We start from the raw sequence: 70,574 nt of genomic DNA on the forward strand, positions 1-70,574 counted from the left end.
GATTTTAGGAAAACTTCACGCCCTCCATAGGATAGGAGACGTTTCGTCCATCCCATAACCCTAGCTGCCAGTTTCTCCTTTAAAAAGCCAAACGCTGCCGTCTTGTTTTTGCCAATAGCAATTGGTAGTTCAAGATGATGGCCCAGCTTCACCTGTTGTATTCCAAGTATATCCGTTTCAGAGATTAGACTCCTTATTGGTGGGTGGGCAGCTTTTCTCTGTTTTGTAATTTGTGAATGGGAAAGCAAAATCTTTGATAAAGTCTTTGTTTCCCTCTTAAAAGGTACACATTTTTTTCTTCGGCCTCTTTTCATTTTGTCTCCTAAATGAAAAATGTTGGGAAATAAAGCAGAAAAATACCAGTTATGAAAACTCCATAGAGTTCGGCAACAAACCTTGTTTTTATTCCCATAATTTTTACTCCCAGAAAACCTCCTACCTGGGTTATTCTTAGTCCAAGCAGTTACAATTTCAGCTTTTTCTCCACAACGGCAATTGGGTATTGCACTGCTTCCTTCCCCGATTGTCTTCATAATCGTCATTTATTCTTTTCCTTTTTCTTTTTTTAGAGATTATTTCACCGGTGCTAGGGATTTCAAGGTTAAAGGGACTTAAATAATTGACTGTTGGGAACCCATTTTTGTTAAATTTAAATATTTCAAGTAATTTAGTGCTTAACGGCCATGTCAGATACGCGTTAACAACTTAATGACTGTTTATGCTTAGTGACCACGTCTTAATTAAAAAGAAATAAAAGTGACAATGCTGGTTTTTTTTATCGCGGATACTAAGAGTATATAGATTATAAAGCAATTAGCCAGATTCAAGTTCAAAACTACAAGTTGCAGATACTCTATCTGCTGCCTTGGTGAAAATTGATTTCAACTGGTTTTAATTTGATAATAGTTTATCATCACATTTCACTGTAAAGAAAAATAAGATCGAAATGCATTTTTTCACGGCCTCGATGAATTCAGACTTGCTTCTAAGATCATCATTTGTTCGAACAAATGTACAAAATTAGAGCATATAGAAACATAGCATCTTATCTTTCTAACAACAAAAGATACAAAACATTTCAGTGAAACATGTAAGGCCGAAATAAGCTGGCTCAGATAACTGTACTTCCAAAAGTACTTACTTGGTGGTGGTCGGTGAGGTCAGCTTATTTTCCTCAGCTTCATGCTTCAGGGTGGTGTCCCCGCCCATTAATTCTGAAAAACCTTCTACCTTCACTGGCGGAGCTCTAACAACGCCGCCCATGTTCCTGAATATAGTATGTATGAAAGATGTTCAAACGTGGCATATTATCGAGTTGAAAAATCTTTTAAATAAAAAAAATTAAATGCTCCATCCGAGCTTTTCTTACATTGTTTGAGGAATTTGTGGGGACAACAACTGCCTGAATTGATTGTTGGATTGAGAATGCAGACTTGACATTGCAACGAGTTGCTGCTGACGGAACTGCATTTGCTGATGTCGGGCATTGATAGGATTAGAAGACTTGTTATCCATGGGCAGCTCTGCTGGGTTTTCAAGCTTAACTTGCACTAAAGGTCGGTCTTTATCTGCCATATCCATAACAGGACAAGGGGTGGATGGATGGCGCCTGAGCATTCTTTCCAACTGCTGTTGCTGCTGAAACGATAAGTTTTGAGTATGAACCATTTGCTGCATCTGCGGATGCATTTGTCTCGTCATCTGAAGCTACACCATCAAATTATTGAACAAATGTTGTTAAGTAGACCACTACATGCAAAAGACTACAATAAAAGGTGAAGAACGCAATACAGGAGATAAGCTAAATCAAGGAGCATCTCTCCTAAATTTTCATCTGTAACACAAAACAGTTGCTGCACATTCAAAGAATTCGATGTAATCACCCCAAACACAATATCAACGGCAAAAATAGATAAAGTCCAGAACCATAAAGATTTCAGAAAAAAAGTTGTAACCATAAAAATCCAGCTTGCTAATGGTAAATTGAAGTCTAATGACAAAAACTATACATACTTGCTGGGCCATTCGAAGAGCATTTTGGTGCTGTGGCTGCAATTGAGTCTGGATTGCATGCATTTGTTGCTGAGTTTGCTGCACTAAGTTGCTAGTACCATCTTTGATAAGTTCAGCTAGAGCCCCAAAGTTACTGCAATTAAACAAAATATGTTAGATAATGCATCAAAGAGAGAAAATTTCATATAAAGCGGGATAAAACTAAGTGATCAAAAGGAGACAGATGTATGAAACATCAAACGTTGAGATAATGAAAAGTCAGACAAAAAGACAGACACAAACATACATTACTTATATGTGTGTGGATCTCTCTCTCTCTCTCTCTCTATATATATATATATATGTATATAACAACCTAATTCAAAGGAAAAGGATAATTTCAGACCAGTAGTTTAGCTCTTATCCAAGATGAACATGGTTTTGTCAGAAACTGTCTAAATTAGGCATCAATACAGTAGTATCTTAATACTGAAATTATGATTCTCAAATCAGGATGAAAGATTGTTTAAATTTATAATTAAAGGGGAACCAAATTCAAAAGTTCTTCCTCCACCCAAATGTGCCAAAAAAGTTTCATAACAGCACCTCCATGCAACATATATTCTCTTTTATAGTATTCTAGACCAATTAAAGGGCACCAAAATAACAGTTTTGGAAAGTTCAAAGCAGGACAGGGAACTAGTACCAATGCCATAAACTAAAGCAAAATGAATTCAAATTTACCTATATCCTGATGTTTGAAGGAACATCCTGATTAATTCAATGGCGGAACATTGTTTTCTGTAATTATCAGTAAGAACTTTTAGATTACGACCAAGTTTAGAAATATGACAGCTGAGAAACTGAGAGAAGACTTCCACAGGAGCTTCTGTGGCACCTTCGAACCCAACACCAGTCAGTAACCGTGCTATGACCTTTCTAGAAACTTGTGATGCTTGCTCCTGACTAAGATGCTTCCTGGGAGTCTTCCCACGATTTATGTTTGCACCTTGTTCCATATTAAGGTACTCGGGCCTTATACCAAGCCTCTCAATCATAACAGGACTTCGGGTTGAAACCTGTGGTAGAGTATCCAGAACTCCAAAGAACTCTATTTCCTTCTTATCCCGCACTCTGGTTGTTGGAGGGAGGGGACTATCGGGTACACAGTTCATCAGAAACATTGTTTCAGGAAAGAAAGGGGTGTCATCATCGACCGAGGTATTACCATCTAGACCAGTATTTCCATATCCCGTATGCAGATCATCCTGAAATGCCACTCGTCTCCTTTTATGCTTCTCAAGCGTTCTAAGATACACAGTCATTTCCTCTGGGGTACGTTTTTCAGACTCTCGGTCCCCCAAAGACAACTTATAGGGTCTTGTAAGTTTATACTTCTCAATAAATTGATTATACCAAGTCTCACGCAACTCGTCATTCCTATATCTCTGGGATAAGCTATCAAATTCCGGTTCAACATACCTTGATCCGGCACTAAAAGATGATTTTGACTGATTTCCAGAAAACGGGAAACAGTTAATTTAAATTAAACTTACGGTAGAAAAAGGGCAACAACGTCTGGAATCTGGATAAAAAAATCAAACAAAACTTCTAAAAGATGTTTTTTTTGGAGAAAGATGAAAAGTTTAAAGAAAATTAACTTCTTTTTCTAAATGCAAATGCATGATTTTACGTGTATACAAAAATTACTATATTGGAAGAGAAATAATTTTCACCGTTTACTCAGTTGTATTTGTTTTCATTATTTACTGATATATGCACTTTAGAAAGAAACTATAAAACTGAACACTGAAGTAAAGAGAAAAAATCAAACCTTGGACGGTGCCGTATTAGATGCAGCACCACCATCCTGTGACGAACCCTCCAAAGTAAAATACACGTCATCCCCGTGCAATTGTAAATCTAACCGAAGCAAAAAAATAGTAAGGTTTTTTTTCTTCAAATAATTAAATACCTCCATTTAGTTCATTATTGGGGAGAAAATCTTACAATTCGGATTAAGCTTTGAAACATCAATTGAAGAAGAAGAGGTGGAGGATGAGGAATTATTGTTAGCGGCGTTGGTAGGATGTGATCTGAGGAAGAGAGCGACGGTGGCTTTATCAAACAAGAGGGCTCGACATCTGAGCTGGAGATGGATCTGAGCCCTAGATGTTGAGTCGTCAATGCGCATGAACGATTCCCAAGCCGATGGAGAGGAGAGAAAATGAACGAAAGAGGCGTAGGTTGAACCTCCCAGCCATTCTCTCCAGACGCCGCACGACTCCAACAGCCGAGCTAAGTCGTAGCCTCGTCCGTCGTCGCCGAGAAGAGACATCACTGTTTTGGCGGCGTCAGTAAAGATTGGCGAGTTTTGATATTTTGGATACCGTTATGGGTCTAAGAGTCGAGATATTGGGTTGACAATTTTTTCTTCGTATTGTTGGGCAAATTTTGGGTGGGCCTTATTCTGTTAAAAGATTTAAGTGAACACTTGAATCGAAGAATGTAACATTATCTTTAATAATGATATTATCAAATGTAAAATTATTTGATATACTAAATTAATAAAAATATTAAATAATTTTATTTTTTTCATATGATTAGAATATAATTAAAAAACTATTTAAGGACTAAAATGTTTTTTTTTTATAAATATTAAATAGTGAAAACATCACTAGACATAAAAGCACACATCAAATTATTGGATGAAGCGAAAGGATAATTTGAATGAATGCATATTTTGCAAAGTAAAATGAATTAAAAATTATTCACTAAACCTAAAAAAAAGCATAGTTATCTAATCTGGTATAGGACTTTGATTTCGTATCTTATAATTATGTTCAAAACATTATATACTTAGGTAAATTTATTGAATTGATCAATAATATGTACTATCTTGGCATATAACGCAATCTTGAAATTTTTGGTACGTTCATTATTTTGGTACATTATTCTACTAATATAGTTATTTAATCTTAAAATTTTATGACTTTGATTTCTAAATTTATTTTAGGGGTCACCGATTCGTTAATCATGTAACGATAAATCAAAACATTGCATTTTGAATATTTTATTTATAGAATTAACCTAATGTTTTAACATCCTTTTTCCTCGTGGTTAGAACCTTTTTCTATAGTCGTTTGATTATTGTTGATCATCTTTCATGATGTAATCGATTCTAAACCATTTTGTGAATAAATCTAGGGATGAAAGGAAAATCTAGGATTGAAAACATTATTTCTCTTCTTATTTCCATCCTATCCACTTAATTTAAAAAAGAATCATGTGAATAAAAAGAGTAAAAAATCTAGGATTGAAAGGAAAATTTTTGGTACGTTCATTATTTGGATAGTACAGGTAAATTGTGCAAATTGCTGGTCCGTTGCTATAATAATCAGACAATTGTTATCTTAACAACAAGCCTTTATGATTTTATTCACTCTCTAATCTTTTTGATATTATGTCACCCTTCTCTCACCATGATGATTCTTAATTCTGAGATTGCAGGAAGGAGGTCCATATCTGGCTGTCTATCTTTGGTCATTTTTGTTTGTCCTTTCTCTTGTGATGATGACAATTTACCCTATTTTGATAGCTCCACTCTTTAACAATTTCACCCCTGTGAGTACTTCATAACCATCGTTTCATAGTTTCATTCAAGCTCCTTCTTTTCCCCAAGTCTTAATTTGTTTGTTTGTTTGTTCTTGGTACGGCACTGTGGGAAATAGCTTCCTGATGGAGAGCTCAGGCTTAAGATTGAGAAGCTTGCTTCCTCCCTCAATTTTCCTTTAAAGAAATTGTTTTGTTGTTGATGGATCCACAAGATCAAGCCATAGCAATGTACGTGTCATCGGTTGGTTCACTCTGTTGTGTTTGTAAACGTTTTCATATTCCATCATTTAGGATTATGTTGTCTTTTTCTGCAAAACAATTTGTGTAAAGGTTTGAACTATAGTCTAATACTAATTACTTCCATCATCTTACTTTAAAGAGTCATGGCTGCTATGAGTGTGTGATATATACACACACTAGGAAAATTATTGTCATGAATTGTTTAATCTGGTGGATCATTGAGAATAAGCAAACTGTGTCTGTTTTCAGTTTGATACTATTTGTTACTTATTCACATTTAGACTGATTGTAGAAGTTGCTTTTCATCCCACTTATGATTTAATGTTTTCAACATCCTATCCACTTAATTTAAAAATGCAATAATCAAACGAAGTTAAATACTTAACAATAATGAAACAAGAAAATTAAAATAAAATTAAAAAAGTTTAGTGACAAAAAACAAAAAATTTAAAATGGAATAACCAAAACAAAAGTACGTAAAAAATTGTGTGACTAAAAACATAATCTATCCTTATTTTTCTATACACCATGATTATATTTTTTCCCTTTCGGTTTATTAGTTTGAAATTGACGGTGACGCTTTCAAGTTCAAGATTCCATGGTGATGCTTTCGGTTTATTAGTTATATGCGCGTGGCTGATTGATCCATGCATGGAATTTTGTTATTTTTCAGTGTTCAATTCGCATCGGTTAAATTATTCGCTGTAATTTACTTTGAATTTACTTTTTTCTTTCTCTAAATTACTCTTCTTTAAAGCATGATCTTGCTTTCTGCAAATGTCTTGGGAAGGTACTCATTGTTTGGGTGGTCGGAGATCGGACCATCTATTATTAGTTGGCAACGGTGGTCACTATCTGGACAGTCCGAGAGCTTGCAAGAGAAATTGATCTTATGTTCAATTCTTGAAACTATTTTTTCTTGAAAGAATCGAGCTGCCGGATCTCTTCCATGGTTCGAGTTTTAGCTTTCCTTTCGAGCTACTTAACTGGTGAGGCCTAACACTTTCAATTTTTGGACAAGATGATCAATTAAATCATTTTCTCAATATTTTTGTTATTTAAATGATTTATCCTTAAGAAATTAAAAAGAAAAAAGTAGTTGTATAAATATAGGAGAGATCTTTACCAAAACATTATGAATAATTTAAGCTGGTTTTTTAAATTTGCTCTGGTGTTCCTAAGAATAACCAAATTCCAAAATTATGAAACCATTTTTCACTTTTATCTTTTCTACAATTATTTGGTTATAAACCAATTTACCTAAAGACTGGGATTGGAAACCCCCCGCCCCTGATTTTCTTTTGGGAGGATTTTCCTGTTTCTTAGTCATCCAAGAACTTATCAAGTTTAAGGTTGAAGAGGAATTTTAATGGAGAAATACAGAAAGTATTTCGTTTCTTCTGAAAATTTGATAACAAAAATTTAAATAGCGATCTCAACTTAACGTTACAAATCGCTATTTTAATTTCCATTCTTTTCGTCATTGACATTCACTTTAACACGACCTTGGTTATAATGGTTGTGATAGGTATTTCATGATTATTTCTCCATGTTTTTCTTTTCTTTTTATTTTTCATTTGTTGATTTTTTAAAATAATTTTTTCATGTTCTTGTGAAATGGGGTTGTTTTATTTCTTGTTCTGGATACAAAGATATGGATTTGGATTGGTGAAATGGTGATATACATTTCATGCAGATACAAGAAGAGAGATGGTAGAAGAGATAGAGCCAGAAACGGAATCAAAATCCGAGGTTCTTACGAGCAGTGAATCATTAGATGGAAATAACGATCCACCGTCGAGAAGGGAATCGGAGTTGCCCGTCCGGGTAACGTATTCCGATATCAGCGGGCTTTGGACCAGCAATTCTGCCTACTATCCTCATAAGCTGCCTCCTGTCTTCCCGAAATGGAACCGAGATTCTTATTCTTCGCAATGGAAGAGTGTGATTGAAAACATCAAGAAGAAATCAGCGAAAGGTTTCTCTATTATCCCTTCGCTCACATATAATTACGATATTTCGAGAAAGAAGTGGAGAAAATTGTCCAGACTTTATTGCCCCGAGGCTGGTGTTGTCGATAAGCCATTGTGGAAGACTTTTTCTTACTCCGACCTTGCTGTTGCTACAGATAATTTCAGCCCTGGTAAAAAAAAAACTAAAATAATTTACATGTCAAGCTGGTAGTTTAGTTTATGATTTATGATATTGATTTCGAAGTATGATTGTAACTGTTCATCAAAATCTTGCAGAGAATTTGCTGGGAGAAGGGGGAAATGCGGAAGTATACAAAGGGCACTTAACTGATGGCCAAGTTGTAGCAGTGAAGAAGCTAACAAAGAATGAGAAAGAAGAAGAAGATATAGCCAATGATTTCTTGTTAGAACTCGGGATCATTGCTCACATCAATCACCCGAATGCAGCTCGCTTGATCGGATTCGGTGTTGATGGAGGCTTGCACTTAGTCCTTCAGTTTGCCCCTCGTGGCAGCCTTGCTTCTGTGCTTTTGGTACTCTACTATGCCTGTTGCTCTCTTCCACTGGGGAGAAAAACAAGCAAAGTATTGGATCTAAATGGCTTAGAATTATGTTCTGCACTGCAGGTTCAGATGAATGTCTAGATTGGAAGACAAGGTATAAAGTGGCCACCGGGATAGCAGAGGGGCTGAAATATCTCCATCATGACTGTCCGAAGCGCATTATACACCGAGACATCACGGCCTCCAACATATTGCTCACCGAAGATTATGAAGCTCATGTGTGTAATCTCCATGTACCTATGTCACGCGGATCCAATATGAATGTATCTAACATGGATATGTTGATTTCTTCTTCTCATTGCAGATCTCGGATTTCGGTCTGGCAAAGTGGCTACCAGAGAATTGGCATCAACATGTTGTCCATCCCATCGAAGGAACATTCGGGTTAGTCATGCAGCTTCTTTTGACATCTTCACTCGATATGCTATTATCGTTACTCATTTCATAAGGTCAATAACATTGGGGCTAATGCGTATGAAAATTGCCTACAGATATTTAGCTCCAGAGTATTTCATGCATGGAATAGTCGATGAAAAGACCGATGTATTCGCATTCGGAGTTCTACTACTGGAGATATTAACAGGCCGCCGTGCAGTTGATTCGTCCAGACAAAGCCTCGTGATTTGGGTACATCTACTAGACCAAAAGCAATCCAGCATTTTTTAATATAATCCAGAAAGATATGAACTTCGTTTCCACGTTTCCGATACAGGGAAAACCACTTCTGGAAAAAAATAAAGTGAAGGAATTGGTAGATCCTCGACTAGAAGACAATTACGATCAAACCGAAGTGAAACGTGCAATGTTTACAGCTTTCTTGTGTATAAACCACTTAGCCAAACTACGTCCAAGCATGAGTAGGGTAAGCACACCAAATTTTTTTTCGAAATCACCTTCATTTTCATTCAATCCTTTCGATGAACTAAACATTCATCGCCATTTTTCAGGTCGTAGAGTTGCTTAAGAACGAAGATGGTCCGGTAGAGTGGCAACAGAAAGGTTTTGGAGGGAAAGCAGTGATAGTAGACGGTTGTGATTTCCTAGATTATAATCGAGCCAGCTATCTAAATGACCTGGACCGGCATATGCAGCTGGTTTTGGAATAATGGGTTCAGTTGGATGTGTGAAAAATTGGAACAAATCAATGAAATGAATTTTCATAGTGTTTTCTTCTTCAGGTAAATTTTCAGCTCCTTTGTTGTTTCGTTTAGCCAGAGGGGTTGCCATTGGAACACTCTGAAGATGATTGGGAAACCGGCGTCAATGCCACAATTAAAGGGGAAACTTAGAGATCAGATGTCATTTGTATAATATTGTACTGAAATGTACAAAAAAATGGAAAAAAAATTGTTAATATTTTTTCATTTTTTATACTTTTCATAATTCAAATATAAATACATATATATAGCAGTTTGCACCGATTAAATTCATTAACATACATGTATATAGATTTAAAAGACCATTGCATAATTACATTTATAAAAAACTGATTCAATAGATTGTTAATGTTTTTCCTTTTATAACTGAAAACAATATTATGTCATGAACTGTTCTTAAAATCATTTTTAAGAAATTTATTGTAAATTATTATTAAATATTTTTTCCTTTTATAATGGAAAATCGAGAACTCCAAAACTATTCTGCCAGCAACTGTTGTGAACCATATTATGGGTATTAACCCCATCAAACTGTGAAAACTCTGATTCTCTTATTTGGAGATGTTGACCAAAGCATGAATTTAGTGTTCAGTCGGGCTATAAAATCTTGGTCGATAGCTTCTGGCCAAGTTGTGATCCAAAATGGAGCATCATCTGGAAACTGCAAGTACCTCAGCGAATCCGTTTATTCTTTTGGACGTTAGTTCATCAACGACTTATGACAAACTCCTAAAGATGTAGACGCAATCTCTCCAATGACCCTTCTTGCACTCTTTGTGGAAATAGTCAAGAAACAATCTTACATGTTTTACGAGATTGTTCTATTGTTTGGCTACGGATCTACAATCAAGGCATGCCGTCACATTATTTCGACCTCGACTTGGACGACTGGATTTTTGCTAACATGAAGTCTGGAGGCCAACAATGTAATACTCGCACTCCTTGGCATCTCACTTTCTCTTCTATTGTTTGGCAGAGAAGAAATGACTGTCTTCAATCTGTCGACCAGATCAGCTGAGGAGGTCCTTCGAATAAGTCTAGCTTGTGCTCAACATTTCAATGACTGTATCTCATCGAACAGCAATACTCCAGAACACTGCACTTGCTCGTGCGACGGGAGAAACCTGCGAACGCTTGGTTCTGCCTGAACGTTGATGGAGCAATCGGCTCTTGGGTGTTGGGTTTCATCAGATTTCTTGGCCACACAAATGTCCTTCAAGCTGAGTTATGGAGTATTATGATTGGTTTGCAGACAGCTTGGGCTAGAGGCATCGCAGGTTGCAGATTCAATCAGGCTCTCTTCATGCTGTCAAATTTATTACTGGCGCCGACGCATCAACAAATCCTTTATCGCTCGTTCGATAAATCCAGAGAATTCGTGCATATGATTGGGAAGCTTCCATTCAGCGGGTTACAAGAGAGGCAAACTATGTGGCATATGCAATGACAAAGTTGGCTGATAGATAGTTTTTTTTCCACGACACTATATGAAGCCCCTCCTCTATCCGTGCAGCCGTGCTACTTCTGATCACTCGGGATATTCATGGTCCTCCTCATTTGAGGCGCTCCTTGTAATTCTTTAGCACATTCTATCAATTAAAAAAATAAAAATAAAAAAACTGACTTTTTAAGTTATCGTAAATTATTATCATAAAGGTGATAGTGATTAAATCAATTGATATATTATTTCTAAAATAATCTTTCGTATAGCTCACATTATTTTGATCAAGGATTGCACTAAAGTTATTGGATTATGAAATGAAAATATTTTAAGAACAGTTTGGTAGTGGAATTACAATGTGGAAATTAGAATAAAGCAAAGAGTCATGAAAGTCACATAATTACCTCAATGATTAAGTGATTAAAGGAATAGCTAATATTCCTAAAGATTTTTAGTTCTAACAACAATAACTATTATCCTTTATAATCCTCTTTGATTAATAAAAAAAAAATATTCACTCTAAACCATGTAGAACAGGAAAAAGAACTTCAAAGAAAAGTCATGAAAGTCACGAGGCAATTGACACAGAAAATAGGCAAGTGAGAAGGAAATTAGCATGAAGTTCGCCTTGTTTTCATTGCCCTTGTTTCAAGATCTATAATCAATGTTTATGTAACACTCTAATCTAGTTCGATCCGAAGATTATTGGATCACGATGTCACAGGGAACCATCGAATTGACTAACACAAAAATTTTCTTTTAAAATGATTGTAAATTGTAATAAGTAAAAACCCATCCATCATAATAAAGTGAAATTCATAAATAACTGAATTTACTAATACTAGGGAGCTCCCAAATTAATCAAAATAATACAATACAACGTTTAAATCAAAAGAGTTACGACTGGATACAAAAAGGGTCCATAATTAGTATATGTCCTCTAAAAATGACTCAAGATATAATCTGAAAAGTCTGGCTGATATGAACTATTGATCTGGAATATCTGGCGACGATAACTCCCCATGAACGTCCTCCTAAGAACCTACGCACGGAAACATATTCTGAACGCTGAGCTTACGAGCTCAGTGCCTCACTAATAATTATAATATACTACATGCATTCACTAAATGCGGGCACAAGTATAAAAACATGAGTACTACTAATATTCAAAGTTGTGGATGGCGTCATGGTGCAGCTGAGGGTTATGCATCTAGGAGCTCACACACCCCTCTAGCCTGCCTGAATACCCTCGGGTACTCTTGGGTGAGATCCGGAATTGCATCGGAAATGTCTGGTCAGCTTACTTTGTCAAGTCTTGGGCATCTATGCCAAACTGGTGGTTAAATGCCTTGACACTGACTGTGATATCCAACTGACTGTCGTATTTTGCTAAAGTAACTCGGGTTTCCTGACTATGTCCAGAGTGTCAAACAGGCTAGTTTTATATCATCTTAGTTGTTATTGTTTCTAACTATTCTGAGTATGTTTACTGCTCTCACTTTTAGTTTTATTTTGTGGCAAGTGTTGGGATTCACAATTCTACCCCTTTAAACTTTTGGAATTCTTTCCAAAAAAACTGCCCGTGGGTACTAACACTAAGGGACTTAGTATTCCCTTAGTATCGATACTGGCCTCTGTATCGTGTAACACCCTTAATCCACATTCGTGTCTGAATACAAGATAAGGATATCACATTATTTATATATAACATTTCCTACTTAAAAGTTGGTAAATTTTTTGCTTCTTTTAGAATTTCCAAATTTAACATTTATTATTAAACTATTTAATCACATAAAATTATAATGAAATATTTAATTCCTAATTCTTATTCGGTTTCAGATAAAAATTAGACAGTTTAATACTATTTCATATCACAATTAAAAACTACCTAATTTAAAAATTTACCGATTAATCTTTATAACATGATTTATTACTACTCATACATAAACGCTTAGCCATTTACCATATTTTCTCCTTTCTTTGTTACGTTTTCTCATATTATATTACTTTACGATTTTAACACAACTTTTATCATATACTTTTTCATCACCTTATATATTTAACATTTGTAATATCTATAATTAAAATTTATTGAAACATCTTCTTTATGATTGTTATCTACCGCCACACGACCACCCACAGATAACAACTATTATAATATTCACATTACGCATATATGATTATCAATCATATTCCAATCCAATCCAATACAATGTAATTTTTGTCTATAAATCATTCAATATAAATCAAGTTTTGCATATAAAACTTTATTGTAATACAATAATTAAACTTGTACTATCATTTCTTCTTGTATTGTTCCTTTTTCCATATTATCTCTTTTTTCATGTACTGTTCTTTTCACTGAACTGATTTATTTATTGTTCTGTATGTTTTAATGTACTATATCTTTTACTGTAATGTATCTTTTACTATATTATTTATTTTAGTTTCGTTTTATAGCCCAATATATTTTAACTGAGAATATCAAGTATACAAGTCTCATCGAATGCTAAACAGGAGCATAGATACTATAGAACACAATAATACTATAATAGGGTATCGGGATGGTAGTTCATGACGTCAAAACACCATGAACCCAATAATTGAACACATAGTGCCAGGAGTTCACGAATGTACTAAATACAAAATCACCCAATGATACTCATACGAAAGTGCACAAAGCACTAATAGAGGAGTGCGTATTCACACTAATACAAGAGTGCACAATTGCACTATACATGAGTGCATATTCGCATTAATATAGGAGTGCACAATTGCACTATACAAGAGTACATATTCGTACTAATTCAATAATGCACGGATGCACTGATATAGGGTACAACACTAATCAAGATCAACCTATAACACTCCACCTCATGTATCACTAATTATCAAGTCTCATACAATGAACTTTTATTTAGATCTTATATCATTTTTCATATATAAAAATATTCATAGAAAAATTATCACATTCATATTGTAACACCCTAGACCAGTACGACACAGAGTCGACCGATCTTGAGTCGACCATCTGTTAAATTTAAGAAACATATAATTAGAGACAGGTAATGGAAGTTCTGGAGAAATATTAATGTTGCATAATGCATGCTCAGCTGCAAACCTTGCAATGGGGGAGGAATAATAAACCATGATCCGTAAAATATTCCAGAATTCATGTCATTTCACGGTAAAATATTATTTATATATAAAAAAACAAAGAGAGGGAAGGCATCAATCAAACCATATATGTCTTTGGAATGTATAAACAATACAGGGGTGTTTAGTTCAAGGATTGTGGGATTCCCATGGGATGAGAATCCCACGTTCCTATATTTGGTTGGTCGGGAATCTCATTCCCGGTAATGTTTTATTACAAATAGTAGATTTTTTGGGGTATATTACCGGGATTGTCATTACATCCATTCCCTTAGGTATTGTAACATTACCGGCATTTTGGACTAAAATGCCCTTAAATTTTTATTTTTTTTCAAAAATATTCTTCTTCTGTCATTGAATAATAAAAATTCTACGAAGGTTAAATTACAAATTTATCCTTAAATGATTTTAGATTTACAAAAAAAAAGTCTATAATTAAAATTTTATATGAAGTTCAGGGGTTAAATTTTTTTTACCTTTTCATTAAACCTTTTTTATATTTTTAATTTTGTAAAAAAAATTATATAAATATTATGAATTTAATTTTTTAAAGAAAATATATAAATTTTTACAATTTGTAATATTATCAATATTTATATGAAGTTCAGGGTTAAATTTTTTTTACCTTTTCATTAAACCTTTTTTATATTTTTAATTTTGTAAAAAAAATTATATAAATATTATGAATTTAATTTTTTAAAGAAAATATATAAATATTTTACAATTTGTAATATTATACAAATATATAATAAGGACAATTTAGTTAAATATACATTCCAATAATCTTTTATTCCTTTAACCAAACACGGTAATCTTACATTCCTGCTAAACCAACCAAACACAAAATACAACATTCCCAGTGATCCTATTCCCTGGTAATCTTTTATTCCCATTGATAATCTTACATTCCGTGAACCAAACGCACCTGTTTATCTTTTGGTTTCAGTCTATCATGCTAACTGTAAATATAAACATAAGGTGTATCCAAACTACCAGCTTATAGATAGATTCAAACTACTCCTGTTTTCCATCTAATTTTTCACAAGGAAATGCCTACATCAGTGTAAAAAAATGATGAAAACAATGGTAGGCATTCAAATGTATCAGATACAACAATTAGTTAAATATCTTACTGCTTTTTCCCGAGCACCGCCTCCAAAGAAAGCAACAGATTCAGCATGAGTGCGCAGTCTTTCATGGATGAACCTAATTAAAATATAGTGCAAGTTATTAGAATGATATATATGCAGAACAACATCCAGATATCCATAAAATTACACAGAAGTACCTTAGTGGAAAATTTCAAGATAAATAAGCCTAGATGTAATTAACATCTTTGCAGTTTTTAAACATACCATTCTTACCTCGTATCTTCACATTTTAACATACCATTCTTAACGTGGATACTAGAATTACCTAAAAGTCCCCTCAAGCTGTTGTTCTCGACTTGTCAAACCACCAAAATCAGGAGTAACAGTCCTTAGAAAACCCAGACCGAGCAACATATATGCATACAAAATGGCAACACCCCTTCTCCCAGTTAACAACTGCATTCTCCAGGTGTGTTGAATAAACTTTAAATGTTGTTTTTAGTGGGAAAATAAAAGTTCAAGAGTTTTTGTAGCTGAAAGGCCAAGGGGTGATATAGGAGATAGTGGTCTTTTATGATTTTTAATAGATTTTCTTATTTTTTTGTTTTGGCACCTAGTGTCTATGTAAAGGCCTTGTTGATTTCATTTAACACTACAGCAAAATGGGTTTTTAGCGACACTTTTAGCGTTGTTTTTTGAACAAACGCCGGTAAATACTTGTTCTTTAGTGGCGTTTTTATATAAATGCCGCTAAATACTATACTTTAGTGGCGTTTTAAGCACAAACGCCGCTAAAAGCTAGTACTTTTGTGGCGTGTTTGTATAAACACCGCTAAATAATGTACTTTAGTGGCGTTTTAAGCACAAATGCCGCTAAATGCTCATACTTTAGTGGCGTTTTTGTATAAACGCCGCTAAATACTTTACTTTAGTGGCGTTTTAAGCACAAATGCCGCCAAAGAGTCATACTTTAGTGGTGTTTCTAAACAATACCGCTAAATACTCGTACTGTAGTGGCGTTTTAAGCACAAACGCCGCTAAATACCCATACTTTAGTGGCGTTTTAATACAAACGCCGCCAAAGACCCGTACTTTTATGGCGTTTTTATACAAACGCCGCCAAAGACCCGTACTTTCGTGGCGTTTTTATACAAACGCCGCCAAAGACCCGTACTTTTGTGGCGTTTTTATACAAACGCCGCCAAAGACCCGTACTTTAGTGGCTTTTTTTTGAATAAACGCTGCAATTTATTAGTACATTAGTGGCGCTTGTAAATACAAATGACGCAAGGTTATGGTTTCCAAGTCCCACGCCCTTTTTAACCCTTTTTCATTTTTCTAGAGATGAACCTGGAATACAAATCCAAGAAGATGAAACCCCGAGATCCAGCGAAAGAAGCCAAGCTACGGACCCCAAAAACCTAAAGGGGAATACAAAAGGGGGAAATTTTATTCACGTCATTCTCCTCCGTCCGAACCCTAGAAGAAGAAGAAACACCTAAAAGTTACAGCTTTCTTCTTCTGCTTGCTTTAGAATTCTCTTGAACTTTCTCTGATCTACCATTTTTACCCTTTTACTATCTTCAATTCCTTTCCAATTCCCTTCACTTCCAACCTTTCTCTCTCGCCCTTCATTTCACTACTCAATTTCTCTTCTTTTACTTTTTTTTGTTTTAAATTTCGCGAGGTTTTGGTTTTGATAAAGAGTGCCTTATAAAACCATGTAAATCTTTCATGAGCTTGAAGCACTAGCAGATCCCATGAGAAAGGAAGTTGCCGTAGTGAGGAAGAAGATTGATGCGGTCAACAAATAATTGAAACCATTAGGGAAAACCTGCCAGAAAAAGGTACAAATTCACCACACTTTGAGACCATTCAACTTTTTTTCAGAATTCATCGAGAGTAATGTTATTCTCCCTAAAGCATCCGAGTTGTTCGCATCCGAGTCGGAATAGTTGTGTCCTCAGTTTGTATATAGATTTTTTTCTTTCAAATCACCGTTCTCTCATAACTTATCACAACAGTGCAGATTACAGTGTTTTTCTCATTAAAAAAAATGCAACCTTGGGTTTCTATATAGCTTATGTTTCACTGTTCACGGATTTTTTCTCGTGGTCTGTGTTTTTAAATGGAAAAAAAAGATTTTGGACTGTTAAAAAATGGGAAACTGTTGGGTTTTTACCATTTTGATACTTTTTTCTACAAGTGTATTGTGGGTTACAAAAATCTGACCTTTATTTTGAGTAGCGAGTGAAGTGAAACACTTTGTGATTTCAATTTTTTGCTTTGGGGTTGTGGGGTTTTAACTTTTGGTCACTGTAAATTCTCTTGCTGGGGACTTGGGTCTTAGTGAAAAGATAATCTTTGAAAATATTTGGGGTTTCAAAGCGTTTCTTGTTCTTGCTTAGTGATGTGCTTCTTTTGCAAGCTTCAATGTTGAGGATTTAAGGGTTTAATGGAAGTTTCGAAGTGAATGTCTCTGCTGCATTGTTGTTTTCAAAGGTTTGACTTACCTTAGTTAGCCTATAATAAGTGTCTGGTTGCTTCATTATCTTGTTCTATTGCAGTAAACATATATATCAATGAGATAACATTCGCTTCACATATTTTTAAAGTATTTTATTTATTAACTTATTAGATTAGCATTCAAAATTAAGCCTAATTTAGAAGTTAGCTAAGGATTAAGACGCCTTTTGTTATCTTCCATGCTAGTACTATATTTCTTTTACTTATGTACCTACGAAATATTAATGAAAATGATCACTTTTTTATGAAATTACGCCTTTTGTCATTTTTTACTTCTGTACCTGCAATACTGCATTATCAAGTATCAGTATCCTGTTCGAATCACAAATAAGCCACAAAGTAAAAATCTTATTCGTTGTCCACTTGTGTTTCACATGTCTTTACTTGTGACTGACCCTATTGCATCTTTGGCATTGAAGAAAAAAAGGCAGAGAAATGACAATTTTTGTTTTTTTCCCTTGAACATTTTACCTATGCATGAATATGACTATGTTGATTCCACTGAACTTTGTATGCTTTGGCTGGTATTCTTACTGAATTTTGTATAACATTGTCTCTTGTGTCCATATGCATATATTTTTTCCTCCATTTGCAGTGCATATACTGATTGTATCGTTACAGAAGACCAGGAAACTACAGAAGTCTTCTTGCATCAAGTCACAGGTAAGACCAGCGTTTATAATATTATACACACATGCTAAAAAAGAATAGAGAAAATCCCCAATCAAATTATCGTTCCAAACTTTCAACAGAAAATTTTTCGACGTCTGAGGTTAGTTACGGTTTCTTGACAAAACTAATCGTTATACATTTTTCATTTTGTTCTCGTATCTAGTTCTTTTTATGCACTCTAATTATTTTTTAAACCTTTATATAATTTTTTAATAATTATTTATTTAATCTTTTAATATTTATTTTTTTAACCTTAATATGAGAGAAAACCTTTAGAAACTATGAAATCAGTAGTCTTAAATGAGGAACTGCCAGGATCCTTGTACCCTCAAAGCTTAATGAATCTGAATGCTTAACAGTTAGCATAGCACAAGTTGCATATTCTCAACATAATATGATTTACAAATAGTTCTCCACTCTAAAATTTAATTTTTAGTTTGGACTCATTTTATAATATGATTTTTTTTAGAGAAAATAACCTCAGTGACCAAAAATCCCATATAATATACGATTTTAACAAACTTTTTCCGAATTTACCAAAATGACCAACAAAATCGCAATGCGATCGCTAATTCGCAACGCGATCTCCATTATCGCAAATTCGCGTTGCATTTTCGCAATGCGATAGTTGAAAATCGCGTTGCGATGGTCTACAGTGTCGTTGCGATTTTCCCAATTCACAATGCGAATAAGTAAATCACAACGCGAATTGGGAAAATTGCAATGCGAATAAGTAAATCGCAACGCGAATTGGGAAAATCGCAATGCGATACTGACTATCGCAATGCGATAATACAAAATCGCAACGAGATACTTACTTTCGCAACGCGATACTGACTTTCGCAACGCGATTCTGACTTTCGCAACGCGATAATACATAATCGCAATGCGATTTTCAAAGCGCCATTAGTATCATGGCCAAGTATTTTATTTTTAAATTCCAAACACGAATATTAATATATTGGAACACTGAACCGTCCACAGTATATCCCGTAATCGCAACTCATAACCTAAAACCTAAAATCACAACTCAGTCCCATCTCCATCTCTCACTCTCTCACCCATCTCCGACGAAATCCGTCCCCATCTCCGGCGAAATCCGTCTATCTCCATCTCTCAGAGCCACCCTCACAATCAGAAATGGAAAATCAACCAAATCAACCAACGAGGGTTAGTTTTTTTAATTATTTTCTTTTTGAAATTTTTGCATTATTATTAGGTTTTTTCATATTGAAATTGATGATAAGTTTACTGGTAATTTCAATAATAGATTAACCATTTCACTTAGATTGCTTATTAAATCAACCGAGAATCGCAACGCGAAATGAAAATCGCAATGCGATTTTAGTTTCGCGTTGCGATTCTCTCGTTGCGATAGTCATTTTCGTGTTGCGATTTTCATTTTCAGAAACTATTCTTCTTCTGCAAATTGAAACTTGAATGAATTGCATTACTTCAACAAAAAAACAAAGACAAATAAGAAATTCACAGTGATGCAAATTTAAGTTTGAAGAATAAACTACTACTTCTTTATGTTTATTATTGTTTTTGGTATATCTTCACAGTGTAGTTTTTGGTATATCTAACTTAGTATGTTTATTGTTTTTGTAGAACTTTTATTCGGCTCAATTGACCTTGAGAAATAAAGTCAGCCTGGCCAAAACAATTGCGTCGAAGCTTTCACCTGCACAAAGAAAAATGTTTGAGGATACATGCTTCGGGCCATGGCTAAAAGTACAACATCCCGGTGGAGATGCGATGTTGACACACCTGTTTCTTCAAACCATGACTAGCGATCTACCAGAGACTATACAACGTCGTGATGAAGAGATATGGTTTGATTTTCCACCGGCGTATACGTGTTTTGGGCGGGAGGAGTTTTGCTTAATCACCGGTCTACGCTTCGGACACGATGATGTAGGTCGGTACACTAGACACATTACCCGCCCATCATGGCTATCCCGGGTTTTTCCTGAGCTGGAGAGGCCGAGTCTACACGTAGAAGACCTGACAAGATTGTTGAATAATAAAGATGGTTTTACTCGGATAGATGACGTCGACGTTGTCCGAGTATGCCTTCTAATTCTTTTGCATGCCGGCTTTTTAGGCAGAGAGGCCAGACAACCTATTCCAAATGATCTAATCAAATTGGTAGAAGACCTAAATGCGTGGAACCTGTTTCCGTGGGGCTCGTATTTATGGAAAGCTACATGGAATAAGTTATCGTCTGCCTTGGATGATCGAAAAAGTTTGCATGGCGATGGTTCCAAATACACTTTGACAGGCTTTATTTGGGCCTTTAAGGTAAGAATTTTTATATGATGTTTCCAAAATTATAAGTAATTATTTAACAATTACTAATGTTTGTTATTATATTGTTTGTAGATTTGGATATTTGAGGCATTTCCCGCCATGAAGACATATGCAATAAAAACTTCAAATGATATTCCCAGGGCTATTTCCTGGAAGAGGAAACGGACCTTGCAATAGGAAGATTTACTACGGTATACGACAATAAATAATATAAGTTAACATAAATACTACCATATGTTTATAAACAAGTTATTACTAGTACACGTTTAACTTTGTTTGAGCTTTTATATTGTTAGGAGGCCAACACTCCTCTACAGAGGCTGACACCCACGGAAGCTGAGCTTGCCACTGATTGGTGGCAAGCTAGTAAGTGTTTTTTTGATGGAACGGTTGATGAGCAGCCTCCACTTCGGGAGCCATCACCTCGCCCAGAGCTATCACCTCACCCAGAGCCATCATCTGATCGACCCGGCTATACACCTCCACAACGACAGCCATCACCTATTCTGTCACATCATCGAGCCTCTTCTCTACCATCACCGCAAGATAGGCGACCGGCAAAGATGCCACGACGTTTATCTCCCTGTTCTCCACCTCCACCTCAACGGGATGAGTTAGGGGAGTTACGTGATGAGGTCAATGCCTTGCGTGAGGAGGTCGGTACTTTACGCAAAGACGATGGTGCATGGCGTGTTGAGGTGTCTACATTACGCGGTGAGGTAGCCGCTCTACGTGAGATGGTAGCATCGTTGCAGAATGAGGTTCATACTCTACGCAACGAGGTAAGTTTAAGATTTTTCATACTCGTAATTCATTCGGTTGCTGCCAATACTGCTAAACTATTTTTGTTAGTATTTGTTTTTGGTTTTGTTTTTGTCTTTTGGTTGAAGTAATGCAATCCATTCAAGTTTCAATTTGCAGAAGAAGAATAGTTTACTTTCGCAACACGAAAATGACTATCGCAACGTGGAAATGGCTATCGCAATGCGAAATGAAAATCACAACGACAAAATCGCAATGTGAAATGAAATCGCAACGCGAAATGAAAATCGCAATGCGATTTGTGTTTCGCGTTGCGATTTCATTTCGCGTTGCGATTTTGTCGTTGCGATTTTCATTTCGCATTGCGATAGCCATTTCCGCGTTGCGATAGTCATTTCGCGTTGCGATTTTAAGTTTCGTGTTGCAAAAGTAAACTATTCTTCTTCTGGAATGTTTATATATGTTGTCCTTTTAAATGTTTATATAAGTGCTTACTTCTGGAATGTTATCTGAGCATTTTGTGAACTATGATAGAATAATGATTTGGGTGAATACAATGCTAGTTTGAAACATATTTGTCTTTGTTTAATATCATGTCTGTTTATTTACTGATTTATGTATTAATTTTTTTAGCGGCCCGATAAGGTGGATGCTTTACGTCAGGTTTTCCTTGCACGACGGAGTTCACGCATCAGACGGCGTGGACGTGCTATTACGTCTCCGTTCACCCCAATGGTGCGAAGACTCCGCAAGAAGAAGCCCGACTCACCAATCATCCCTCAAGAGTCCCCTCCAATCGTTCAAGAGGCCCCTATTCTCCCTCAAGATTCCCCCCCACCGTTCAAGAGGCCACTGTCATCGTTGAAGAGGTCCCTCCAACCATTCCAGAGCCCGATTCACATGGGGTAATATATCGAAGTATTGAGAAACTCCCACCGGGTTCTGGACATGATGGATGAGAGTTGGCTCTCGTATGAGTTACCGGCTAGTACCCTTCCGGTATCTGAAGTGGAGAGGAGACAACTACCGGAAACAATTGTGGATAATACCCTTTGGGCTAAGACCGCAGTTGATTTTTATCTACATGAGCGGAGCCAAGGGTGTTACACTGACATCAGCAAACTCAACGATGAAATGTTTTTGTTGCTTGATCGGTCTTGGTGGGGGTGCTATTAGGGGTTGAAGACAGTGGCTATTTGGATGGGGAGGTAAGTCTTATATTTGTCTTATATATGATTTTGATTAATTTGTTTAAAAATTAATGTAATTCACTAATATATGTATTTTTTTGTAAAACAGCATATCGATGCGTGGGTGTCACGTCTACTAATAATAAGGAAGCTTAGGAAAAATAAAAGAAATTCGCTATATACAATAATGCCGACGGCTTTTCACGCAGTTCACTTGAAGAATCAACGAGATGAATCATTTTTATTGGGCAATGGACAAGCTAAACTTTATCCTGCATGGTTAATCCTTAAGTGAGCTGCGTGAAATGGATGTACGGGGTCACAAAGTTGTTGATTCATTGATTCAATAATTGATGAAGAAATAAGAATTATTATTATTTTTTGATTGTTTAATTGATTTGTAAAAGATGATTTGTAAATGTTGATTTGTTTAATTGATGTGTACATAATTTGTGTTGAAATGTAATAGTTGATTTGTTGATTTTTCAATCTGCTTTATGTTGAAGGCAAAACAGACTATCGCAACGCGAAATGGCTATCGCAACGAGAAAATCGCAATACGAAATGAAAATCGCAATGCGAAATGAAAATCGCAACGAGAAAATCGCAATGCGATTTTCATTTCGCATTGCGATTTTCTCGTTGCGATAGCCATTTTCGCGTTGCGATAGCCATTTTCGCGTTGCGATAGTCAAATGAATGTCTAATAAGTGATAACAACTGAACAGATCATAGCAATGTTCAAACTCAAGTTACTAATACATGCCTAACTGAAAATGTTAAAAGTGCACACATAAAATACACATAATGCAAGTTTTGTTAACATATATACTCCTTTTGGTTTGAAAATGTTTGGTTAAGTACCTAGAATTCAATAATTGTTAAAAGTTTATGCATGTTAATCCTCGTTGCCTTTTTCATTTCGCATTGCGATTCTATCGTTGCGATTTGCATTTCGCATTGCGATGGTCAAATGATTGCCTTTTGCAACGTGATTCTGACTTTCGCAACGAGATAATACAGAATCGCAATGCGAGTTTCAAAGTTCGCAACAGGTTTTAGTTTCGCAAGCCAAATTTTTTGTGTATATATATACGCAGCAGCAACAACTCATAACCTAAATCCCTAAATCGCAACTCATTCCATCTCCATCTATCACTCTCTCCGGCGACATCCGTTCCTATATCCAACGACATCCTTCCCCATCCGGCAACAGGTCTTAGTTTCGCATCTCGTTTGTTTAGTTACAACCATGAAATCATCTAATGTTGATCATGTTTGGATAGATTTGTGTTTTGGAGGGTCATGGGAGAATGTTCATGGTGTTTTACAATATATGCCTTTACCCATGAATCTTCAACTAAAACTGTCATTAAAGAAGTTAACTTATGAAACCCTAATGTTACGTGTTTCAAAGAAATTAAATTTAGAGCCCCTAAGTGGATTTAGGCTATCTTATCAGAGAAATGGTAAAGTTTATTTGTTAACCGACAATGAAGATGTTGAACGATTCATTGCTTACATTAATGTTTCAAGTGATGATGTTACATTGTATGTTGTTGAACCTAGAAGTAGTATTGTTGGGTCAGTAGCGGGTAGTAATCAACTAAGTGGGTCTCAAAACCCACAGCCTTTCTCTAATCCAAATCCAAATCAACTTTCAGCACCAAATTCCGGTTTTCGTATTGACCAATTAGACGATGATGAGCCAAGAGAAAAAATTGTGAGTACTAGTCAGTATTCGAAATTTGATCTTGGTCAATACCCGGACTTTGATATTGGTCAATACACGGATTTTGATGATGTTTCAGAAGAAGAAACAGACCCTGCGTGTAATGATTTGATATTGGTCAATACCCGAATTTTGATGATGAAACACCCGTTGCCGAGGAAGATGTTGTTGATGATAATGAGGAGGAAGTTACGACTGTGAATGAACATGTTGAACATCCATTCTGTAATTCATATAATCCTGAAGAAGAAAAAGAAGAAGAAAAAGTCCCCGAAGAAAAGAAAATACCACGGGAGTATAACTGGAATATGCCAGAATTACTTCAGCTACCGGAAGAAGAGTTGGCAAAGAAAGCAGTTGATTGTTACACAAAAGTTATTCGTATCAAGAAAGATGATTGTTTTGATACAAAGGAAGACTTGAAGATAGCTTTGTATACGAAATGTGTGGAAGATGGCTATCAACTAAAAGTTAACAAATCAAGCAAAGATCGTTTCGAAACAAGGTGTACGATTGACAAAAACTGTACGTGGCGTATGATTGCAAAGAGGATAAAAGATTGCGCAATGTTTCAAGTTAGGACTTTTATTGATAAACATACATGTTCAAGAACCCAAGTTTTTCCTCACCATAGACAGGCAAACAAAAAGATGTTGGGTGGTTTTCTGGCTGAGTTAATGTTTTTGAATGGCAGGGTATATCGGGGACATGAAATTATGACTGACATGAATGCTCGGTTCAAGATTAGTATATCATATTCTCAAGCTTGGAGAGCCAAATGTTATGCCTTGGAATTGTTGAGGGGGTCGCCAGAAGCATCGTTTGCCCAACTGCCGGCTTATTGTCACAATTTAAAGCTGAAAAATCCTGGGTCGGTAACTCATATTAAAACAGATAGAGATGGACGCTTTGAGTTGCTGTTTATCGCCATTGGTGCTGCGGTTAGTAAATCAATATAATTCTGTTGACTCATTTCTGTTAGTTACATGCATTTCACATTTAAATGATTATATTTCTTGTGTATATTATTTTGTAGATTCGTTCGTTTATTACTTGCATGCGCCCAGTTATTATAGTTGACGGAGCACATTTGAAAGGTCGATACCTTGGAGTAAACTTATTAGCAGTAGCCATGGATGCTAACAATGAGATATTGCCAATAGCTTACGGGGTTGGCAAATATGAAACCTCTGATTCATGGACATGGTTTATGGGGCATCTTAGGGATTGCATAGGTCCTATTAGTGCAGAATCAATTAACGCTCTAAGTCGTCATTCCCGGAAATTACCCATTACTATGTTAATGGAGTTTTTTCAAGCCTCTATTCAACAGTGGTACTACAAGAAAAGAAACCATGCAGGTATTATTTCTTTGAATTCGTAACTTATCATATATTTTACTAAGTATTATTTATTTAAATTTACAGGAACATTGGAACATCGTGTTACACCATGGACTGAAAAAAAGATAACGAAACGTGTTGTGAAGTCAACGTCATGGAGAGTTGAACCATGTTCAAACACTTTGTTTGAAGTACTGGATAATAACTTAAATGGGCTTGTCGATCTAAATACAAGGACGTGTAGTTGTATGAAATGGCAAACATCTGGTTATCCATGTGGCCATGTTATAAAAGTTGCTCTTCATCTAAACCAAGATGATTCAAGCACATACGCTATGGATTGCTACACTACAGAAGTATATCGACAGACTTATGCCGAGATTGTCTACCCTATTTCACATCCTTCTGAGTGGGACATACCAGATGACTTACAAACAGTTTTGCCACCAGCCATGGACAGAAGGCTACCTGGCCGACCAAAAAGTCACGATCGTATACCGTCTAAGGGTGAAGAGAAGAAGAGATCGACATGTAGTCGGTGCAAGGAAAGTGGTCATACAAGGTTGACATGTGGATCACCAGTGCCATCACAATCATCTTTTCCTCTACCAAAATATGGTTCATCATCAAAATCTAAAGCTCATATGGTGTCAAGAAAAAGGCAATCAAAATCGCAATCATCTTTAAAATCCCAATCACAACTGGCTTCACCTTTTGGGACTGTTAACTTAGGTGATTTTTAAATGCAAACGTTGTATTATGTAGATTTTATGTGTGAACTTTTAACATTTTCAGTTAGGCATGTATTAGTAACTTGAGTTTGAAAATTGCTATGATCTGTTCAGTTGTTATCACTTAATAGGCAATCATCTTAATGTCTATCGCAACGCGGAAATTACTATCGCAATGCGAAATAAAAATCGCAACGAGAGAATCGCAATGCGAAATGAAAATCGCAACGCTAATTTCGCAATACGAAATGAAAATCGCAACGAGGGAATCGCAATGCGAAATGAAAATCGCAACGCGAATTTAATTTCGCGTTGCGATTTTCATTTTCGCGTTGCGATTCTCTCGTTGCGATTTTCATTTCGCATTGCGATAGTACTTTTTGCCTTCAACATAATGCAGATTGAAATCAACAAAATCAACCATTACATTTCAATCAATTAAACAAGCACAAATAAGAATTATGTTAACATCAATTAAAGAAATCAACTTTTACAAATCACCTTTTACAAATCAATTAAACAATCAAAAAATAAGCAATAATTATTAGAGAAAATAACACTTCTACTATTGAATCAACTTTTGCAGCCATACATCATTTTCACGCAGCTCACTTCTGAGATTAACCTGCATAAACCAAACATTTGCTCAAACAACAGTTTCTACACATCTAAAACCTACAAACAGCAAATTATTGAATTCTAGGTACTTAACCAAACATTTTCAAACCACAAGCCTATAAACATACCAATTGTTTATGGACATTTTTATAACGCAGATGCAGGTAGGCAGCGTCTCGTATATATCGATCTAGCCATATAATGTCGAAACCACAAGCCTACTGCAGCTCTATCTATATCGGTGGGAGGTAGATACTTTATACTTCCTGTGATCAAACGGTCCAACGCCAAGCATACGAGAGGACCACAATCCCCTCTGGGTCCTTTCGTTTGTTGTGGTGCGGTCTCGTCTCTGCTAACTGTAATATTGAGCTTCTTTGGCTTCTTGTTTCCAGAACGAGTCCAATAATTTATCGCATCCAAGAATTTAGCCAAATAAGAGCTCCATCCCTTAATAATATCTCTTAAATCAGCCAATGATATGTAATTTATCATGCTGTCATATACTATTGTCTTAAGGGATGGGATCTGAAGCTCGACGAGAAGCCAATGGTTACGTTCCAAAACAGGGATAAACACATGCAATCATAAGTAATAATCCATTCATTTGCGCACTTATTTATGAATACCTTTAAACTCAATCTAAAATAAACACTAACCTTATCGACCTGCCACCATGCAGGATAAAGTTTAGCTTGTCCATTGCCCAACGCAAATGATTCATCTCGTTGATTCTTCAAGTGAACGGCGTTAAAAGACGTCGGCATAATTGTATATCGTGTATTTCTTTTATTTTCCTTAAGTTTCCTAATTATTAGAAGACGTGACACCCACGCATCGATATGCTATTTTATAAAAAAAGACATATATTAGTAACTTACATAAATTTACAAAAAAATAATCAAATGAAAATATAAGAAAAATATAAGACTTACCCCTCCATCGAAATAGCCATTGTCTTCGACCCCTAATAATACGCCCCACCAAGACCGATCAAGCAACAAATAGATATCATCATTGAGCTTGCATATGTCAGTGAAACACCCCTGGCTTCGCTCATGTAGATAAAAATCAAATGCGGTCTTAGCCCAAAGGGTGTTATCCAGAATTGTGTCCGGTAGTTGTTTCATCTCCTCTTCAGATACCGGTATGGTACTGGCCGGTAACTCATACGAGAGCCAACTTGAATCCATCATGTCCGGCACGTCAGAGGGTTTCTCAAAGGCAGACGACAACTTAGTCCAGGTAGCTTTCCATATATACGAACCCCACGGAAACAGATTCCATGCATTTAGGTCCTCTACCAATAATATTAGCTCCTGAGGAATAGGTTGTCTGGCCTCTCTGCCTAAAAAGCCGGCATACAAAAGTAGTAGAAGGCATATTCGGACAACATCGACGTCATTCATCCGAGTAAAACCATCTTTCTTATTAAACAATTTCTTCATGTCGTCGACGTGTAAGTTCGGCTTCTCTATTGACTCATCAGGAAAAACCCTGGATAACCATGATGGGCGGGTGATATGACGAGTGTACCGGCCTACATCATCGTGTCCGAATCGTAGACCAGTGATTAAGCAGAACTCCTTCCGCCCAAAACAAGTATACGCCGGTGGAAAATGAAACCATATCTCTTCCTCACCACGTTGTATATTGTCGGGTAGATCGCTAGTCATGGTCTGAAGCCACAAATGGGTCAAACTAGCATCTCCACCCGGATGATGTACTCTCAGCCATGGCCCGAAGCAGGTTTCTTCAAACAATTTTCTTTGTGCAGGTGAAAGCTTCGAAGCAATTGTAGTGGCTAGGCTAACTTTATTCCTTAATGTCAATGAAGCCGAAAAAAATTTCTACAAAAAAACAATAAACATACCAAGTTAGATATACCAAAAACTACACTGTCAAGATATACCAAAAACAAAACAATAAACATAAATAGTAGTTTATTATTGAAACTAAAATTTGCAACACTGTTTTTGTCTTTTGGTTGAAATGAAAATCGCAACGAGATAATGAGAATCGCAACGCGGAAATGACTATCGCAACGATAGAATCGCAACGAGAGAATCGCAACGCGAAATGACTATCGCGACCAGACAATCGCAACGCGAAATGAAAATCGCAACCGCGAAATAAAAATCGCAACGCGAAATGAAAATCGCAATGCGATTTTTGTTTCGCGTTGCGTTTTTTATTTCGCGTTGCGATTCTCTCGTTGCGATAGTTATTTCCGCGTTGAGATTTTCATTCTCGAAACTATTCTTCTTCTGCATTACTTCAACCAAAAGACAAAACAAAGACAAATACTAACTTCACAGGCTAAACAGTTTAGCTATATTGGCAGCAATCGAATGAATTTAATAAGAAATCTAAGTGAAATGGTTAATCTATTATTGAAATTACCAGTAAACTTATCATCAATCTCAATATGAAAAACCTAAAATAATGCAAAAAATTCAAAATAAAAATAAAAAAAACTAACCCTCGTAGGTTGATTTTCCATTTCTGAATGATTGTGAGGGATTTTTGACTGTGAATGGTTGTGAGGGATTTCACCGGCGATGGGGACGGAAATCTTCGGAGATGGGGACGGATTTCGCCGTAGAGAGTGAGAGATAGAGATGGGACTAAGTGTTGTGATTTTGGGTTTGAGGTTATGAGTTGCGATTATTGTGGACGGTTCAGTTTCCGATTTATTAAGAAAAAATTCGTGTTTGGAATTTGAAAAAAAAATATGCGTTAATACGAATGTCGCTATGTAAATCGCGTTGCGAAAGTCAGAATCGCGTTGCGAAAGTCAGTATCTCGTTGCGATTTTGTATTATCGCATTGCGATAGTAAGTATCGTATTGCGATAGTCAGTATCGCATTGCGATTTTCCCAATTCGCGTTGCGTTTTACTTATTCGCATTGCGAATTGGGAAAATCGCAACGACACTGTATACAATCGCAACGCGATTTCCAACTATCGCAACGCGAAATGCAACGCGAATTTGCGATAATGGAAATCGCGTTGCGAATTAGCGATCGCATTGCGATTTTGTTGGTCATTTTGGCAAATCCGGAAAAAGTTGGTTAAAATCGTATATTATATGGGATTTTTGGTCACTGAGGTTATTTTTTATTTTTATTTTTTAATAAATTTTATATTATTAATATGTATATACTTAAATTCAAAAAATATTTATAACCCATCGTTGATCATCGGCTTCGGTGGCAATGCCAATCATCGGACAGGTTCCGGAAGGGAACCATTGTATCGACCAGCATGTGTTTGCAACATTTCTAGTTATACATTTTTCATTTTGTTCTCGTAATGAAGTATGACTATGTTGATTCCACTGAACTTTGTGGCCATAAAGAAAATAAGACTGACTATTTCATAGTCATTACAAGGCCATAAAGAAAAAAGGCAGAGAAATGACAATTTTTGTCTTTTTCCCTTGAACATTTTACCTATGCATGAATATGACTATGTTGATTCCACTGAACTTTGTATACTTTGGCTGGTATTCTTACTGAATTTTGTATAACATTGTCTCTTGTGTCCATATGCAGTTTTTTTCCCTCCATTTACAGTGCACATACTGATTGTGTCGTTATGGAAGACCGGGAAACTACAGAAGTCTTCCTGCATCAAGTCACAGGTAAGACCAGCATGTAAAATATTATACACACATGCTAAAAAAAGAATAAGAGAGAAATCCCCAATCAAAATTTATCATTCCAAACTTTCAACAGTAAATTTTAACTAGGAATTTATAATTTATTCTGAAAGTTACATATGCTATTATTTATCTTGTTTTGGCAATTAATACAAAGGCATAATCAAAAGTTTAACTGGAGGAATGTAGTTTTTAAAGTTAGTGGGTTGATTTCCTTATACTGAATCCATATGTTTGAGGCTATTGGTGCTTTGATGTGTTCAATGCAAATATTAATCCTGGTTTTGCCTGTATTTTGCATTTTGATCTGAAAACAAACAGTTAGCTGATTACCAAGTTGGTTTTCATCAAATTTACTTCACATATCTTTTGCCCAAATGTCTTATCTTTTAATATTAGTGATATGATTGTTTTAATATAAATAAATTGTAGAAATATGACAAAAAAATTAATTGCTACGTTGGAGAACTATATTTTATGTGAAAGTTATCATTGGAACTGTAAGTCTGCATGTTAGTTTTACAAGTGTGAAACAGAAGGGCAACAAAGTGTGTAAGAGATGTACTTACCATATGTATGCATGCTTTTTTAGTTTTAATATGTTATAGCCCTTCTACACTACGTACCATGCTGTATGTAAATCTTTGTTTAACCTTTATAAATGTTTTGAGTCGATATTCATGGATATTTTCCTTGACTTTTGACTAAAAATTTGCAGTTTATGATGGTACATATTTCATGAATCATTAACACATGGATCCTAAAGGCAAGAAATTTGGAAGAGGTAATATTGTTTAGAATCATGCTTTTTCTTCTAGTTTATCTTCTTGTAATATATTGTCTCTGAATCTTTTCATTGTTGTTTGAATTGAAGGTACATTTCTGATGAAAAGAATCAACTGAAGTTGCATGCCAAAAGGAAAATTGCCACTAGAAGATTGTTTTTTATTCTAGTGAACAATGTTTTTATTCTATTGAAAGAGAAAGAACCTAGAATAAATTATAGTGAACAATCTTGAACTATGTTACATTTTAATTTAATTTTATAAAATTTGATTTATTTTTCAACATATTTTGCGTCGTAATTAAATTGTAAGTTTATTATTATTAGATAATGATATAGAATATTAAATTTGCGTAATATAAAGTAGAAAATGATATATGATAAATCAGTTAACTATAGTGGCGTTTGTAAATAAAAGCCACTAAAAGTCAGGTTCTTTTGCGGTGTTTTGTGAAGCAAATGCCACTAATGACCATACATTTGCGGCGTTTGTAAAAAATGCCACTATATACATAGTTAATAACTGTATTTTTTTTACCAAAATCACCGCTAAATATCATAACATGTAGTGGCGTTTTATAAAATAAACGCCACTAAAGATAAGGTAATTAGCGGCGTTTTAAAGAAAAACGCCGCTATAGAGCTTAACCTTTTGCGGCATTTTTTGTTCACAAACGCCGCCACCTTTTGCGGCTCTAGTTTTAGCGGCGCTTCTTGCGGTGTTTTTATATACGCTGCTATAGAGCTAAAAAACGCCGCTAAAAACTTATTTTGCTGTAGTGTAAAAACAACTCAGAGGAATACAAAAGTTAAAGCATTTTCAGCTCCTATTTCTCTCCAAATTAATGTTCATATATGCTTCAGAAAGTTAAATATTTCAAGTGTGTTCTATTAGAGAGACTTGAAAATCACTTGGAAAAAGCATAGTAGTTGTGGGTTAATTTGTTTTCTATTTTACAAATTGGCATCAGAGTCAATGAAAAATGTGACGGGTCAAATGTCGTTACTACAACTAACGAAGGCGAACTACGAGAACTGGAACATTCAAATGAAAGATCTTCTCGAGTCTCAAGATGCATGGGAGGTGGTTGAAGAACGTTTCGAAGAACCAACAACTACTACGTGATATATGGCGGCTAAAAACAAGGCGTTGAAAGAGGCGAAATCGAAGGATAAGACAACACTATACATGTTGGTCTGAGCCATTGATGAGTCGGGCTTTGAGAAGATTGCTGGCGCAGCTACTTCAAAAGAAGCGTGGGACATTTTAGGAAAAGTGTTCAAAGGAGCCGACCGAGTCAAGCAATTGCGTCTCCAAACTCTTCGTGGCGAGTTGGAGAGCATGAAGATGGAGTCAGAAAGTGTATCCGACTACATCATGCGTGTACAAGCCGTGGTGAACCAACTCATTCGTAATGACGAAGCGTTAACCGATATGCGAGTTATGGAGAAGATTTTGAGATCATTAACTGACAATTTTGAGAATGTTGTGTGCGCGATAGAAGAGTCAAAGGACCTTACGATGCTCACAGTTGACGAACTCGCCGGTTCTATCGAGGCGCATGAACAACATAAAAAGAAAAATAATGAGGAGAACTTCAAACCAAGGCGTCAATCAAAGACAAAAAGGTATTCTATTTTCAAAATTTTTGAGGTAGAGTGCATGGTCGTGGAGGTTGTGGAAATGGTCGCGGTGGTCAAGGCGGTAGTCATGAAGAGTACTATAAGGAGAAAGGACAATCAAGCCAACCAAATTGGCGTGATAGAGGACGCAGTTGACGAAGAGACGATCAATCAAACTATTCCAACATCGAGTGCTACAAGTGTTGCAAGTAAGGTCACTACGCGAAGGATTGCAACTTTGAAAAATGTTATAACTGTGGTAAAGTGTGGCATTTTGCAAAAGATTGTCGATCCAATAAAAAGGTGGAAGAAACAACAACCTAGCCTTGGAAGACGAAGCGAATGAAGACTTTCTCTTGATGGCTCAAAATGAAGTCAATTTCAACAATGACACTTTGTGGTACCTCGACTCGGGCATAAGCAACCATATGTGTGGTCACGAGTACCTATTAAAAGAGATGTAAAAGATTGAAGATAGTCATGTGTTGTTAGGAGATGTATCAAAAGTGGAGGTCAAAGGTCGAGGTACAATTTGTTACTTATAAAAGAATGGCTTGATAGGGTCAATCCAAGATGTTTATTACGTACCAGACCTCAAGACCAATATTTTGAGTATGGGGCAACTCGAGGAGAAATGTTACCCGACACTTTTGAAAGACCGGGTACTACACTTGAAGGACAAGCATTGGTGTCTGGTTGCTCGAGTCGAGATAGGCATAAATCAGATGTACAAACTGAATTTAAGAAGAGTGCGAGAAAAATGTTTGCGAGTCAACTTAGAAGACAAGGCATCGTTGTGGTATCTCCGCTTTGGTCACTTATATCATGGTGGTCTAAAAGAGTTAGCAAAGAAGAACATGCTGCACGGGCTACCGGATATGGATTATGAGGGCAAATTTTTGTGAAGAATGTGTGCTTGGCAAGCAATCGAGAACCTTGTTTCAAAAGAATGCAGAATATCAAGCTAAACATTCTCTCGAGTTGATTCATACTGACATATGTGGACCAATCACCCCTGAATCTTTCAACACTAAAATGTATTTCATTTCCTTTATCGATGATTTTTCATGAAAAAACTTGGGTTCATTTTCCGAAAGAAAAATACGAGGCATTTGAGGTGTTCAAAAAGTTCAAAGTGATGGTGGAGAAGACAACTGGTAGACACATCAAAGTTGTTTGATCCGATAGAGGTTGTGAGTATACTTTGGTGGCTTTCATAAAGTAGTGTGAGGAGCAAGGCATAAGGAGATTTCTAACCGCACCATACTCTCCTCAACAAAATGGTGTGGTCGAGAGGAAGAACCAAACCATTCTCAACATGGTTCGATCAATGCTCAAGAGCAAGAAGGTAACGAATGAATTCTGGGCAGAAGCCGTGCAATGTGCCATCTATGTACAAAATCAATGTCCACGTGTGAAGTTGGATAATCAAACACCACAAGAGGCATGGAGAGGACAAAATCCAATATTTTCTCATCTCAAAGTGTTCGATAGTGTTGCTTATGCACATATACTAGATCAACTAAGAACAAAGATCGAAGACAAAAGCAAAATATATATTTTTATTGGGTGTGATGAGAAGACAAAAGGGTACAAGCTACTTGATTCGATAAGCAAAAAGGAGATGGTGGTTCATGATGTCCGAGTAAACGAAGCAAGCGAGTAGAACTGGAACAATTCAAAAGAGGCTATCATCGAAGTTGGAGAATCATCAGTCGTTGCACCAACAAGCATACCAATAAACTCTAAAACTACCGATGATGAAGATGAACCACGATAACCCAAAATATGAAATGTGCAATATTTGTATGATTTGACAAATGAAGTACACCTTGTATGTCTTTTCATAGATGCTGAAAATATCACTTTGAAGAGGAGTTGCGAGACAAGAAGTGGTAAACTGCCATGAACAAGGAGATTAAGGCGATTGACCGCAACAACACATGAGAGCTAGCAGAATTGCTGAAAAGAAGTCAGCTTATTGGTGTGAAGTGGGTGTTCAAGAAAAGATGAATGCTCAAGGCGAGATAGAACGGTACAAGGTGCGACTTGTTGTGAATGGATATAAGCAAAAGGCATGAATCGACTATGACGAGGTGTTTGCTCCCGTTGCAAGAATGGAGACAATTCGATTACTCATTTCACAAGCTGCTCAATTCAAATGGTCGATATTTCAAATCGATTTCAAGTCAGTATTTTTGAATAGTATGCTTGAAGAAGATGTCTACATCGAATAACCACCCGAGTACATGAAAGTCAGAGAAGAGAAAAATGTGTTAAAATTGAAAAAGGTGTTTTATGGGTTGAAGCAAGCACCACAAGCATTGAATACACATATCGATACATATTTCAAGCAATGTCCCTACGAGCATGCCCTTTACGTAAAGAAGAATGGAGGTAACATGTTATTTGTTTCTCTTTATGTCGATGACCTTATTTATATAGGTAACAATGATGAGATGATAGAAGAGTTTAGGAGCACAATGACACGGGAATTTGAGATGAAAAATTTGGGCTTAATGAAGTTTTTTCTTGGTTTGGAGGTTAGACAAGTAGATACAACTATTTTTGTATCACATGAGACATATGCAAAAGAGATTTTGAAGAAGTACAATATGGAAAATTGCAATCTGGTATCAAAACCAATAGAACCATATGTAAAATTCTCGAAGTTCAATGAAAGGGAACATGTCGATGAGAGTAGATACTGGAGTTTGGTAGGAAGCCTTCGCTATCTCACATGCACAAGGCCGGATCTTTCATTAAGTGTCAGCATTGTAAGTCGGTTCATGGAGTAGCCTATTTATTCACATTGGAAGGCGTTGAAGCAAATCCTACGGTACATTCAAGGAACGGTGTCACTCGGGTTGTTCTACTCGAAAGAAGAATATTACAAATTGGTTGGGTACTCTGACAGCAATTGGTACGGAGATATAGACGACCGAAAATGCACATCGGGATATGTGTTTTTTTTATGGGAGATACTGCGTTTACTTGGCTTTCAAAGAAGCAACTGATCGTGATGCTCTCGACGTGTGAAACTGAATATGTGGCAGCATCTTGGTGTGTATGTCATACGATATGGCTTAGAAATTTGTTGAGAAAGATGGAGCTAAAACAATTAGGTGCAACCGTGATTCATGTTAACAACAAATCAACAATTGAGTTGGCAAAAAACCTGGTGAACAATGAAAGAAAAAACACATCAATGTTCGTTTTCACTTTATCTGAGATCATAAGAAGGAAAGAAGTGTGGAATTGGTGCATGTAGCAAGTCAGGATCAAGTTGTGGATATTTTCACAAAACCACTACCGAAAGTACTTCTTGACAAATGCAAAAAGATAATTGGCGACGGATGGTAGAAGCATTTAAGTTTACGGGGGAGTTTTGTTGAATAAACATTAAATGTTGTTTTTAGTGGGAAAATAAAAGGTCAAGAGTTTTTGTAGCTGAAAGGCCAAGAGGTGATACATGAGATAGTGATCTTTTATGGTTTTTAATAGAATTTATTATTTTTTTTGTTTTTGGCATAGTAGTACCTAGTGACTATATAAAGGCCTTGTTGATTTCATTTGAAAACAACTCAGAGGAATACAAAAGTTAAAGCATTTTGAGCTCATATTTCTCTCCACATCAATGTTCGTATATGCTTCAGAAAGTTAAATATTTCAAGTGGATTATATTAGAGAGAGTTGAAAATCACTTGGAAATAGTATAGTAGTTGTGGGTTAATTTGATTTTTGTTTTACATATATATGCATACAAAATGGCAACACCCCTTCTCCCAGTTAACAGCTGCATTCGCCAGGTGAACCTAAAATTTTCAGCATTGGTTAAGAATATTTCTTAGAAGGGTAGATAAATGAGGAAGGTAAGGGGCATATGCTTTCAAGGTCAAGATTCAAGACTAGACAGAAAACCAATCCTAGGACCAAAATAAATCAAAACAATGTACTCGTCATAAAATGTCAACAGATGGCTTTACCATTCCCGTAACCAGTCCTGATAAATCAGTTGTCAACTTCTCAAGATCATGTGTTATTCTTTGATCTGCATCAATATTTTTGCTTGACATATGAAAAATCTACAATGAGATGTTTGTGATGTGAATTTACCATTGCAGAATTCTAGGTAACAATAGAGAAAATTATAAACATTGTGCAGTGTCGACCAAGTACACAGGCATCAGTGTATCTTAGCTGATCAAACTACCTGGTAAAATGCATTATTTCGTATGGTTTTTAGAACCGGACCGGTCAGTGAACCGGTTCGGTCAGTGAACCGGTAGTGCTACCTGTTCGACTGGTTGAATCAGTGAACCGGTCAGATCGATCAGAAGAATCAGACGACGTCATAATTATTTAAGAAATTAAATAAAAATACCAAAAACATTTAATAAAAAACTAAAAACATCCCCACACCAAAATTCCATCATTCATTACTTGATTTACTTCTAATAAAAATCTTCAAACATTACACATTAAAACCAAAACAAAAGTTGATTAACCTTCAAAATAAAAATTTTAACTTTTTTAATTTTTTATTGATGGCCGGTTCTTAGAGGTTCCAGTCCGGTACGATTCGAATGGTTCACAACTGATTTAACGGTTCTTTGCGGTTCACTAATAACGGTTTAACCGGATTAGAATGAATCGGACCTGACAGCGGTTCCCAGTTGAACCGGTCCGATTTTCAAAACATTGTTATTTCGTAAGTAGTTCTTAAGCAAATTTTGGGTCAATCTAATCCTCCATCCAAGGGCCAACCTAGCTGTCAAGTGCCTGCAAACCAAGAAAAAAGGCTATTTAAAAACTAATTTTTCACTGCGAAGCCATGAACCTAGATGTTGAAAAAAGCTAGGAATGAGAAAGAAACTTATGCAGGAAGATATCAATTTTTTATTGGGGTTCTACACTAGCATTAAATCATTAATATAACACAAACCTACAGTAGTTAGGACGATAAAATTATACATACACGTATGCTTATATTGCAGATAGTATTATATTAGCGTAGATTTAATACATTGTTACACAGATCTTTTCTCAATTAGTAACTCCCTCTTTTAGTTTATTTATTTCATATGGAGGTCAATAGTTGCTCTTTAGGAAAGGAGGGTGCAATGAAAGAAGATGCACCACTTTGAAGAACACTTACACCAATTAAACGGATAAAGGCAGTCTTATTCTGCTCCAAAACGTACTTCACAGTGGTTCCTGGAAGTTTATGGATGTAAAATAGCAATATTATATTTTTAAATCGAATAAATAGCATAATAATAGATTTGTAATACCATTCAATGATGCAATTCGATCTGATATCCATGTTCTCGAGACAACGAGAAATGCAACTGCAAGTAGTTGAGCCCCTTGTTTGTCAAATACCGTGGGTACCTAAAATACAAGAATTTAAGGTTGAATATAAAGAAGTAAAAAACTAGTGTTGGTGGATAAAAGCAACATTTTCTCATTACTTACATTAAGGACTTTGCATGAAATTTGCTCAAATTCAAATATTGAAGATAAGTAAAATATCAACAACAATAAAAAATTAATCATCCATATGCTCAAGAAATGTTATATAACAGTGTTTAAGCTACTTGTATCAGCTATGGTACGGTTATATAGGAATATTAGAGACATGTGGCAATGTGGTTGACTCCATCTTTGCTAATCATAATGACACTTTCAGATAACACAAGGATATAACTTTAAGCATTTGCTCTCTAGGATTCAAACTCCATACTAAAGGCCAATTAATCAAAGATAACATTCATAGAGATTTTTTTCCAGGAGCTAAAAAATCCATTGAAAGTCACTTTAGGAATAAGCAATACCAACTACATAAAGCGAGGCATAATAATCTACATTTTCGGGAAACTCATCATTGAGTTTTCCAGTAAAATTTAGAACTTCACAAGGTCAATTACTCGTACCTACTTTGGGCACAATAATGAGAATCATCTTAAGTTAATCAGTTTAGTTTAAGAGAAAAAAGAAAACTTGCCCAAAACATACCAATACTTTAAACATGGCAGCTACTCTCGATGGCAGTACTCTTGGAACCTTGTGGAGTTGAGGAACAATAGGCAATTCAACATCGTGATTCACAGAGGGCGATGCTGCTATTACCTCTGACACATGATAGAGTCCTTGGACTTGAGAATTAAGAGTCCTAGAAAAAATCAGTCCACAGTTTGCGGTGAGATAAAACAGATCCCAAAAAATACACAGAAACCAAGCTTCAGAATTTTTAAGACCTTTTTAGCAGCAGTGAATGCCCGTTGAACTGCAATCGCATCAGTTTGGCGGTCTGTCTCAGAAACTGTCATATCAATTTCGCCTTCACTTTGTACTGAAGAATTCTCATTGCAGATTTTGAAGAAACTTGATTAATACACCATAACTACCATTTATATATGCAATACCTGCAACTTAATGCTTGGTACCTTTTGTAATGAACTTTCCATCCTCCTTCCCCATCCAAGGACAAAACAACGTCATGAAATGCAACCAGTGCTGGACGATGTGATATGGTTATGCATAATGTACCCATTGCTCTAACCTTAACACAAAATCGTGTTAAGGTTGAATATAAAGAAGTAAAAAACTAGTGTTGGTGGATAAAAGCAACATTTTCTCATTACTTACATTAAGGACTTTGCATGAAATTTGCTCAAATTCAAAATATTGAAGATAAGTAAAATATCAACAACAACAAAAATTAATCATCCATATGCTCAAGAAATGTTATACAACGGTGTTTAAGCTACTTGTATCAGCTATGGTACGGTTATATAGGAATATTAGACACATGTGGCAATGTGGTTGACTCCATCTTTGCTAATCATAATGGCACTTTCAGAAAACACAAGGATATAACTTTAAGCATTTGCTCTCTAGGATTCAAACTCCATACTAGAAGCCAATTAATCAAAGATAACATTCATAGAGATTTTTTTTTACAGGAGCTAAAAATTCATTGGGTAGACACCCGTTTTTGATCGGGTTTTATATTTTTTTTATCATTATAATTTATTTATTATTATTATTATTATTATTATTATATATTTTTTATTATTAATAATAATTTATAATTATTTTGTAGGTCCCATATGGAGCCCCACGTATCTCAACCGTTTCCCTTTGTGGGAAATGGGTTATTCACCCATTATCTCCTGAACGCATGTTTTTTGCTGGGAATGATGACCTGCACAAACGAAAATAAAAGGGGGAGTGAACAAGAAATCAAGGGGGGGACCGGCGCAAAGGAAAAAATATGGTTTTACACCCGAGCTCCCCATGGTTACGTCAGAATCCAACTGCAAGGAACCCCAGGGGTGCGATGTCACTACGCTTTAGCAAATCAAAGACATCGTCATCGACGTCGATGATGATCAGAATATCAATGTTGATGGATCCGCCACGACGGATGATCAACTCGGAGTTGAATTCTCTGATGTCCAGATTGATACAAACAGCAGTGGAAATGAGAAGGAAGATTTTAGTTCTGATTCTGAGATTAACAAAATCAGCGACTCCAGCACTAAGCAGAAGGTTAATCTCAATGGTAGTAATGGCTACAGCAATTACATACCATTCATCAAGCCTCAAGCTCCTTCCCAACTCAGATCACCACATCAACGACTTGACGCGCGGCAAGATCAAGGACATGGAGCAGCGTCGCGCTTTGCTACCAGTCCGACAGTTGGGGTGCACTCACGTACATCAACGCCAACCAGTCGGTGAACAAAACGTTGGCGTTTCTGGACTCTCTGATGCAGCACATAAGCAACGCGTTAAGCATGATGGTCGCTAGATAATCGACAGTCAGCATTTGCTAACTCAAAAACAGCCGGTGGCGCATCTTCGATCCAAAATATATTAGTTGTCTCCGACCTATTTGCCGCCGCTGATGCATGAGGCCACCGACCACTCCATTCTCTTCTCCCGACGAAGAGACCCCATCGTGATGGCCGAAGGTGTCAGAGAGGTTTGAAGAGGAAACCAATGGCTCTGATCAAGAAATTACACAAGGCTATCAGGTAAGATGGTGTCCGACCCACCTAAATTCGTTTTAAAGTGGTCGGTGGCGACTCTAACCCATTTAATCCAAGTCGAAGCCCAATTCCGGACCCAACCGAAAGATGGCTCCGATAGCTTGGCGACTCCACTGGGGACAGGTAAGTGAGTCAGACCGAAATTAATTTTCGGTTGTCTTTTTTAGCGAAAGTTATAAATTTAAATGTAAATTTATTTATTCGATTCTAATTATTCACCTTTGATTATTTTTCAAGTAAATAGTTGTACTGACGTTTTTTTAATGATTTCAGATTTTTCAAAATTGTCATCTCTAGCTCTATACCTGAGCTCCGAACCCTTTTAAGTTGAGGTGAAAGCAACGCCTTCATGTGAATTTATTCACCGTATGGGCCTAGCAAGTAACCTTCGGGATTCATATACCTTATGTTTTCGTGTGAATTTATTCTTCGTATGGGCATAAGGGAATATTTTCTCTCGAGTTTAACTTAGTCCACATAAGCTTGTAATAGGCTTAGGACTAAGGGTCTGGCAAGCCCAAGGAGGCACCAGCAAGGAGAACTCAAGTACCTTTTTAGAACCTAAACCGGGAGAGTACAGGGAATTAGAACCCACCCTAAGACCTCATTCCAAACCCTAGGATGCTTTGTTTCCTTCTTTATTTTCTGTTCAAAGCATGTGAACTAGACAAATATGCTGTTAGGATTTGTTTGAAATTAGCATGCGGGATAGAGATCATGTCTGGGTATGAATTAAAGCATGTGGGGTAGGATTTTTCATTTTTATTATTGTTTTGATTTACCTCACTAACTCTTTTTATTTTTTGTTCTCCTTTATTTTGTTTTCATCATTCGCGTCATTTAAAACGAGGTGTTGATCCACCAAAAACGTGTTTGTTAAACATGAATAATCTGCATTAATGGACAAAGGGGTTGTAATACAAGAGATGAAAATACAGAGGACAGTCTACAAGGCGACTATGTGTCGCATTCAATCCAGAAGACGTGGTGTCCACAATTGAAGAGTGTATCACTCTGTTGCATTATAAAGGACTCAGAATGAACCGAGTCTACATCAAGCACAATGAAAGTCTATCTTTGAAGAACTGACTGGAAAAGGTTGCAGAGGAAAGATGAAGGGAGTCCCTTCAAAGACAACAATTACAAAACGATAGCTAAAATTGGAGACCATATCTGACGAATTCAAGAAACAAACAAATGAACTTCACATAGTTCCTATCAATTGAGGGCTCCAATGACGTATTCGTGGGGAACAGATTCAACAAAAGATAAATGCCAGAGACGTAGTCATTTGAGACTTCTTGGGCCAGTACAAAAAGCAACTCAACATTTGCACGGTTCTTCCAGAGAAGCCAGAGCGGTTCGATATGTTATTCAACCGGTGAAAGACGAAAGCAGAAGACTAGTCAACATGTCAGAAGCTGTTAGGATATTTTTGTCTCTTAAAAGATAAAACACTTTTGTCCCAAATAAGGATTATTTATAATAACAGACATATTTTTGGATCAATGCCTCGAACATTGCATGCATCATGCATTCCTGCATATTTCGCATTATTTTTCTCTCTTTTTTTTACATTCACATGTCTCATAAAAATTGGGAACATTTTGATCTTGTTCTCATGACCTACAAAGAGCGTCACTAACAACTTTTTGACACCCACGTAGTGTCACCATATCTAGTGGAACCCATGAAGCCCCCATACTCCAAGTGGTATGATGAGAGTGCCCATTATGAATATCACGACAGTGTCTCGGGGCACACAAATGAGAACTGTTGCGCATTCAAGAAAATCATGCAGAAAATATGTAACAAGAGTTGGATCGACTTCAACAACTAGGGGGCATCCAAATAAGGAAGAAGATTATTTTATTTCATCATTTGTGGCATCCTGTTTGAATTCATTTTTGAACTTTCTCATATTTTGGGTGTAACTTGTTTTTGAACTTTTCCTTTTGAACCTTTAATTTTTGTTACTTTAAAGACGACGAACAATGAATCAAATTTGCAGACTTGAAATTCTTTGAATACCAACTGAATTAAAAACTCTGTAAATGATTGGATTTATAGATCTTTGACAAAGTAACACGATTAAAAGTGACAAAACAAGGACTTTACCCCGAAAAGTCCGAACACCATACTTTTCCCTTACAAGAACTGATATAGCCTTATCCTCTCATTAGGGTATAAATAAGAGGCTTGGCATTTAAGTGTGCATAGGTGCGGACAACATGGGGCATCTCTTGCATATGACATTACTATACTTTTTATTTAAGACGTTCAGTGATGATAATGATCTTCACAGATGGAATAGTCGAGTAAGCAAATCTAGTTTAAGTTAGTTGCTTGGAAATTGAACTCTAAAGATGAGATTCCTTGACTTTTAACAACACCTAGGCTATAACAGGTTCTTCTTGACAATCTTAAGAAATTAAATCCATAAAAACTAAGCTATTCCGCTAAGGCAATTGGTTATAGAGGAAACTCGAAAGCCTTGGCTTTATGAATAGATTGCGTTCAAACCATGACATTGCTCGGACACTTGGCAACTCGGTGTTTTCTCCACTGCTATTGTCAGGCTGAAGACTTTGTGATGAGATAAACCCTTTAGTTAACCTGATAAAAATGATTATAATATTAAGCTTTCCCTATAAAGCAATTGGTTAAACGCCCGGCTTTATGGATTTAGCTAGCCAGATAATGACAAATCAAATCAAATTTATCTAAACAAGAAATTTTCGATAATGATGAACTAAGAGAGTTAAGGAACACCTGTTATAGTCAAATTCACACGAGCACTCAAGAATTTCATTTTTAGACCGATATTTCTGTACTACCTTTGTTAGAAGAACTTATAAAACTTGAACAAATGGAAGATTTCATAGAACCGAAATAGAAGGTCTAGTAATTGATAATGCTAGTTGCGTCATTTTGTCCGCATCCAATTAAAATGCCAAACCAAAGAAAAGCGTGTTGCAATAACCGTAAAAATGACCTTTTTATGGCTGAAACCTTGGGTCAACCTGAAGTCAACCCATCTACTTGAATGTTTGTCAAAGTGCTATAACTCTGAAAGCATTAAAAGAGCTATTGATTCCTTTGATATTCTTTGAACTCATGCTTATGATTTGATTCAATTGCAAGCTCGGGTTAAAAGACAATGTTTTACAGAATTCTTACATTTTTATATCTTTTTTTCCTCCTATAAATAAGAGAAATGATAAAAAAACATTTTCAAACAGGATAGTCTCAAGTGTGAAAAGTCCTGGAAGTTGTTAAGGCTCATTTTGTCTCTATTGAAGAAAAAAGAACAATGCCAAGTTACGAGCACTTCACATTCTTGAAAGTAATCAATTTGAGAGGCCATATAAAATTTGTGACATCAACATGAGAAGAAAATGGGGCATGGTCGATTCCAACGACAAGACCAGTAGACAAAAATGAGGCTCCAATCCAAGAGATAAAACATAATTAATTCATGTTGCATGCATCTTAGACATACTTAAGAGCATCACATTTATTATTTTTAGCACACATAATTTTTTTACAGCTTTTAGAGTCAAATTTCAACTTCTAGATAAAAGATATTCGATTCAAAAGCGCATTCGAAAATTGATGGTGGTAGCTCAACTTCACAGCGGCTGACTGTCAACAAATATTTTCAGAGCCAATTTTAACTTCACAGCGAATGATATTGGACTCGAGACAACACAAGCTCAACATCATAGCGAAGGGGCGGCTGACTGTCAACAAACATTTTCAGAGCCAATTTCAACTTCACAGCGAAGGATATTGGGCTCGAGACAGCACAAGCTCAACTTCACAGCGAAGGGGAGACTGACTATCAACAAACATTTTCAGAGTAAATTTCAACTTCACAGCGAAGGATATTGGACTCGAGACAGCACAAGCTCAACTTCACAGCGAAGGGGCGGCTGACTGTCAACAAACATTTTCAGAGCCAATTTCAACTTCACAGCGAATGATATTGGACTCGAGACAACACAAGCTCAACTTCACAGTGAAGGGGCGGCTGACTGTCAACAAACATATTCAGAGTCAATTTTAACTTCACAGCGAAGGATATTGGACTCGAGACAGCACAAGCTCAACTTCACAGTGAAGGGGCGGCTGACTGTCAACAAACATATTCAGAGTCAATTTCAACTTCACAACGAAGAATATTGGACTCGAGATAACACAAGCTCAACTTCACAGCGAAGGGGCGACTGACTGTCAACAAACAACTTTTCAGTTTCATTCAAAGTCAATTTCAACTTCACAGCGAAGAATATTGGACTCGAGACAACACCAACTCAACTTCACAGCGAAGGGGCGGCTGGCTGTCAACAAACAACTTTCCAGTTTTAGATCCAATTTCAACTTCACGGCGAAGGATATTGGACTCGAAACAGCACAACTTTCATTGGATTTCAACTTCACGATGAAAAATATCCAATTCAAGGCTCAACTTCACAACAAAGGGGCCATCCACGGTTTCAACTTCACAACGAAATGAATCGTGTCCACCAAATACCTTCGAGTTCGACTACGCTTAGATCCAAGGCATCATTTGCAGTATAACTTAAGTCGAGAAGTGTTATCTGCCAACCAGAGACCTTCGAGTTTGACTACGCTCAGCTCCAAGGCACATCATTTGCAACATAACTTAAGTCGAGAAGGGCTATCTGCCAACCAAAGACCTGACGAGTTCGATTTCATTCAGCTCGATGACAGCGATGAAGTACTTTCTGGAAAAATTTTCAAGCCAAAATCTTTAAACCGAAAAGAAGACAAAGGCCCAAATCCAGGAAGCTCAATCACATTTGAAAAAACTGGACAAAAACTGGTTGTCTTTTTCGTTTTTGCCCTATTCTTGTTAACACAAGAATGGCAAAGAGGGGCAGCTGTAGACACCCGTTTTTGACCGGGTTTTATATTTTTATTTTTATCATTATAATTTATTTATTTATTATTATTATTATTATTATATATTTATTATTATTAATAATAATTTATAATTATTTTGTAGGTCCCATATGGAGCCCCACGTATCTCAACCGTTTCCCTTTGTGGAAAATGGGTTGTTCACCCATTATCTCCTGAACGCATGTTTTTTGCTGGGAATGAGGACCTGCACAAACGAAAATAAAAGGGGGAGTGAACAAGAAATCAAGGGGGGACCGGCGCAAAGGAAAAAATACGGTTTTACACCCGAGCTCCCCATGGTTACGTCAGAATCCAACTGCAAGGAACCCCAGGGGTGCGATGTCACTACGCTTTAGCAAATCAAAGACATCATGGTCGACGTCGATGATGATCAGAATATCAATGTTGATGGACCCGCCACGACGGATGATCAACTCGGAGTTGAATTCTCTGATGTCCAGATTGATACAAACATCAGTGGAAATGAGAAGGAAGATTTTAGTTCTGATTCTGAGATTAACAAAATCAGCGACTCAAACACTAAGCAGAAGGTTAATCTCAATGGTAGTAATGGCTATAGCAATTACATACCATTCATCAAGCCTCAAGCTCCTTCCCAACTCAGATCACCACATCAACGGCTTGACGCGCGGCAAGATCAAGGACATGGAGCAGCGTCGCGCTTTGCTACCAGTCCGACAGCTGGGGCGCACTCACGTACATCAACGCCAACCAGTCGGTGAACAAAACGTTGGCATTTCTGGACTCTCTAATGCAACACAAGCAACGAGTTAAGCATGATGGTCGCTAGATAATCGACAGTCAGCATTTGCTAACTCAAAAACAGTCGGTGGCGCATCTTCGATCCAAAATATATTAGTTGTCTCCGACCTATTTGCCGCCGCTGATGCATGAGGCCACCGACCACTCCATTCTCTTCTCCCGACGAAGAGACCCCATCGTGATGGTCGAAGGTTTTAGAGAGGTTTGAAGAGGAAACCAATGGCTCTGATCAAGAAATTACACAAGGCTATTAGGTAAGATGGTGTCCGACCCACCTAAATTCGTTTTAAAGTGGTCGGTGGTGACTAACCCATTTAATCCAAGTCGAAGCCCAATTCCGGGCCCAACCGAAAGACGGCTCCGACACATTGAAAATCACTTTAGGAATAAGCAATACCAAATACATAAAGTGAGGCATAAAAATCCATCTCCAATCACTGAAATCACATTGTTCTTCTTCTTCATAAGGTCTTTTCCCACTGCCATGCCTGCATTAACAGCAAGAAACTCAAAGTCATTAAATATTTCACATTTCACACTTGGTTTTTACAGAGAGAAGCAAATACCAAGTCCAACTGATATGGTGGTAGAACCATGTCCAACACCAAAGGAATCATAAACACTCTCATCCCTCTTAGGGAACGTCCTGAAGTTTTTCTTATGGTATGCATCCTCGACCTTCTTCCTGTGAGGATTTTATGAGGGTACGCCAGCAAATTTTTTGAAGATGCTATTTATAATATAAACTCCCATATGAAAAGAAACAAAACCAAGTCGGCTCTCTAACCTGATGCCCGACATCGCATATGATTTTATCCTCAGGTGTGTCGAATACATGGTGCAAAGCTACTGTCAACTCCACCACTCCCAAGCTTGAACTCAGATGCCCTCCGATCATCGATACTGTGTGCACGATATCGGCTCGAATCTCAGCCGCCAGTTGTTCTAGTTCCTACAAATTAAGTACATCAAAAAACAGGGACAAAAGGGCATGATGATTATGGAGTTTTTAGTTTTATGAGAATGTTGACTCAAAATCCTTCATTTTATAGAAAAGAAATTATCCTCAAAATTTACTTAAAACAAATTCTAATATTGAAATCTCCAATGGTTTTTACTCCCCAAATAGCTTTTTCCGGGCTCTTATTCCTCCGTAAGACTTATCAAAAGTATCATCGTGTTGATACTGGGACTCCAGATCAAGCGCTTGTGGCACAAAGTTTGCTTTCCCTGTGAAATCCTTGTAGAAAAATGCAAGTGTATAGAAGGGAATATTGATATGAAACTGATAAATTTTAACAGCTTAACAAATATTTGAAAACAAACAAAGGCAGTTCTGGGAAATCAAAGAACTCGTTTTCTTTTATGTAATCTTCATTCCGATGCAACCAAAGAAACACGACAATTGAACTGTGGTGCTTTGACTATTTCATTTGCTAATGCATACATATTTTTGATACTTCAAAATCAAAAACAATGCACCGAATTACAATAATTTTTGTATCAGACAATGAAAGACACAGGGAAGACTGCTGCTATCAAACAATGCCAATGGGAGAAAGGTTTGAACAATCTGAAACAAAAACAAAAGATACCTTAAGAACGAAAGAAGAGAGAAAAAGAAACGAAAGATTTAACCTGAAAAAGAAACAAAAAAGAAATTTGACAAACTGAGTTAAGAAAAGAAACCTTAGGAGTAAGAACTAACGAAGCCACAGGACACTATGATTAAACGAACATTGAATTATAAGCTTTTCTATCTATCAGAACATAAAAGACACCAGAAAACTGCTATCAAACAATGCCACTGTATTTTGGTTGAAAAATCTGAAAGATGAAACGAAAGATACTTAGAACGAAAAAAACGAGAAAAAGAACACCTGAAAAAGAAACAAAAAGAAATTTGACAAAAATTGAGAAGAAAATGAAGTGCACAAATTACCTTTAACTACCTAAGCCACATATTAACTATGGCAGAAACGACAATCATCAGAAGAATAAGGAGTAGCAGTCAGTGGCCGATACTGGAATTAAAAAATAGAGGGTCTAAAATAAATATTATAATATTCATTGGTTTAGTCTCAAACAAGAAACCAATAGTTGAGTAGCAGTGGGGTTGAGGTCTGTGTAGGTTTGAACTAAAATACAAAACAGAAGCTTTAGTAATTGGTAAAATAAATAGTTTAAAAATAATATATATTATTTTAATTAATAGTTTTTTAATTTAAAAATATGAAATAGAAGATTGACACTTATATTAACTTACTACTCACGTCATTTGAGCACAAATTTTAAAACAAAGTGTGCAGAAAAGTAAAAAAAAATGGTGTGAAGAATTTTTAAGTCTTGATATAATATATTAAGTGTTGATATTTTTTTTTTAAGGAAAATGGGTATCCAACTGCTACCTTCTGAGCCACATAAGTCCGCCATACTAGCAGCCATAGAAGCCACACCCATGAAATCCCAGCGCAGTCGTGCGGCAGTCGGTTGGGGTCAGACGGAGATCTCCTCCTCCCTCGGTTTACTCTGTGAGCAGGACGCAACCCTCTAACACCAGTTGTCGTAATCGATTTTCGTCCGGACACAAATTTTACTTGGCGGGAAAGTAAGTGAATAAGAAAGTAAGTGAATAAAATAAATGGTTTTTATGAAATGTTTTGGTGTCACCATCGACCTTTTTGGGTAAGGTAGTTCGAATACCTAAAAATCATCTTTTAAAAGAGTTTTTAAGAAAAAAACTATTTAAAAGATAAATTGGTCTGTGTGTAACCAAAAGTCCGTTCTTTTTAATAATAAAAAGGGATTCATGGTCGGTTACGTTTGGGGAAGGATTAACACCCCACAACGCCCAAAATTGGTACATGTTGATTATAAATTGTCTCTAATAATAGAATTTAAGAATTCAAACATAAATTTAATTTATTATCCTCTTATTCCAGATTCAATCGCATAATTCTAAGGAAAATTAAAATATTAAAATAAAATTAAAGTAAATATATATATATATATATATATATATACTTAGGGTTTTATAAGTAGGGTATTTATTTATTTAAAAATATTAGAAAATGACATCTAGTTGCTTTAAGACAATTTTTTTCTTTGATATTAAAAAATAATAAATATTATAATTTTTCCTAAAAAATAATTTAAATAAAACTAAATTAAATATAATATTTTATTTATTTAAAAATATCATAAAACGACATCTAGTTACTTTAAAACAATCCATTTCTTAATATTAAAAAATAAATAAATATTATTATTTAATTAAATTATGAAATTATTATAATTATATTGTATTTCATATAAATATTAGTAACTAAAACATAAAAAAATAATTAAAGTACTATATTTAAAGTATTGAAAAATAAAAGACAATAATAAAAATAAAATAAAATTGCAATTAAATAATGACCAAAATAAAAGGAATTAAAAGCTATAGGACTAAATTGCAAATTATAAAAATTAATGGAAATAATTAGAAATATCATGAAATATAATTACTAATAATGTAATTAGCCCTTAATTATTTAATCGGTGATTAAAATATGAATTATTAAAGCCTAAGGGACTAAATAATATATTTACCTTAAATATATAAATATATATATATATAGGTAGTGACTAAAATATAATTAAATAAAATTCAAAGACAGAATTAAAAATGCTCATAAGTGTAATTAGTGACTATAATGCAAATTTACAAAATAATAGGGACAACGGATCGCGTTTACCCATTTCCCAAAATTACGTATATACCCCTCCCCAAAACGACATCGTTTGGGAAGGGGTATATAAACCCCAAACGGCCAGCCCTAAGGGCAATTTGTTATCATTTTCTGGTTTTGCTTCTCTCGATTTCCTTCGCCAGAAAAAAAATCGGTCACCGTTTCCGGCGCCAATCACTGCTGCAGGCCACTGATGGCGGTGGCCGAAAAATTTCAAAATCCCAAAAAATAAAGATTGGAACGTCTTAAGGGCGATTCCGGTATCCTTTTTCCCTAAAAAGCCCCGAAATTACCTAGATCTACATAAATACCCTCGATATTTCAGTTGCTTTTGGCGGCGCGTGGAGGCGCGTTGTAGCTCTGGTGACGGTGATGTCTTCCTTGGTAAACTTTTCTCGTTTTTTTCTGTTTTATAATTTGGTTGGTTACTATGGTTTTTCTTTGTTTGTTGTTGTTGTTGTTGCTTCATGGATGTTGGTCTCTTTTATCTTGGCAGGATCGGTGGCTTTTATAGCCACCACGATACTGCTCTCGGACCGGTCAATAGAGGAAACTTCAGTGAGTCACCGAAGCTATAGTGGTGACTCACCGAAAGGTGAAGACGTGTGCGGTTGGCGTCGTAGCAGTGGAGCTTCTAGAGGTTTCTGGCGAGGCGTTGTCGTGGCACTGGAGCGTCGGCAGCGGTTGGTTGGAACACCTGGCGTCAAAGGCGACGGGATTCCTCGATCTAAGGCGGTGGCGCAAGATGATAACCTAGGGTTATGAAACCCTAGGGCTTCATGTTGGACCTTCTGTGGACCGTTGGGTCTCTCAGATCCAACGACTGAGATCGTTGGCGGTTGGGGTTGAGAATGATACAAACCTTATATCATTAGGGTTAAGCTTGGGCCGATTCTGATTGGGCCTGGATTGGGTCTGGGCCTTGGGTTGTTGGGCTCCGGGATTTATAATTAGACCTGTATTTTTTTATTTAATAATATATATATATAATTATAATAATAATAATTAAAAATAAAATGAAAAAATTAGTGTATACACCAGTCATTATGATAGGATTCTTTTACTTCGAGGAAAAATGATTTTGAATCCACTCTTAAGTTAAACTATGAATATATATAGAAGAAATTAGGTTGAGTAACCGACTAAACGAATTAAAGTAACTGAATAACCATTTAATAACGGACTAATGAGAAAATATTAATATTAACTGTTTACTACATGATTAGAGAGAAAATATTAAATTAACTGGATAACTATTAAGTTAACCTGTAGAGTAAACATTCTAGTGACTGACTAAAAAGATTAAATGACATGATAAATAAAAGGAGAAAAATATAAAAATTGAGCATAGAAAGATTCAAACTAGCGACCCTTAGGAAACTAAATGCCAAGCTTAACAATTGTCCTAAAGGAATGTTACTTTGAATAGTAATATTTTTATTATTAGGCGTGATTTATTACTCGGCTAAGGGAGGCATCAACCAGATCTCAAAAAATAATTCTACAGACTTCTAGAGCTTCCCCTCTCTTTTCATCATTGGAACTCCAATCACTTTTCTCCGACCATTCATCTGTCACAGTTGGGAGAGAAGAAGGGTGATTGGAGGCGAAGGAATTGAGAAATTTGAATGGAGGGTTAGGGATTTTGAATGAAGATTTGGGGCTAATTGCGAATCACACTGAAAAGGAGAACAAAAGGGGAGACACGTGAGGATCACTTGGGGTAAAAATATATTAAGATAGATGGAAGCAAAGAGCCCATTACCTGCCAGAGGAAGGATGAACCAGGCCTGGATGTCATCAAGCCCAACCCGAAATAGAAACATTTATCATCACTTGCATAGAACCGTTGCAATTAGTTACAGAGACTATCAGTTGTCTTGAGTGTGATACATTATAAAAAAATAAGACTATGTACTGGGAAGGAAGAATTCTCATCAGATTATTGAATGAAACATTTTCTTTCTAAAATCTATCCTCTATTCTCTATTCTCTTCTTCGAACCCTTGAAAAATTCTCAAATACTCTAAAATCCATAATAATTTTGGCATCACAGTCTAAACTCCTGGCAGACAGTAGACTGATATGCCAAAGAAGACCCAATCCATAGCAGAAACCACCGACTTTTCTGCAACCCAGAAGCAGATTGAGGATTTAACGACATTGATGAAGCAAACAACGGATTATACTAATCCTCTCAAGTGGTGGGAGAGCCAAAATGATTGTATAAGCTATTTGGAAGCGAAGATGAACACAAATCAAGGCTATGTGGAGCAGATATTAACGATTTTGACTGGGAGAAAAGGCGAGCCAAAATCAGAAAACCCAGACAGCGACCAGGTAAAGACTCTTGAACCCTCTAAAACGGATGGGAAACGACCTATGACAGTGACTGTGATAAATGAAAAGTCACGCTACACATACCAACCAGATGAGCCTGGTATCCTTAAGTCAAAACCAGAGGAATCTACAAAAAAATATGCCGAACCAACCATTAGAGGTGCAAAGGGGAGATAACAGTGGGACAAGAATGCTCCAAGGAGGGTCTATGGATGAAAGACCAAGTCGAAGGGGGTCGTATGGCACTTCGGGGTCCATGTTTCTGATACCTAAGGTAGAACTACCTATTTTTTATGGTACCAATCCCAGGGGATGGACGCAAAAATGCCATAATTTTTTTCATTTGTATGGGATTCCTGATGAGGAGAAGGTAGAGTTAGTTGCGATGCATCTTATAGGTAAGGTTGAAACATGGTTCAATGGTTACATTTTGCAGAAACACCTAGTTTTGTGACACGAGTTTGAAGCTGATTTGTGTCACCAATTCTGTGACCGAGCGTATTCAGATGTAATCGAGGAATTCAGCAAGTTACTACAATCATGAATTGTTGGAGAGTATCAAGAAAAATTTGAAGAGTTGAAACCTTTTATGTTGCTACAAAATCCTACTTTGGGAGAAGAAATTTTTGTTTCTATGTTCGTCAGCGGGTTGAAAGAATAAGTGAAACAATGGGTTAAGGCATTGGAACCTAAAAGGGTGGCTGAAGTTTGCAAGTAGGCCAAACTGTATGAGCTATCACTGGAATTTGAAAACAATAGACAAAGGTTAAATTTTAAAGTCCCACCCTACCCAACCCAAACCACTTTTCCTAAACCAACATCAAACACAAAGGGATTGAAGCCTATTCCTAATGTTCAAAACAAAAAACACCTGGCTAGAATATCGAAGACAGCATAATTTATGTTTTAAATGTAGAGACAAATTTCAACCGGATCATCAATGTAAAGTTCGACAGTTAAATGTAATGGAAGAGGAAAACCCGAAAGAGACACTTATCATCACCTGCGTAGAACCGCTGCAATTAGTTACAATGACTGCCAGCTATCTTGAGTATGGTACATTGTAAACAAACAAGACTATGTATTGGGAAGGAAGAATCATCATCGGATTATTAAATGAAACATTTTCTTTCTAAAATCTATCCTACGTTCTCTATTCTCTTCTTCGAACTCTTAAAAAATTCTTAATTATCCCAAATCCATAACATCATGGTTCTCATCGTGATACTATCAAAACCGCTTAAATGATTAATTATTTAGTAACTATTTAGTATCCGACTTCTAGAGTCTTACATACCTTAAAAAAAATTGAACTCATTATTACTTTCAAATCGAATTTTAGGAAACAAACTAAACCCTTATGAAACGAATAAATTTTAAATTGTTTTTGTTTTTTTTATTTTTAATTTAGTTCTTAAACTATATATTTATAAATTATTCGTATATCTATTACCCGGTCTAATCGATTTCTATAGTACTTAACCTGCTAAAAATGGGAAAAAATTTCTTCAAGATATTAAAAAACAAAGTTTCTTTTTATATATTTAAAAAGACGAATGAAAAAGAAAACGAATATTTTGTTATTTCCACCTCTTATTATAAGTACTATACATTTGTATTATATGCGATAAAAAATAATTAGTCATAGATTTAATGTTTAAATTATTTCAAAAAAAAAATTAAAAAATAAAACCCCGGGATTGAAATCAAGGTTTTATCAGTGAATAGCAACGGTGCCAGCTAGGTTAAGTTCCAACAGATATGATTGCAGTAGACTCTTTGTAGGCAGCCATGGCTTTCTGCGGCAAAGAAATTAAAGCACACAATTATGATCCCGTAATTCATCAATACAAACAAAAAGAGGGTTAAAAGGAAACAACATCGTTGAAGAGTTACCTATTGGGCACGATGTCTGTTTAGTGATCCTGCTCGTGTAGGGTAGCAGAATAAAGGCTTACTGTTGTTGTTCTGAGTAAATGTTTGCTTCTTTCATATCCCCGGATAGATTACTAAGTGACCAATGAAGAAAGACAGTTATTAGAACTCATTTCTTACACCATGAATGGAAGTTGAATGTGTTTGAACAAAAGATGTGTACTTGACTCTTCTTTGTCAGCTGGAGTGGTTCACTTGATTAGGGGCCTCTACATGACCAGGAATATGAAAATGCGTGTGATTCTCACTGAAAAACTGCACCCTTGATGCCAGTCTAGCAGAAATGCTTCAATTGAAGCAAGTACCCTGGTTTTATGTATTGAGCCGGCATGCCAAAAGGAATGCAGTCTGCAATGTTTGCAATACCAGTGCCCATCCAGAAGGAAGAGCAATGCAATGGCCTCCTCTTCGGTAACAAAAATGCAAGAATATCAGACAAAATACAAAGAATCTATTCTCCTCCAATTCCATCAATTAATATTGAATATGTATTAGGGTGGAGCTGGCAGCCCATTTTTTCCATGATGCTTAAGAGTTCAGTGCATCTATCAGCAAGTCCCTTTATCAGCAAGCCATCAATAAGAATCTTCCAAGCTACTTCATCACAATTATAACCACAACGAAGCAAGTCACCAAAAATTGTCTCAGCCTTATCCTTGTCCCCTTGATCATATCGTCCGCAAATCAGCTGCATGTAGGAATCTAGATGCGGTAACTGGCCAGAATTGATCATTAGCTCCACCACTGTGGTAGCATCATCATACATTCCCAACTCACAGAAACACCTCAGAAGCGAATTGTGGACATCCTCACCAGGAGATATTCCTTCATCTCTCATATGACCAAATAACTTTTGTGCTACTAAAAAGCGGCCAACTCTGCAAAGTTCTATAATAAGCTTGTTGTAAGTGTTAATATTGGGTACACAACCATGTTGACGCATTTTCTCAAATAAGTCCAGGGCAGTGTCAAATTCCATTGTCTTCCAGACATCAGCATGATTAACTAGCATGGAATCTGAAAGCATATCCAATGCATGGCTTTCCTTCAAAAGATACTTTATTAAAAAACAGTATGTATGATGAGAAGGCTCACAACCGGCATCAAACATACGCTTGAGAACATCAAATGCAGAATGCATTAATCCCAAACATCCATATGCATCTAAAAGTAATGTGTAAGTAACAGAATCAGGAAAAACCCCTTCTTTGTTCATCCTAATCACCATATCCTCTGCTTCTTTTAGCCTCCCTACACCACAATACGCACGAATAAAAGCAGTATAGGTAAATACATCGGGTTGACATCCCAAGGATATTTGTTGATCAAGAGTCCTATGAGCACGATCGAAGTCACCTTCTTTAAGCATCCTTTCAATGAGAATTGTATATGTCTCTACTGAAGGCTTCACACCCATCTCCTTCATTTTCTCCACCACTAACAATGCCTCCCTCACATTTTTAATGTTGCACAACCCACCTATAAGGGCGTTGTAAGTGCATGAGTTTGGAAAGCAGCCCTCATCAATCATTCTATCAATCAAACAATTAGCATCTTCAATTTTCCCAACCTTGCAGTATCCATCAATCAAAGCAGTATATATAATTTTATTTGCTTTCACGCTTTTCTCCTTGAGAGAGTCAAACAGAATACGAGCTGCTTCTACCCTACCAGCTTTACAAAGAGAATCAATAAGAACACTGTACGTCCATTGGTCGGGAACCAAACCGTTCTCCTTCATCATCTCAAGCAGCCTGAAGGCATTATCTAACTGCCCCATTTTACACTGCCCATGAATTAACGAATTATATGTGACCAAACTTGGTACCAACTTAATTTCAAGCATCTTACCAAGAAATACCATTGCTTTGTGAACATTCCTCTTACAAAACCCGGCTATCAATTCATTATATGTTCGGTCATTTGGACAACAATTATTAGATTTCATCATACCCAAAACTTCCAATGCGGCCTCCATTGATCCATGTTTGCAATAGCCATCAATCAAAGCATTATAGGTGACCACACTTGGAACCAGCCCTTTCTCTAACATTCTACCTAGCATTTTCCTTGCTTCATCAACCTTATTTTCTTTACATAAGGTATCAATGATTACCGTATAAGTATGAGCGTTTGGCTCACACCCTTTATCCGACATTTCCTGGAATAATTTTATTCCTTCGGACTTCCTCCCCGCATCACACAGTCCACAAATAATTACTGTATATGTACGAACTGTAGGACAACAAAAATCATCCGCCATCACCTCAAACAACTTAATAGCTTCATCAACCCGCCCAGCCTCACATAGCCCATGAATAAGATTCGTATAAGAAACCTCATTTCTTCGACAACCCTTAGTCGGCATCATTCTAAAAATCCTAAATGCGTTGTCAACATCCTTATTCCTGCAATGCCCCAATATCAACGAAGTATAAGTAAACGTATCCGGACTCAACCCGGCTTGCACAATCTTACTGACATAGAGTTGAGCCTCAACCACATTCCCAATCTTACAATAACCATTAACCATAGTATTCCAAGTAAAAATATTTGGCGAAACCCTGTCGTTCAACATTTCACTATAAACAGATTTCATTTCATCAATCATCAAGAATTTCGACAATGACATCAATAAAAAGTTGTAGGATCTAACCGAAAGGTTAAATCTGAAATGAAGCTCGTTATCCTTGTTCATATCCTTTAGCAATTCCAAAACAAACCGGGTTTCGTCTACCGAAGCCGGGGATTTGATCATGGCAAGGCGGATTTTATCAGCAGGACCGAAGAATTTGTTGGCGACAAGGATGTTCAAAAGCGCAGAATAGGAATAAACGGAGTGGTTGAAATTGGGTTTTTTGGAGATCCAATTGGAGAAACCGAGGGCGGTTTGGGGAAGAAGAAAAGGGTTGAGAGAGAAAAGGGAATGGACATGGGAAGAGGATATGGAGGGAACTAGCTTAGGGAGGGAAGGGTGTTTTTGCCAATTAGGTTTGGAGAGTATCGAGTGAAGGAGCAAAGGGAGATCGTGGTCGGATGGCACTGGGTCTATGGGGAGAGATGAAGGGAAAGATGAGAAGGATTTCGTGAGGAAGCAGCGGAGATGGAAGGGCTCGCCTGGTTTTATAATGACCGCCGGAGTTCTCATCGCGGAGGTTCGGACGGTGGCGATGGTGGAGGATCCATTCATGGAAAAAAAGAAAGAGAAAAGAAACGGAGGCGGAGGACGGGTAGCGGGTGGAGCTCAGGTAATGGTGGCTAATTCGGCCTAGGTTTGCTCAGTTAAACGCTTCTGGGTTCTTTCGTTGTTTGAGGATTGGGCATGGTGATGGGTTTTAGGCTTCAATTATTGGGCTTCCTCCATTTCTTGAGCATGTCGACTCCCAAATTGCGGCCTTTAAACGATAAATATATACTCGTTCTTAAACTTAATTCCTATGTTCAATTTGGTATCCATAGTTTTTTTTGTCTAATTATATTTTTTATTTAAATCTAATTATTTAATATTTATATCTGTCCGAATCGGTCAACCTTATAAAAATTCTAATGATTTCATAACTTTATAAAAAAAATATAAATATTTTATTTCAAATATAATAATTAATTAAACCAAAGAAATCATAAGTATCCAATTGAAATAAAAAAACTCAATTAATATAATAATTTGAACTAATAAGTTAAATTTAGGTTCTTAATTATAAAATATAAAAAATACCAAATTAAATTAATAAATCAAATTCAAGTGACAATTTTAGAAAACAAATTGAAATAGGGTTAATTGCTTGTTTGAAACATGTATTTTATCGAATTTATTAATGTTATGTAATTTTAATTTTTATCAATTTCATACATGAATTATTTCACCGTCAATAATTTTACTTACGTCCATCTCGAATCTGACATAACAACAATAATAAACCATTTAAAAAGTGGCACATAGCATATTTTTTACCATATATATATATATATATATATATTTCATTTTTTGTAGCACATAGATGAAAGGAAGGATGAAAGTGAGATATTGAATTATATCAAAAGAAAGAAAAAGAATTTTGATACGCTTGAATAGGTTGAAGAGAGAGATCATAGATATATAGCTTTTGTTTCTTAACAAAATTTAAATAAATTATTTAGTTTAAATTTATGTTTGAATTATACTTTATTTTCTCTTAATGTATATTTTTAAAAAATTTAGAAGGATAAAATAGATAAATAATTCCCAATTATAAGATGTTTTATTAAGCCATTAACTATTAAAAGTTAAAAGTAGTCCCTCAAATATATAACATTGTTTTATTGAGTCTTTCAACTATTAAAATTGATAAAATTGTTACATGACTATTCATATGTTTCAAACACATCCTTATCCATTAATAAATGGGTGATCGTCTAAGCTTGATGTTAATCTGTTGACTAATATTTTTTTAAAATCTGATTCTAGAACCGTTTGAGTTATATGTTATAAATTGTCTCCATTTATATTATGTCGTCAAGCCAATGCATGAAATATTATACCGTCGAACTAGTACTTGAAAGCAAGGATGGTGTCAGTAGATATCATTAAAATATAATTTTATCATATTTTAGTCAATATGTTAACATCTAGCTTAGACGATCGTCAATTTATTACTGGAAAAAGACGAATTTGGAACATATGCATAGTCGAGTAACCATTTTCTAATTTTTAATAGCCAGTGGACTCAAAAATGTAATGTCCTATAGTCAGGGGACTATTTTGTAACTTTTAATGGTTGAATGACTCAATAAAATAGCATTATAGTCGAGGACTATTTATATACTTTACCCAAATTAGAAATACTATGTAATTGGTGAGTGTTTGATCGAGTCGAAACAAACAATTTTGAATTATTTGAGTGGACGAGTCTTATTTTATAACTCGCATTTGACTCAAATTTTTTTTTCGAGTCGAGTTGATTGATTCGAGTTTCTCTTTAAAATTAATTATAAATGTTTATAATATTATGATACTATTTAATTTCAATTTAAACAATTTTTTATAATCATATACAATACATATATATGTATTTATATTTTTTTTCATATATGATATACATATATCATGCAGTATCAAGGGATTAGACTCAAACTTGAAAATCAAATCTGTCAATTATTAAAATTTTTGAATTATTCGAGTTATTTAAGTTGCATTTCATAACTCAATTTGAACTTGAATTTTTTTAATTGAATTTTTCAATCTGAAACTATATGTATATTTTTCTCCACACTAATAAAAAAACACTAAACTCTTCAATTCAATCTCCAAGATCTATCTCTATTAACTCTTCTGATCTATATATTTTATATTGTTACTTTAAGGATCATTAATGAAATTTCAATTCTTTTCTAGAGCCCATAGATGTCTGCATCACTAAGGAAGTTCATGATTTATCATATATTTGTTTGACCTTTAGTATTATTTGGTAGTTCTGTATTACTGAGTTTTCCCAAAACTCATTCTATTACTTATCATTTCAGGTTAAAGGAATTGATGATGTGCTCTTTATCGACATTAACAATGGGAGTTCCACGAGCGTTACTTGTGGAGCATGATACATGTGTATTTGGGGGCATGCAGGTTACAGTTTGTTTTCATATTAGAGTTTGAAACTTGTTTTTATACCATGTATTATCGAACTCTGTTTTTCGGAAAGATGACTGAATTGATATATATATATATATATATATATATATATATATATTGAGATTGTTTTACGATTTTAAAATTTTATTGGTTAAAGTTTTGTTTTTTCGGATTTTGAGTTGGTTGCTCTGGTGGCCACAATGTGACACTTTAGATCAGATTAGGTCACTTGTATTAGTCTGAGGGTGTTAAATCAAATTATCGTTTTAACCTTATTAGGTTAATTTACTAAGAATTCTTTAAGAATCAAAATGTCTAAAATACCCCCGATATCATGAGTAATGAAATCACTTCTGTTATATCTGAATTTTAAATAAATTTTAATATAAAGATTCCTAAATACCTTTCTAATGCACCCGAAATCCTAAATCGTCATGAAGCATCAATTTTCTGAATGTTTAATTAGATCTATTAATGAATGAACCCTTTTAATAGCGATTTCGATTATGAATTCCGATCAATTTACAGAAGTTTCATGTTTTCCCTTTTTGATAACTAGGAAGGTAACTAGGAAAGTTCCTCTGAAAAATTAATTGGATCCTCTGTTCCTTGAGTGTCATATTGTTTTAAATACATGCGTACATACACGATTGTTTTATTTTCTTCGAAACCTAATTTTATTTTAATAATTTGACATTTTGTAAATTTTTACAATTTAGTCGCTTCTATAGCCTAATGTGACGTTTCGAATTGGATGACATGAGAGGCAAGACAAAGGGAAAAAGGACGAGAAGCTTTTTGTTCTTATATCTTCAACTTCATTCCACGTGCAGGTAACGCAGCTGTGCTCACCTAATGGCAACTGAGTTTGAGTATGGTATGGCAACACGCTGGAGGTAGGCTCGAACTTCTAACCTTATGGGTAAGGGTCACACGCTCTAGCCAACTGAGGTACTCCAGCTTTTTGCTTACGGTCATGAATTTTATTTAAATAACTTTTGATAGATTGGCTAACTTGGATAAAAGAAAAGCTGAAACCTATTGCTCGGCGGGGATATACATGTTGTTCTAAATGTCTAAACGATAAGTGTTCCACCCATGGATCGAGTGATACTGATATAAGATAGGTTGGAAAATAAAGGACAGAGGTATATTTTTATATTAGAAAGTGTGAATTTTAAAAAATATATTAGATGTGAAATTATAAAAAAGATAATTAAAGTTTTAAATAACCGATGATAAGTCAATCATAAACATGAAAGCATGTCTACAAGGAGTTGACCTTCGATATCCTAGCGGTGTGAATTTCTCATACATCTATATTGAAAAGCTACCCTAGTCCTAGTCAACTATCAGAATCTTTTAATACATAGAAATAAGATATATCTTTGGAGGAATTAATCTATCACATAAAAATTAAAGAAATCAATTTACTTTAAAGATAACGATTCAATCACGATAATGAATTATCATTTAAGATTAACACCATAAAACATTCCTTCAATCTCAAACTTAATATATTCATAAATATTGATAATCCAAGAAATTAAGAAGACTAAAAATATCCAACAGATCGATGAGGTGTTACATATACCACTATGCAAGACACGAAGCATATCAATGCTTCCAACTTTCTGGCCACTCCATAAATCACAACCAAAATGAGCACAAACCACAAGTGCACCATAAAGGATATTGTTTTTGCTCGTGTTAAATTTGTAATATAACGAACCATACAATATATTCTAGATCTCTTCAATTTTAAAGTTTCCTCCAACTCATGTATTTATATAGATTATAGATAAACAAGTATGATTAAAATGGTAATATAAGTTTTGAAGTTATAGGGTTTAGGATTGAAATTTAATATAAAAAGAGATATTTGACAAGATTATTAATAGTCTGGTATGATTACAAGGTAGTATATGTTCATAACTTTCTTAATCAATTGATATCACACCATGCAGAGACAGTTGCTCGAACCCATAATCGATAATATTTTTTTTATCATTGAAATAACAAATGAGTTTGAGAAAATTTCCTTGACTATTATGTTTGTACCATATAACATCAAGGTCTAACATTAAAATAAGGTGAAGAGGTATTATCTCTTGGATCATCAACCGCACTTCTAAATTAGTGAAGACAATGAAACAATTGGAATTAATTCAGGGCAGAAGGTAGTGGTCGGTGTAATGCTGCAAAAAGTGGGAGAAAGTTGTTTGTTCCTTGTCCAAATTCAAAACGGTGCTAAGCTTTGTTTATTTGTGCGTACAACTACCACCTATTAATCTCACTTTAACAAATTACAAACCAACCTCTTCCAATCAATTAAATTCGTTTGGTCCAGATTCTTGTCGTCTTCTATTACATGAAAACGAAACCATTCACAACCATTTCTTCACAAATTAATATGTTTATCATAAATTTAAATATATAAATTAAAATTTTGAAGTCAGTTGATTTCTTGACCAATGCTTTCATTTTCTATGGAGTTATTCGTACCAATTGTAGTTGGATTCTTTTAAGCCTCTTACCCAAAATTCAAAGAAAGCTTTAAATAAGCAATAATGTCGCTGTTAAATTTCTATACACATCAAATTTTATTAATTGAGTCTTTCGGCTGAGATTTTTTACATATACAAAGACTCGAACTTGAAACCTTACTTAACTGATATCAAGCGACTTACCACTTGACCTAGTCTTCTTTGATACCAAATCACACCGTTGTTAATTACGTGATACATCGATATTGTTCATTGACAATTTGATTTAATTGAATATATTTAAAATTTTAATAAATACAATATTTTTTGAATTGATTATGAATTTAATTTTTAATAATCATTATACATTTTTAAAAATTATAAATTCAAATAAGTTTAGATGTGTGATGTATTTATATTTTTAAATGAGAAATTATAATTAACAAAGTATTTTTTTAGAAAATATAAGATATTAATTTTGAGTTGATCTATCGTAATAAAATATCTAATATCTAGAGTTCAAATTTTAACATTATAATTAAAATAAATATTTTTATTATGGTCATAAACTTTTACAATAGTTTATTGAGATTAACTGATTATTAAACCAATTTCTTATAATAATGAGAAATTTGTTTGTGAGGAATCACATAATTATTCCTCGTCACGTTTAATCCAAATGAGCTAGGCACAGCAGACAAGCAGCCATACTGCCAGCTTAAAAAATTACTTATTCGGTAAACATGAATGGCCCACTGAATTACTGCAAAAAGGGGGTGGGATGAAGGAAAATCTTGCATTCTTGACACCTTATAAAAAGACACGACATCCTCTCATCTCATTGTGGACGACGAAACACATAATCATCAACTTTAAAAATAAAATAAAGTCTAGCGAGCAACAAGTAAAAGGTAAAGAAGACATCAATATGTCTGAAATGGAAAGAGATCTGATCAGCTGCCGTCGCCGGGCATTGTCTTGTTTCTCCTGTAGCTATATGATGCCCCCATCGTGCTTCACCGTGCAGGAAGAAATGGAGTACTCAAGGATCCATCGTTGCAGCAGCAGGAGGCGGTGGAAAAACCTGCTGAGGATATTGGTAAGAGATGGGAAGAACGGTGTTTATGGTTCGAAGCCATTGTCCTTTTACTATGATGCCGTTAGCTATTCCCAGAATTTCGATGAGGGTTGTCATCGTCAAGAATCTGGACATTACCAGCAAGTGTTTTCGGGTTGTTAGATGGGAGTACATCAACATGAGGAATGTTGTGTTTTAGTTATGTGTTTCTTCTGTTTACTGCAAGTTGCCATCCTTTTTGTTTTAGCTAGCTATATATAAATTAAGATCTGTTAACCACATTTCCAAGGGTTCCAACTCTGTTGTTATTCATATTTTGCAAATGATTAAAATCTAAAGTAATTGAATTTTCATCCGGGAAAATATATAGCCATTCAGCTCCATGACAAGACTAATTAGTTGGATCGGTGAACACTGTTTACACTGCAGAAATTGTGTACTTTCGTTATACTTCCTTTGCAGGTCAGATTATATTTTTGGAGTTCAATATACTCCTGCCAGTTATGATATTATGATATGATTTATGGTTGATCCACGTTATCAGCGATCTATTTGCTGATAAATAGATTTATTTAGCCTGTCAATTAACGAGTAGTTATCATGATCTTACGTTTAACAGGCATATCAATATACATACACTTATGATAGAAAGGGATTCTCAAAGTCAATATATAAACACCTTTGATAGATAGAAAGGGACTTTTTCTCTTCTTCATCAGTTATATTCCTTCTAAACTTCATAAACCAAGCGACCTTAACTACATAATTCTACCACAAACTATCAGTTGTGATTCTCTATTAAATCAGAATAAATAAATCGTCAACTGTTGATATAACTTCATTTTCATCAACTAGTTTTAAATGCCATGACATGAGATACTAAGAATTGGAGTTGCCAAGAGGTTTGTTCTTTTTTCTCTTTTGTTGAAATGACTGACATTATGTGAAACTGAATCTGTTGAAATGGATGGCCATACATGATTCATGATCATATATCTTGGCATTGATAGTTACAATGCGTGCTAAATTTGTATACTTCACGGAAGCTGCTTTGCTCAGTTTATTAACATGTTTTTCATAAACTCTGGGATCGTATTTCAATATACATGTCTGAAGTATTTGCAGATATATACTAAGCTCTTTGGGATCTTGTTGTCATTATTTTTTGTTGATCATTCTTATATTTGGAGCAGGGGTGGCATGTAACTGCATCTGCATGAGTTTTTTGATGGTGGGGACGAACTTGGAATAAAAGTTCATTTGCAGATCAATTGCGTCGAATGTAAATTAACGGGCATAAATTATATAAGCTTTGATTTGGATATTTCGTTAAACCTGAGGTCCAAAGTTCGGTTTCATCATAATATCGAATTGCTAGAGAATTGAATGAAGGCACAGCTAAAGAGAGTACAAATTTAGAGGTTACATTACAAAAGTTTGAACTTTACAGTGGATTTAGAAAGAAGATGAAAGAAACCCAATTGGAAAGAAAATATCAAATTTCTTAATCAGCCCAATGTCATTGACATCATGTTCGATAATTTAGGTTCAATCACTCGGCAAACCAAACAAAAAAACCTTTGGTTCCCATCTCAAAATATCATCCTACTAGGAAAAAGATATTCGACTTCCCTTTACCCAACAGAAAGTTAATAAGAAAATGAGAATTACGCCACTTACCAGACAGAGTCTTGTTCGACACTATCTTTGTTATAGTCAATATGCTAATGGCTTCCACTCGCTTCTCCCTCTCCCGCTCAGTTCATCCAATCCTTAAACGCCCCCATTTTTCCTCTTATCCTTATCTATCCTTCTCTTTCTCTTGTTTCTCTGGCGCTTACCTATCTACCCTTCCATAGCTCTCTATGTTGTTGTCTTGTTCTAATCAAAGGAGATTATAATTTTTTGGTGAAGCGGATCAGTGTTCGCTCTACTGATATAATAATTGACAGATCAATTCAAACTATTTTGTTTTCAGATTAAATTTGCTAGCCTGGATTTGAAGTTGCATACAAAATATATACCAGATGGGTCAGACTCTGTTTATGATGTTGATCAGAGAGTTTCTAGAAAAACACAAATAATCCCCCCATTGCCGGAAGATAGATTTCTTTGTGCTTTCAACCATATATTTACAAGTTTGCCTCTATTCTTATGGCCCCATCCCCTCCCCTGTTGCGGAAGACGGCTATCGGATAGAGTAAAATCGTAATTAATAATTTGAGAAAATAAAAATGAAGATAAAAGAGACACAAAATTTACGTGGAAAACCCCTAAATAATATAGGGTAAAAACCACGGGCAACGGTAGAAGAATTTCACTATGAGAAAAATAGGAATTACAACCTCTCTCGATCTACTAAGGAGAAAACAATGATAATTCTCTCTTGATAAAAAGGAGAAAACAACTCTCAAGAAACTCTCTAAATTCTCTCTAGTATTGGAAGAAAGCTAGAATGCTTTGGAATGATTTTGAAACTAAATGAGCTAGGGTATTTATAGTTGAAGTCTAAGGACTAGTTTGTAAATACCCTAAATTACAATGACTAAAATTGAGATTTTACAATTTCAAAAGTCATCAAAATCATGCTGCCAATTGCTCCAAATGCTCCAATTTTCCAACCAAATTTAGGTGGAATTATTTTGTTTGTTTTTTTTCAAACTTTCCACCGAAAGTTTGGTGGCAGCAGCTAATTTGGACTTTCCAAATTTTAATTTCAACAATCTCCCACTTGAAGATTTGATTGGAACAATCATATCTTCATACCATTCTTTCTACCTTGTACCATCATGTTTCTTACGTTTCTGACAGGCCACAAGAGGATCGACACCAGGTAAATTTATCAGCATTGATTGTCTTCGTCATGAAATCTACTATGTTGTCTTTGGTATGGATCTTCTGCATATCTACCGTCCCTTCTTCTACCTTTTCACGAATGAAATGGTACTGAACTCGTATGTGCTTTGTCCTTGAATGAAATGCTGGATTCCTTGCTAAATGCAAGGCACTTTGACTGTCACAAAACAGAGAGGCATACTATTGATTGTGCTCAAGCTCCTCCAATAACATCTTCAACCAAATTGCTTCTTTACTGGCTTGTATAGCTGCTACATATTCTGCCTTTGTTGTGGATGTAGCCACAACTGACTGCAATTTTGAAACCCAGCTTACAGCTCCACTAGCAACTTTAAACACATATCCTGTAGTAGATTTGCTTTTATCCAAATCCCCTGCATAGTCAGAATCTACATACCCATTGATTAGTAAGTTTGATCCTCCGTAATATAATGCAACATTTGAGGTCCCTTTGATGTATCTCAGGATCCTCTTTACTGTATTCCAATGCTCTTTGCCTGGATTTGTCATGTACCGACTAACCACTTCCACTGCTTGTGCAATGTCTGGTCTTGTGCATATCATAGCGAACATTAAACTTCCCACTGCTGATGCATACGGTACTCGAGACATCTCCATCCTCTCTTTTTTACTGCTAGGACTCATAATGGAGGATAATTTGAAGTTAATAGGAAGAGGGGTAGAAATTGGCTTACAATCTTGTATGCTGAATCGTGACAAGATTTTCTACAAGTAATTCTTTTGTAAAAGCCAAATCTTCCTATTACTTCTGTCTCGGTGAATTTGCATCCCTAGAATCTTGTTTGCTGATCCCAAGTCCTTCATTTCAAATTCCCTAACTAGTCGTGCCTTCAATTCTTCAATATGATCTTTGTTAGGTCCTGCAACCAACATGTCATCCACATACAACAACAAAATAACAAAATCGTTATCACCAGACCTCTTGAAATAAGCACAAGGGTCTGCATTAAGTCTGTTGTATCCAAGGCACATAATGAAAGAATCGAATCTCTTATATCAACACCTTGGCGCCTGCTTTATACCGTACAGAGATTTGTTCAACCTGCAAACCAAGCTCTTCTTTTTTTTTCTTCAAAACCTTCAGGTTGGAGCATATAAATTTATTCTTCAAGATTTCCATGAAGAAAAGCTGTTTTAACATCTAGCTGCTCTAGATGTAAGTCCAATGTAGCACACATTGCCAAAACTACTCGAACTGTTGTTAGTCAAACCACAAGAGAAAATATTTCATTGAAATCAATACCTTCTTTTTGAGCATATCCTTTGACCACCAGTCTTGCACGATACCTCTCAACTTGACCGTCACCATTTCGCTTGATTTTGAAGACCCATTTGTTACCAATTGACTTCCTTCCTTGTGGTAGTGGCACAAGGTCCCATGTATTATTTTTATGAAGGGCTTCAATTTCTTCTTGCATCGCCATCATCCACAGTGAAGCATCTGAGCTGTTTATTGCCTCCTGGTATGTTGATGGCTCACCGTCCTCTGTTAAAAGACAGTATGCAATATTACCTTCTATTACATAATCTGAGTGCCAATTGGGATGCCTTCTCACACGATCTGATTGACGAGTTGTTGGAGCTTCAGAACTTTCTGGTTCTTGTTCATCATGAGTTGTTTCTGTTTTAGAAGAATCTTCTTGTTCAACCTCATTTTCCACACGTATCCGAGTAGTCTCTGACTTTTTAGCACTATCATCGTCTTCTTTTCTTTGTAGTTTATCTTCTACAAATATAACATCCCTGCTGAAGATCACTTTACGGTAAGTGGGATCCCACACGCGATACCCCTTTACTCCATCAGCATACCCCAAGAATTTGCATTTCCTGGATTTTGGATCCAGCTTTGAGATTTCTTGGGAGTTGTACATCACGTACACAATACTTCCAAATACATGGAGGTTTGAATAATCAGCTGGTTTACCAGTCCACATCTCCATTGGTGTTTTTAGCTCTATTGCAGTTGATGGAGCTCGATTCACCAAATAACAAGCGGTATTGACTGCTTCTGCCCAGAATGATTTTTCTAGGTCTGCATCCCTCAACATTGCTCTTGTTCTATCTAACAAGGTTCTGTTCATCCGCTCTGCCACTCCATTTTGTTGAGGAGTGTTTGCCACTGTGAACTGTCTTTTGATGCTTTCTTTCATGCAAAAGTCATTAAATTCTTCGTTTGTGTATTCTCCTCCATTATCTGTTCTGAAACACTTGATCTTATTTCCAGAATCAAGTTCCACCCGCGCTTTGAAGTTTTTGAAAGTTGAAAACACATATGACTTCTTCTTAATAGGGTACACCCAACATCTCCTGGAGTAGTCATCAATAAATAAGACAAAATATTTTGCTTCGCCTAGGGTTGTAACTAGTGCTTGCCATACGTCAGAATGAACCAATTCTAGAACATTTTTGCCTCTAGAATTTGACGTGTTGAATTTCAACCGGTGCTGCTTACTTGTTATGCAATGCTCACACAAAGTAAGTGATACCTTTGTTAAGCCTGGAAGTAGCTTTTGCTCCACAAGGACTTTCATTCCTTGTTCTAACATGTGTCCAAGTTTCTGATGCCATAGCATTGCAGAATCTGAACTACATGAGGTAACAGAGGCTTATGCTTCTAACAAAGTCTCTCCCTTTAACATGTACAAGTTTGTTGCTATCTTTTCGCCTTTCAGTACCACAAGCGCTTCACGAAACACCTTAATGATTCCTTTCCGTGTTTCAATCTTGCTTGCATTATTATCCAACAATCCGTAGGATAATAAATTTTTCTTCAGGCCTTTCATGTGCCGCACATCTCGAACAACTTTAATTGTTCCATCATACATCTTCAATTTGATGGTTCCCACGCCAACGATCTCTAAGGCATGATCATTGCAACTATACACAGATCCTCCTGAGACAGGTTCATAATGATGGAATCATTCTCTTCTTGAGGTCATGTGATATGTTGCTCCCAAATCAATGAGTCATATATCTGCAAATCTTTTTCTGCCTTCCACGGTAGTTGACGCTTCACAGCATAGAGCATCTCCATCATCTGAAGTGTTTGCGGTATTACCTTGTGGATTGGAGTTTTTATTCAGACTCCAACAATCCTTCTTCAAGTGACCCTTCTTTCCACAGTTGTAGCACTTTAAATTCTTCTTGCTTCTTGACTTTGATATACCATGTTTGTGACTGCTGCTTTGGCCACGTTCTGTTGATCTCCCTCTCATCGTTGTTAACGCTTCTGCTTGTTGCATATTTACTTGTCTATCTTCCTTGTTCTTGCGCCGATTTTCTTCTTGTAGAACAACAGCTGCAACGTCATCGAAGACCAGACTGGTGACATTATTGTTTGTCAAGTTGATGATGAGTTGATCATACGAATCCGGTAGACTTTGAAGTAGAAGTTCAACACGTTCCTGTTCTCCTATTGTACATCTTAAGGATGTAAGCTGAGAAAATAATGTGTTCAGTGTGTTTAGTGCTCCGTCACTGAAGTAGATTCTGACATCCGGAGAGTATACACTTTCCTCTTAAGGAAAACTTTATTGTGCAACGATGTGGCATCGTACAAT

The 70,574-nt window shown here is 35.9% G+C and overlaps 4 protein-coding genes and 3 long non-coding RNA genes across 7 annotated transcripts; 2 read left to right on the forward strand and 5 right to left on the reverse strand.

Annotated features, from left to right (window-relative positions):
• Positions 1 to 1,002: 1,002 nt before the first annotated feature.
• Positions 1,003 to 4,374, reverse strand: LOC120165655. The gene is made up of 6 exons (XM_039175131.1): positions 4,003 to 4,374; positions 3,827 to 3,915; positions 2,737 to 3,503; positions 2,014 to 2,146; positions 1,370 to 1,707; positions 1,003 to 1,267 (listed from the first exon to the last, which is right to left on the reverse strand). Exons 1-6 carry the CDS (start codon positions 4,328 to 4,330, stop codon positions 1,138 to 1,140), a joined length of 1,785 nt encoding a protein of 594 aa, XP_039031062.1. The 5' UTR covers positions 4,331 to 4,374; the 3' UTR covers positions 1,003 to 1,137.
• Positions 4,375 to 5,334: 960 nt separating this feature from the next.
• LOC120165639 lies at positions 5,335 to 5,818 on the forward strand. Its single transcript, XR_005519841.1, has 3 exons — positions 5,335 to 5,352; positions 5,503 to 5,616; positions 5,724 to 5,818. It is a non-coding gene; the product is annotated as an uncharacterized LOC120165639 (long non-coding RNA).
• Positions 5,819 to 6,493: 675 nt separating this feature from the next.
• Positions 6,494 to 9,744, forward strand: LOC120165616 (receptor-like cytosolic serine/threonine-protein kinase RBK1). The gene is made up of 8 exons (XM_039175094.1): positions 6,494 to 6,836; positions 7,544 to 7,990; positions 8,097 to 8,352; positions 8,442 to 8,601; positions 8,688 to 8,767; positions 8,875 to 9,010; positions 9,096 to 9,245; positions 9,331 to 9,744. Exons 1-8 carry the CDS (start codon positions 6,797 to 6,799, stop codon positions 9,487 to 9,489), a joined length of 1,428 nt encoding a protein of 475 aa, XP_039031025.1. The 5' UTR covers positions 6,494 to 6,796; the 3' UTR covers positions 9,490 to 9,744.
• A 5,419-nt stretch (positions 9,745 to 15,163) lies between these two features.
• LOC120165651 (ABC transporter D family member 1-like) lies at positions 15,164 to 15,692 on the reverse strand. The gene is made up of 2 exons (XM_039175127.1): positions 15,554 to 15,692; positions 15,164 to 15,343 (listed from the first exon to the last, which is right to left on the reverse strand). Exons 1-2 carry the CDS (start codon positions 15,688 to 15,690, stop codon positions 15,241 to 15,243), a joined length of 240 nt encoding a protein of 79 aa, XP_039031058.1. The 5' UTR covers positions 15,691 to 15,692; the 3' UTR covers positions 15,164 to 15,240.
• A 1,048-nt stretch (positions 15,693 to 16,740) lies between these two features.
• Positions 16,741 to 25,154, reverse strand: LOC120165648. Its single transcript, XR_005519848.1, has 3 exons — positions 25,145 to 25,154; positions 21,071 to 21,080; positions 16,741 to 16,870 (listed from the first exon to the last, which is right to left on the reverse strand). It is a non-coding gene; the product is annotated as an uncharacterized LOC120165648 (long non-coding RNA).
• Positions 25,155 to 38,537: 13,383 nt separating this feature from the next.
• Positions 38,538 to 39,548, reverse strand: LOC120165640. Its single transcript, XR_005519842.1, has 4 exons — positions 39,448 to 39,548; positions 39,206 to 39,362; positions 38,806 to 38,872; positions 38,538 to 38,581 (listed from the first exon to the last, which is right to left on the reverse strand). It is a non-coding gene; the product is annotated as an uncharacterized LOC120165640 (long non-coding RNA).
• A 15,130-nt stretch (positions 39,549 to 54,678) lies between these two features.
• LOC120165657 (pentatricopeptide repeat-containing protein At5g65560-like) lies at positions 54,679 to 58,273 on the reverse strand. The gene is made up of 3 exons (XM_039175133.1): positions 55,132 to 58,273; positions 54,930 to 55,042; positions 54,679 to 54,832 (listed from the first exon to the last, which is right to left on the reverse strand). The coding sequence occupies exon 1, from the start codon at positions 58,156 to 58,158 to the stop codon at positions 55,420 to 55,422; it is 2,739 nt and encodes a 912-aa protein (XP_039031064.1). The 5' UTR covers positions 58,159 to 58,273; the 3' UTR covers positions 54,679 to 54,832; positions 54,930 to 55,042; positions 55,132 to 55,419.
• Between the last annotated feature and the right edge of the window lie 12,301 nt (positions 58,274 to 70,574).

This window comes from Hibiscus syriacus, unplaced genomic scaffold, assembly GCF_006381635.1.
Source record: "Hibiscus syriacus cultivar Baekdansim isolate YM2019G1 unplaced genomic scaffold, ASM638163v2 tig00111584_pilon, whole genome shotgun sequence".
Classification (NCBI taxonomy): Eukaryota; Viridiplantae; Streptophyta; class Magnoliopsida; order Malvales; family Malvaceae; genus Hibiscus; species Hibiscus syriacus.

Excerpts from the sequence above, each read along its gene's own strand:
- LOC120165655 (XM_039175131.1), bottom strand. The coding sequence starts at position 4,330 with ATGTCTCTTCTCGGCGACGACGGACGAGGCTACGACTTAGCTCGGCTG. Across the intron at positions 2,147-2,736 it reads CTTCAAACATCAGGATATAG|TAACTTTGGGGCTCTAGCTG; the intron begins GTAAATTTGAAT and ends GTTTAATTGCAG. Across the intron at positions 1,268-1,369 it reads CCACAAATTCCTCAAACAAT|GAACATGGGCGGCGTTGTTA; the intron begins GTAAGAAAAGCT and ends TACTATATTCAG.
- LOC120165616 (XM_039175094.1), top strand. The coding sequence starts at position 6,797 with ATGGTTCGAGTTTTAGCTTTCCTTTCGAGCTACTTAACTG. Across the intron at positions 7,991-8,096 it reads TACAGATAATTTCAGCCCTG|AGAATTTGCTGGGAGAAGGG; the intron begins GTAAAAAAAAAA and ends AAAATCTTGCAG. Across the intron at positions 9,246-9,330 it reads TACGTCCAAGCATGAGTAGG|GTCGTAGAGTTGCTTAAGAA; the intron begins GTAAGCACACCA and ends GCCATTTTTCAG.
- LOC120165651 (XM_039175127.1), bottom strand. The coding sequence starts at position 15,690 with ATGCAGTTGTTAACTGGGAGAAGGGGTGTTGCCATTTTGTATGCATAT. Across the intron at positions 15,344-15,553 it reads CAGCTTGAGGGGACTTTTAG|GTTCATCCATGAAAGACTGC; the intron begins GTAATTCTAGTA and ends TATTTTAATTAG.
- LOC120165657 (XM_039175133.1), bottom strand. The coding sequence starts at position 58,158 with ATGAATGGATCCTCCACCATCGCCACCGTCCGAACCTCCGCGATGAGA.